Below are 72,089 nucleotides of genomic sequence, written 5' to 3'. Positions count from 1 at the left end.
GACATACTCCTAAGATAGTAAGATATAATCCCTCCATGTAATAGCGCATTGATTTGCAATTTCATCCTTCTACCATAACCAACAACTTTTATTAGTCCTCAGGAAAATAAATTGAATATCTGACCCATAACAGTTAAGCTTCTATTGAAATTATGAATCAACAAAACACTAGAGAAACTATTTTTCCAAACTATTTGCGAACACCATAATATATTTTGTATATTTATTTTATATACAAAATAAGATATCGTCAACATGTTTATAACAAACCATTGTGCATTTTTTTTCTCACCTAGTGGATGCCTTATAGGGTGTCTCACATGATCTCAATACAAATTTTATACACCCAATTAACCACTGTACACAAACTTGTATCTTGGTTCAAGTAGTTTGGCTATCAAAGTGACTCGATTCATGCTAGTTCATGGACTCCTTAGGTTAAGATATATGCAAGGACTATTGCATGATGAGAATATCGTTACTCTATGCCCATAGACCGGCCAGCCTAGACCAATGAAGCTCGGCCCTTTTTTTTTTTTTTTTGGTAACAGAGAGTGAGAGAACACAACATTTGAATAAAGGATATGCCCCTAGCATCCGCTCTAATAAGATAAGAAAGATTGGGAGGAAAACTTTCAATTCAAAGTTTTCTTTTTTTTGGCTATCTAATGAGGCCCGGCACTTTGGCTCGGCCTAGAGACGGAGCAAGTCCTAAAATGGTCTAGTCCCAAAAAAATATAAATGGTGCAAAGCTCCTATTTCAGGAGGAGGAGGAGGAGTCCTCAAACTTAAAAATGGAGGCTAGAAAACCCTAGCCTCCATCAAGGTCGGCCTAACTCTTAGGCGACTGAGGCGGTCGCCTAAGGCTCCGGCTCAAGAGAAGGTCTCAAAGACAAAATGACCTTAGGCCCCTAAATGTCATACCTGGGCCCAAAAATTTATTGGGCCCATATTTGAGCATTGGGCCATGACATTTAATGGGCTAACTGGGCCCATGGTTGACAACCCAGTGTTCGCTGCCACCTCATGCTTTATGCATGGGTGTGACTAGGGCCAGCTGGGGATCAGAGGAGGACCCAGCTGTTCAAGCCCCTCATAGGTGTGATACCTCATTTTCCCTTCCCCGCTCTTCTTAAGAATATCTATTAAACCTATTGGTTCTCCCTTGAAAAAAAGATAAATCTCAGGAACCTGTGAACCAGGAGAGGAGGTGTTGGAGTGGAGGCACCGGAGCACGGGATACTGCAATCTCCTTCGGAATCAAGGTAGATCCCTCCTGGCTACCTCCTTTCAATTTATTAAGTATAAGATTTAAAAGAAAGAAAGGAAGAAGAAAAGGGAGAGGGAAAGGGGAGGAACCAATGGAGTTGGAAAAAGAAGGGGAGGCACCTGTGGCCGTCGGCATGCCATCGACCACAGGCATCGCCGGCTCTCGGTGGCGGCCACCTTGAGGGCCGGAGAGCACCACTGTCCCAGGTTTCTCTTCTCCATCCCGTAAGAAAACAGAGAATTATGAAATTTAACCCGTCCCAACTTTATTGTGAATTATGTATCTTGAGTTATGAATTATGCATCATGTATATGAGTGGTATGTTTTAGCCATATAATGTATGATTATGCATGTATTGAGCTTATGCAGATTTTATTATGCATGCAAGATGAATTGGGTTACATTGCTATATAATTGTGATATCCATATGGAATAAGATAATGAATTGCATCTAGTTATGTGCACTGCTTGCAAGGGGTACCTAAGGGTTCTTATTGCTACGGGCCGAATGCAACTGAGCTGGCCTTGCCAGTGGCCGATAATGACTGAGCCAGCCCCGCCAGTAGCCGACTAATAATTGAGCAGGCCCCGCCAGTGACCAATAATGAATTCGTCGTAGCATCCATGAGGTACTACCTACAAGAAGTATTGTTTACGGACTCTTAAGAGCTACTGATCGAATGCAACTGAGCCGGCCTTGCCAGTGGCCGAGAATGACTGAGCCAGCCCTGCCAGTGGCCGCCTAATAACTGAGCTGGCCTCGCCAGTGGCCGATAATAACTTCGCAGTAGCATCTGAGAGTATGATCACAGCATGCCGGAGGCACGGTTATATATGTGCATTTCATGAAAATTCTTGATTGATATAAAACACTGAATTGTTTACTCAGCATGAATATTTTATCATGATGAGTTGTTATATAATATACATGTCAGGTTCTCAAACCCTATTAAAACATGTTTAGTATTTTTGCATAATCAAGCATATGCTAGTAGATATGCATGATTTACCAAGGTTAGCATGGTTCAAGTGTATCATTGTATATGGAACAACGGACATTTGATGTATATGTTAGCCTCTCAAATCCTGCATAAACATGGTTATCATATTTGATGTAAGTGACCCTGCACAAATCTTATTGATTGCAAATTACTATTTAAGTTATAAGTATGAAATGATGAAATAATATTTGATATGGTGTATTCTCAAAATTAGGATCAAGCATATGATTGTATGTGATTCATGAATTTGGTTAAATGGTATTTCTTCATGAATATATGATTGGGTATGAATTATGATTATGATATATTGCATGAAAATGATATTTGAAGCATGGTCATGAGGCTCGTTCCAGAGCCTGGGTATATGAGGCGGGTGTTTCCAAATCCTGCAGATGCGTTTTGGGGAGAAGCAAAATCGGTGAGGGGTTAAGTGCAGCGCATGCGCGCGCGTACGGACCCCGAAACCGGCCAACATCTAGCAGGGGAGCCCCGTGTTTCCCCCTCATGTGGGCCCGATAGTCACGTGCCCTGCACAGGCGGGCCGTGACATTTATGAACGTGCCTGGCCAAAGCATACATTATTTTACGACGGGTTTTTGAATATATCCTTTATGAAATGTTGTATTTTGCTCTAACTGCTATCTCCTTTAAATGATGCTAATCGCATGAATTCTTATGTTTGATCCGGTAAGATTATGTATGATTACTTACTGAGCCGTGTAGCTCATATCCATTCATTTACATTTTTCTTTCAGATCCTCATCACTGATAGCTGTCAGAGACACTTTAGTTTGGTATCAGGGCTTATTTCCTTTGGGGTAAAATAAATATGCTTTTGTGTACATAAACTACATAGAAGCTCTGTATTTGGGTACTGACCAGCATGTTGTACTAAGAATATTTTTATATATAAAGGTTTGGTTGGTTTGACTACCCTGTTACCCAGGTATGAGGCTTCGTGCTATTGTGGGCGGTAGTCGGCAATAGCACGGCCGTGTCACGGATCCGGATCCGGGGCGTGACATTCTTGTGGTATCAGAGCAATAGGTTAATCATGAGTAAAAATTTTAAGTTTTAATAAGGGAATGGGTAGTTAAGTCTCATTCGTGAGATTCTGCATAATTGGAAAGAAAGAAAAGATTTTATTGGTTGCATCATCGGTCAGTCACGAAAATTGCTTGACACGAATATTTGGATAGGTGACAATGAACAACAAAAAGAAAGAAGTTAAGGCTAATACAAAATCATTCTAGGGGCATGATTATGACAGGTATGGTATTAGAATTCAAGATTTAAGACTACCAAGGACTGAGACATAAGTGGCATCAAAGTTTGGATGTTTAAGATCATTGGGAATTGTAACAAAATTGGAGTCAGAGCATTAGTTTAAAACCAATAGAGACTGTGAGAGAAGTATATGAGGGCTCAGATTTAAGACCTCTAAGAGATTATGATAAAGATAGATGTATTATATCTTAAGTGGTAGGATCGTTAAGATGTGTCGGAAAGTTGGCGAGATGGATAGCAATTTAGGCAAGGAGACAAATATCTTTATTTACTTTTGTTAGTGATAAATGATGTTATTTTATCAGAATTTTGAAATGCAGAAAATAGAATGCTAGCAAGCCATGCCAAAATAAGAATAAGCTATTTTGGAGATTTCTCGATGGAGTAATTTGTATTTTGGATTATGATTAAATTAGATTTTGACTGATATTAAGTGGAGTATTGAAGTACATTGCGTATCAGTATATATGTGATTTTGGAAGTTTAACTTGATACTGAGTACTGTGGATAATATTTCTAGTTTGAAGTTGATTATTTTGATACCAAGATAGTGTTCATTCATAAGTTGTTTAAGGCTTGGACAAGGAAAGATATTTTTATTCTTTGAAGATGAAATCTGTATGACAATTATGCATGAAACTGTTATATAAGAAGAAAATATATTTGAGGATGATATTTAAGAGTTTCTCCTTTGTTTACTGGGAATGTGAACTATTGGATCTTTTCAAATTATAAAGCAAGATTAGTATTTTGATTGGAAGTCATTTAGTAAATTCTGAGAATAATTTTCAATCTTGAAGAATATTTTAGGCTCAAATGTTCTACTAAAGTGCAGTAGTTTGTGATCCTGTGATAAATCCATTAAACGAATATTAGTTGATGTTTTGAAAAAAAAAAAAAAGATGATCATATGGGGTCAGTAGGAAATGCGAGTGGAATCAGCAATAGAGTTTGATACGGGAATATGCCCAATAGCACATGATGTTTCAGGAGTTTGTATTTAGCAATCCCTGCTTCTAAGATTTGGAATAAAGTGTTTTATCTCTAATAGATGAGCAATTACTAAATGCCTTCGTTTCTTACCGAGAAGCAAGTTTAAATTGTTTCATGAGGAAGGTGAAAGTTATGGATGATAATTTTACATATCATCGTCTAGTGGAAGGAGCACAAAAGAAGAAGATTTTTAAATAAAGATCTTACGACAAAAGTATGCATCTCTTTCTTTTAACGGATATGTGAGATCGAGAATCACCTTCTAGCAATGCTAAAATAGGGCAGATTATTGTTCATGCAATTTAAGGATACCTAATATAACAGATTGGGATACTAAGGAATAATTTTCAGAAGTTTACATAATTCCGAGCTTAAAATGTTCTAAGATGGCTTGAGGGCTAATCTCTTATTAGGAAAGAAGGCTCATTTTCAATGGATGAAGTTGTTGAAAAGGTAAAATTCGTTTAAAGCGTTTGTCACTTATTTAAGAGGATCTTATATTGGGATACCCTTTCTTTGCTCGATCATAGAAAAGTAGAAAGAAGTTCTAGCTAAGTAAAATTCGATCTAGATGGAGGAAAAATTTGCAATACAAATACAAATGAGGTATTAAATAGTCCTGTTTGTCGATAAGTAGTATGTTGATCAAAAGTTATTAGTGAATTCAAAAGATTTTGATCAGAGTGCGCAACGAAAACATTATGGTCTGAATTATTTATCTAAGTTGGTCAGAAGTATTATTCCTTTGATTCGGAATGTGTTAATAATAAAGGATTTGATCTGTTTTCTTATGTAGTAGAATTTTTCTTGATAAATGAAAGCAAAATGTTCAAATTTTCGGATACACTGTGCTATCTTAGATTCTCCAGTTTTATGTCATGCTAAGAAAATTCTTAGCATCTTAAGACTAGAATTAACGGATCATCAATTTTGATCTTAGATCTGGAATATATTGATATAGACCTCTGTCCTCTTAAATTTGAAGCTTGAATTTCTTTAATTAATGTCAACCCTTTATTTGATTGAGAGAAATTGAGGTTGTCAATCGACTTTGATGAATATCTATCAAGAGAGGATTAGAGTTGTTTATGATCCAATCTTGTGATAGATCGCCTAATTAAGAGAAGTTGTTATTTTGGCAAAGAAACTTGATGTTCTTATTCAGAATTGAGATGTAGATTTTCGTGTATAAGAGAAAAGTTTGATTTAGATCACCTACCAAAAGAATCAAATCTGAAAATGACCTTATTCTTTTGATAAGATCTAATGATGAAGTTGTATTGATGAATAGAATTATTGGAAAAAAAAATTGAATTAGATTTCTAATGGAGAAAAGTGTTGTTGATTCTATAAATAATCTGGAGATAGCTATATAATTTCACCAGTGAGTTTTTCTATTGTTGGCAATTCCTGGGAGATTTTGAACATCTTAAATTTAGTATTAACGGATTGATGGTGCCTTGGTTGGGCTTAGACCTGGAATGTTCCCTACTCCTAGCTATGACATTTTCGATCTACCTATTTGAAAGGGGTTTGAAGTTTTGCTAGGATAAAAGTTGAGGCAAAGTTAAGAGAAGAAAGAGGATTATAGATTATGAAAAGTATTTGATGCTAATGCTTTCACCTATTTCTATTAAACCGATTACGATCTTTGTGTGGACTTAATCGAAAGCAATTAATTTCTTGGGCCAAGGATTATAGTATTTAAAATCTAAGGTAGGAAGACCAATCTTGTTTTTGAAGAGACCAAAAGAACTCCTACGTATCATAGATGAAAAGGGGTCAAGTTTTGAGATGCCTTGATTTTTCCAAAATCTTATGAGCAAGCCCTTTAAGAGGGAGACTGTTTAGGTGCTCAAGAATGATGTGATGGTGGCATACATTCGAAGTTTGAAGCTCTAAGTATGATTAATTTCGAGGAAGAAATTTATTTAAGGGGGAAGAATGTCATACCTGGGCCCAAAAATTTATTGGGCCCATATTTGAGCATTGGGCCATGGCATTTAATGGGCTAACTGGGCCCATGGTTGACAACCCAGTGTTGGCTGCCACCTCATGCTTTATGCATGGGTGTGACTAGGGCCAGCTGGGGATCAGAGGAGGACCCAGCTGTTCAGGCCCCTCACAGGTGTGATACCTCATTTTTCCTTCCCCCCTCTTCTTAAGAATATCTATTAAACCTACTGGTTCTCCCTTGAAAAAAAAATAAATCTCAGGAACCTGTGAACCGGGAGAGGAGGTGTTGGAGTGGAGGCACCGGAGCACGGGATACTGCAATCTCCTTCGGAATCAAGGTAGATCCCTCCTGGCTACCTCCTTTCAATTTATTAAGTATAAGATTTAAAAGAAAGAAAGGAAGAAGAAAAGGGAGAGGGAAAGGGGAGGAACCAATGGAGTTGGAAAAAGAAGGGGAGGCACCTGTGGCCGTCGGCATGCCATCGACCACAGGCATCGCCGGCTCTCGGTGGCGGCCACCTTGAGGGCCGGAGAGCATCACTGTCCCAGGTTTCTCTTCTCCATCCCGTAAGAAAACAGAGAAGGAAGCCTCGGGATAACAAAGAAAAGAAGAAGAAAAGAAAGAAGGAAAGAAAGAAGAAAAGAGGAAGAGGGGACTCACCGGCTCATCGTCGTGTGCGGCGGCCGCCGGCTTCAGCCGTGAGCACCGTCGGCACAAGCGTCGACCGCAGGTGCGGCCGAGAGCGCCGCGGGCTCGGCCGGGGACGCCACGGGGCTGGGCCGCGGGCATCGGCCGCAGGCGCGGCCGAAGGCGTCGCGGGCCTGGCCGCGAACGCCGCCGGTCGTGGCCCGGCCCCCCCTTCCGCTTGCCGTCCTTCCTTCGTCGGAAAAGAGAGGAGGAGAAAGGGTGAAGAGAGGAGGGAGTCGGGAAGGTTCTGGAGAATAGAAGAAAAAGAAAAGAAAAGAGAGAGAAAGAAAAAGAAAAAGAAAAAAAAAGAGGGAAAAGGAAAAGAAAAAAAAAAGAAAAAGAGAAGAAAAGAGACCCTTAATGGTCCGGCTTAACGGGACGGATCGGGGTTCGGGTCCAAAACCCGTTAAACCCAATAATAAGAAATTGGTTTAGCCAATTGAACCTAAACCGAGCCCAATCAGATTGGGCTAAGTCTGGATGAGCCCAATTTAAACTAGGGTCGAACCCAATTAAGTATGCTAAGACCCAATTAATCATAAAGAAAGCCCAGTTCAAACCCCGATTTAACAGATAGTAGGTCAAATTGACCTCAGGCTGACCCTAACTCGGGCCCAAACAAGCCATACTGACCCTAAACCCAAAATTGAACCCAATTAAACTTGGGATTAAGCACATTGACCAAATCAGAGGATCTAATTGGCTAGAAAAGTTTGGACCCAATCATGAACCAGGCCCAATCCTTTAATTAAAAACCCAATTAACCTACGTGGATCCAATCTGGTTTTAAACTGAGCCCCAAAGGCTCTAAATTGGGTAAATTGGACTTGGGCTAAATCCTTGGATAGGATCCAAGCAAGTAAGTTCATAGTATGATGAACTAAGAAATTTTATAATAAAAATAATGAGGGAATAATGTGATCCCTATGTTGTTGTTTTAGGTGATTAAGGATTTATCACCTGGACTTGAGAAATTTGGAAAACGAATTACGGTAAGTAATCTATTTTAATCTTATTGTGGATCATGTGAGTACTATGTTTATTAAGATTTTAAAGTGTTATTCGTGTATATATTTCATGAATGGGTGTATTATAAAATGTAAGTAACCTGTCCTAATCTTCTATGGATCATGCATGAAATTTAACCCGTCCCAACTTTATTATGAATTATGTATCTTGAGTTATGAATTATGCATCATGTATATGAGTGGTATGTTTTAGCCATATAATGTATGATTATGCATGTATTGAGCTTATGCAGATTTTATTATGCATGCAAGATGAATTGGGTTAAATTGCTATGTAATTGTGATATCCATATGGAATAAGATAATGAATTGCATCTAGTTATGTGCACTGCTTGCAAGGGGTACCTAAGGGTTCTTATTGCTACGAGCCGAATGCAACTGAGCCAGCCTTGCCAGTGGCCGATAATGACTGAGCCAGCCCCGCCAGTGGCCGACTAATAACTGAGCAGGCCCCGCCAGTGACCGATAATGAATTCACCGTAGCATCCATGAGGTACTACCTACAAGAAGTATTGTTTACGGACTCTTAAGAGCTACTGATCGAATGCAACTGAGTCGGCCTTACCAGTGGCCGAGAATGACTGAGCTAGCCCCGCCAGTGGCCGCCTAATAACTGGGCTGGCCCCGCCAGTGGCCGATAATGACTTTGCAGTAGCATCTGAGAGTATGACCACGGCATGCCGGAGGCACGGTTATATATGTGCATTTCATGAAAATTCTTGATTGATATAAAACACTGAATTGTTTACTCAGCATGAATATTTTATCATGATGAGTTGTTATATAGTATACATGTCAGTTTCTCAAACCCTATTAAAACATGTTTAGTATTTTTGCATAATCAAGCATATGCTAGTAGATGTGCATGATTTACCAAGGTTAGCATGGTTCAAGTGTATCATTGTAAATGGAACAACGGACATTTGATGTATATGTTAGCCTCTCAAATCCTGCATAAACATGGTTATCATATTTGATGTAAGTGACCCTGCACAAATCTTATTGATTGCAAATTACTGTTTAAGTTATAAGTATGAAATGATGAAATAATATTTGATATGGTGTATTCTCAAAATTAGGATCAAGCATATGATTGTATGTGATTCATGAATTTGGTTAAATGGTATTTCTTCATGAATATATGATTGGGTATGAATTATGATTATGATATATTACATGAAAATGATATTTGAAGCATGATCATGAGGCTCGTTCCAGAGCCTGGGTATATGAGGCGGGTGTTTCCAAATCCTGCAGATGCGTTTTGGGGAGAAGCAAAATCGGTGAGGGGTTAAGTGCGGCGCATGCGCGCCCATACGGGGAACTGGCCAACATCTGGCAGGGGAGCCCCGTGTTTCCTCCTCATGTGGGCCCGATAGTCACGTGCCCTGCGCAGGCGGGCCGTGACATTTATGAACGTGCCTGGCCAAAGCATACATTATTTTACGATGGGTTTTTGAATATATCCTTTATGAAATGTTGTATTTTGCTATAACTGCTATCTCCTTTAAATGATGCTAATCGCATGAATTCTTATGTTTGATCCGGTAAGATTATGTATGATTACTTACTGAGCCGTGTAGCTTATATCCGTTCATTTACATTTTTCTTTCAGATCCTCATCACTGATAGCTGTCAGAGACACTTTAATTTGGTATCAGGGCTTCTTTCCTTTGGGGTAAAATAAGTATACTTTTGTGTACATAAACTACATAGAAGCTCTGTATTTGGGTACTGACCAGCATGTTGTACTAAGAATGTTTTCATATATAAAGGTTTGGTTGGTTTGACTACCATGTTACCCATGTATGAGGCTTCGTGCTATTGTGGGCGGTAGTCGGCAATAGCACGGCCGTGTCACGGATCCGGGTCCGGGGCGTGACACTAAATATATTGGGCCGCTCTTGGTCTTCATCAACTATAAATACCCCTCCACTCCCCACAATGCTGCATCCCTAAGCTCTCTCTCTCTACTTCTGCCATTTATCACCATCCTTGTGCTCATTGTGCCCTTGACCAAACCTTACGGGAGATGATGTAATTGCACCTTGTCCTTTTCCCTCTCTCTCCCTACCTGAGTTGTCGTTGCATATTGGATTTCTGCAAGGAATCGTCAAAAATCAAACCAAAAAAATGCCATGCCAGGTTCCATCGATGGTCACTCTTCCTATTTTTGAAGCCAGTCACCACAGCTTCCTTCTCTGGCCATCTCTCCTCAACGACATGCAGCAAACCTTGAAGTCCTAGTTGCTGGCGAGAGAGCTGGGGGTTATCAAAAGTGAATTGTAAATCCTATAATTCAAATGAAGGGAGGATTTGAACCAGCAATCTCTTAATCGAAGAGTAAGCTCTTAACCGCCGAGCTACAACTTATATTATTATGCCCAAAACATCTCCTGCGATGCCAAAATTCAGTCCTATGCCCTCGCGCTCATGCTCTCACAAACAGAACCACATAGAGAAGCATGTATGTGGTGCACCCACTCCTTCACTGCGCCAAAATTCAATCCTATGCCCTCTGTACTACGGCATAGTGGCCTAGTGGGAGTAAGATCTTAAACAGTTGAAAATTTTTCATTATAGTCCCAATAGATCTAATTTTCCTTTTCTTCTTGAGCAATACTCAGGGATTTGAAGTTGGATCTCCTCCAACTAAGATTGCAAATGGGTCGACCCGACCCGACCCACTTCGACCCAACCCAACCCAAATTGAAAGACCCCCGGGACCAGATCGAGTCCTAAAATTAGACCCATTCCATTTTCTGGGTTTGGTCTGGGTTTACTGAATTCAGACTCGACTCGACTCGAATCTGTAAAATTATTTTGGCCCGCGGAAGCTGGAAGCCTGGAACTAGGTGCTTAAGGCCTAGCCCAGAGCTCCGACCCAGACCAGACCTGCACCCCCCCTCCTTTTCTCTATTTTGCGGCTTTTGCCCAGACGGCCCATAGCCCCTTACAGCAAGAGTCTTAGGCTTAGGGCTCTTAACCTCTTATGGTTCCTTCTTCCTTGAAGCGGCGCTCTCTTTCACAGACCACAATGAAAATCGCGAGGGTTTCGTCGTTTCGAGCCTTCAAGTTCAAGGTGGAGCTATGGAGGCGAGGGAGAGGGACGGGCAAAGAAGGCATGAGGGATAAGAAAGACAAAGGGAGGGAGGGTGGTGGTCAAAGGCAACAACGCTTAGGGTTCCAGAAGCGGCGCTTAGGGTTTTAGCAGCGGCGCTTAGGGTTTCGGCACCGTAGCAGCGAGAAGCTTCTTCTGTAAGTTGTAATGCCCCTACATTCCTCCTTATCAATCTTTCTCCCTCCGATGCGTCTATTTTTTTTTCCTTTTTTAGCTCGATTCCCCAATCTCGCTTTATCGATCTTTCTGTAAGCTTCTTCCTCCTTAATTTCTTATTGATTGCACATTTTTAATTCCCCAACCTTCTCTCCGAGCACTTTGAGAAAATCCAAATGCTTTTCGCAAACTTTGTTAGGTCGGATTGATTTGTTCCTGAGTTAGGTCAGGATCAGATATTCGAATAGAGAAAATAACCATGTGTGGAATTTGTATTTTTTAACCTAAGGTCTGCCGGTATTTTTTGAGTCTAATTTGAATTAATAAAAAAATAGATCCGCTCCCATTCAACTCCTCTTGAACAACAATAAGAGATATAATAGATATTGTTGGGGGAATAAGATTCCCCCCCCCCCCAGCGACGCAAGTACCCCTAAGAAGTCGCACAATCGCAAACCCCGGATAGCCGAAGCCGACGTCCGACCTCGGAACGTCCGACCTCGAAACATCCGACCTCAGAACTCCCGATCCGGAAAATTCCTGACACCCGAGGTCTACTCTTGTCAGCCACCTACCACGGCCATACCCCTCCGAGGTCCGGCCAAGGGCCATATCCTGCCATTGCCCCGGCATTTATTGCGCACGACCCCTACAAACCTCTAGTTCACTCCACAATTAATACGGATCTCCGGCTTACTCCACAATTAATGCGGATCTCCGGCTTACTCTACAATTAATGCGGATCTCCAGCTTGCTCCACAATTAATGCGGATCTCCGGCTTACTCCACAATTAATGCGCGTGGCTCCTGTTATCTACGGACTCACAGCTCTCCATGGCAAGTCAGCCTAGCGGAGTCCAATCAGCTATGATAAGTCTCCGATCTCGGCCTTACTCCCGACACCAATGCAATAATTCGCCCGATTGCGTGCCAGCTCGGGTCGTACGACGACTTCACCTCCGACATCAACGCAATAATTCACACGATCGTGCGCCGATCTGAGCAACATGCCGAGCCGTACAATGGCCTCGCCCCATCACATCACAGGTAAACCGACCCTCCTATAAAAGGGGACCTTTGCTCCTCAGAGGGGGGTTGGAAAAATTCCACACTCTACAAACACTGTTCTTTTTCTCTTTATACACTTTGCCCCCCTTCTGACTTGAGCGTCGGAGGGCCGGCGCCGGAAAACCCGGCCACCGGTTTGTCTGCAGGCACCCGGACGGAGGATGCCGCTCGCCGACGGATCGCCGCTCCCCTGTGAGGACCTGCTGCTCCCTCTCCTCGACCGAAGATTGCCCCCGGGTCCAATTTCCAGCAACAGTTGGCGCTAGAGGAAGGGACCGAGTAGCGATCATGAAGTTGAGAAGCAAGGGAGCCTCCAACATCTCCCGGCGTCCCCCACAGAGTCCTGGACATTCCGTCCAGAATTCGCCTACTCCGGCTGACCCGATTCCTCAGGTCCAACCGGAACAGTTTAATGCCCTGGTACAGCAAGTCCGGGCCCTGGCCGCCGCCGTTCAAGGCCTGCGGCGCGAGGAGGCTCTACCAACGCTTCCCCCGCAGGCCCAGGTCCTGCCGGAATTTCTTCCCAACGGCCCGGCTCTCCCAGGCCAGAATTTGCATGGCTCCTCCAGAGCCAATGATGAAGAGCGGACTTCCCCCCAAAGAGAGCTACCGGAGGAAGATTTCAACAGAAGACCCCAACCTTCTGAGGCTGAGTCAGCCCCAGACCGCCGTGGGCCGGCGCAGACTACGGCGACAATTCCACGGGTGGGGGAGCTCGACAGGAAAGTTGAGCATTTGGAGCGCCAAATTGCAGCGCTCCACAGCAAGAAGGCGAGGCAAGAGGGAGACTTCGAATTTACTACCAAGTCCCCCTTTTCCTGCCAGATCGAGGATGAGCCGGTCCCCGCGAGGTTCAAAATGCCTCAAGTAGAGCCCTACAGCGGAATGACCAACCCCCTCGACCATTTGGAGAGTTACCGAGCCCTTATGGCTCTACAAGGGTCCTCGGAGGCCATACTCTGCAAGGCCTTCCCAGCAACCCTCCGAGGGACCGCTCGGCTTTAGTTTTCTGGACTGAAGCCGAACACGGTATCCTCCTTTGAGCAACTCGGCAGGCAGTTCGCCACCAATTTTGCTGCCAGCCAACGTCAACGACGGACGTCAGATTCCCTCTTGGACATCAAACAGAAGTAGGGGGAATCCCTCAAGGAGTATCTGGACCGCTTTACCGCCGCCACGTGGGAAGTTCGCGAGCTAGACCAGTCGATAGCCATGTCGGCTCTGAAGACTGGGGTTCGCTCCTACCGATTCCTCTTCTCCATCGAGAAGAGCTTCCCGGCCGACTTCACTGAAATGTTGGCCCGAGCCCGGAAGTATGCCAAGGCCGAGGAGGCGGTCGCCTCCAGGCGGGGAGCAATTGAGCCCGCCTCAAAGAAGCAGAAGAAACGCCGCGAGGAACGCGGCCGACAAAGGAGCCGATCTCCCTATCGAGAGAAGAATCTCCCCCGACTGAGGAGCCCGCCCCGGCAGCAGGGACGACCTCAGCAGAGGACCCCTCCTCGACCGAGGTCTCTACCACAGCCTCGGACGAACCCGGGGAGATACGAGAACTACACACCTGTCAATGCTCCCCGGGCCGAGATCCTGATGGAAATTGAGGGTCGGGACTTCTTCCGGCCCCCGCCTCCTATGCGAGACACGGGAGTTCCCCGTAATCCCAGGAAGTATTGTCGCTTCCATCGAGACCGTGGGCACGACACGGAGGATTGCTTCCAGCTCCGGGACGAGATAGAAGCGCTCATCCGTCGGGGAGTACTCAACCGATTCGTGAGGAACCGACGTGAGGAAAGGAGGCTGACGGAGAATGCCGTACCGCCCGAAAATCCGGACGATAACAGGCCTATCGCCGGCACCATCAACATGATTGGAAGGGCCTCGGCAGGAGCAGTCGCCCAGGGAGCACCCCCAAAGCGCCCGCGTGCTGATGAAGTCATCTCGTTCTCGGACGAGGACTTGGAAGGGGTCGAGACCTCTCATGATGACGCTGTGGTCATCTTTATGATTGTAAATAGGTTTGATGTAAAGCGTGTCCTAGTTGACAATGGAAGTTCGGCCAACATTTTGTATTATCATGCCTACCAAAAAATGAGGTTGCCGGAAGGACATCTCCGAAAAATTAATGCCCCACTGGTTGGGTTCACCGGAGATTCGGTCCCAGTTGAAGGCGAGGCCAGCTTCCTTGTCACAGTTGGCCTCGCTCCCCGGAAGAGCACTGTGAGGACGGACTTCCTTGTGGTCCGTCTGCCCTCGGTCTACAACGCCATCCTCGGGCGGCCAGGGCTAAACGCCCTTCGAGCCGTGGTTTCAACCCGCCATTTGCTCATGCGGTTCTCCACCGGCCAAGGAGTAGGCGAGGCCCGCGGAGATCAGCTGGTTGCCAAGCAATGCTACGTGGCGGCCCACAAAGTAAGGCAGCCAACCAAGGTACCGGTTCAGCCAACGGGTCCCTCACTACCTATAGAAACCCTCGATGCGAGGGACACCTTTTGGAAGAAGCAAGTAGAGCCCGGTGAGCTTCTTGTTCAAGTTTCACTACAAGAAAGTTTTTCCGAGCTAACTGTGCAGGTCGGCTCCGGCCTTGGCGCCCGCGAGAGGGATCACCTCATCAGCTTCCTGCGGGACAACGCTGACGTCTTCGCATGGTCGCCCGCGGATGTGCCGGAAATTGACCCTGAGGTCATGGTCCATCGACTCCAGGTGAAGCCAACCAGCAGACCTGTAAAGCAGAAGAAAAGGAGCTCCGCCCCGGAACGACAACGAGCTGCAGCCGAGGAGGTGGACAAACTCCTCGGAGCCGGCTTCATTCGGGAGGTCTCCTACCCGGATTGGCTCGCCAACGTAGTCCTTGTAAAGAAGGCCAACGGAAAATGGCGCATGTGTGTGGACTACACCGACCTGAACAAGGCTTGCCCAAAAGACAGCTTTCCCCTCCCAAGCATCGACCAACTCGTCGACTCCACCTCAGGACACCAACTGCTAACCTTTATGGACGCCTTTTCAGAATACAATCAAATCCGAATGGCACCAGAAGACGAGGAGAAGACGGCCTTCATCACCGACAGGGGCACCTACTGCTACAAGGTGATGCCCTTCGGCCTGAAGAACGCTGGAGCTACCTATCAGAGACTGGTCAGCCAAATTTTTAAAGACCAGATCGGCCGAAATATGGAAGTTTACGTGGATGACATGCTGGTGAAGAGCCGAGCGGCAGAACACCACGTAGCTGACCTCAACGAGACGTTCTCCAAGCTCAGGAGATACCGAATGAGGCTCAACCCAGTGAAGTGCGCGTTCGGAGTCACCTCGGGCAAGTTCCTGGGTTTCATAGTGACCCAGCGCGGAATTGAAGCCAACCCTGAGAAAATTCGAGCACTGCAAGAAATGGCGCCCCCGAAGACAGTCAAGGAGGTGCAGCGGCTCACAGGGCGGGTTGCCGCCTTGGGGAGGTTTGTCTCCCGATCAGCCGAACGCTGCCTCCCATTCTTCAAAAGCCTCAAACGGCCGAAGGACTTCCGGTGGTCAGAAGAATGCCGGCGAGCCTTTGAGGAGCTCCGGAGCCTTCTGGCCTCTCCCCCGCTACTCACCAAGCCACAGAGGGGCGAAGTCCTTTACTTATACCTGGCCGTCTCCCCAGTTGCAGTGAGCTCAGTCCTCGTCCAGAAAGAGGACAAGCTCCAAAAGCCGGTCTACTACATCAGTCAGGTCCTCAGGGATGCTGAGACCCGATACTCCAAGCTCGAGAAGACCATCTTCGCTCTTATTATTTCGGCTCGGAGACTCAGGCCCTACTTCCAAGCCCACACAATAGCTATACTGACCGACCAGCCTATGAAGCAAATATTGCAAAGGTCGGATCGTGCGGGGAGGATCGCCAAATGGGCGGTCGAGCTCGGAGAATTTGACCTCGAATATCGGCCCAGGCCGGCTATCAAAGCCCAAATACTCGCTGATTTCGTCGTAGAGTGTACCCTGCCGGACGACCCCGAGCTGCCATCCATATCCATGGAGGAAGCACCAAGGCCACCATGGGTCCTGCACTCGGACGGGTCTTCAACTTCGGGGGGTAGCAGGGCCGGACTCATCCTCACCAGTCCAGACGGGGTGGTGGCCGAGCAAGCCTTGCGCCTCGAGTTTCCGGCCTCGAACAACGAGGCTGAGTACAAGGCTCTCATCACCGGGCTCAAGCTGGCGAAAGAACTGAAGGTGGAAGACTTAAGAGCCTTCAGTGATTTCCAGCTGGTGGTAAGCCAGGTCCGGGGAGACTTCGAAGCAAAAGAGCCATCCATGCAGAAGTACCTCCAGAAGGTGCGGGAATTCATGTCTACTCTGAACTCTTTCGACGTTCAGCACATTCCCAGAGCGGAGAATCTCAGGGCAGACCAGTTGTCCAAGCTGGCAACCTCCAGCATGAGCGAGCTTCCCAAGGGGACAACGCTCGAGTACCTACAGGCTCCCAGCACGGAGGAGCCAGAACCTACCATGTGTATCGACTTTGAACCGAGCTGGATCGACGGGCTCGTCTGCTACCTTCAGGACGGAACCCTACCCCATGACGAGGCAGAAGCTCGTCGAATCAAGCGCCAAGCTCCCCGGTATGTCTTGTACGAAAACAGACTTTATCGTCGATCATTTACTTCTCCTCTTCTCAGATGCCTCCGCCCCTCTGAGGCGGACTATGCCCTCCGAGAGGTCCATGAAGGAATCTGTGGAAATCACCTGGAGGGTCGGGCATTAGCCCATAAGATCCTGCGGCAAGGATACTATTGGCCCACGCTCCAGAAAGATGCAACGGATTTTGTCCGGAAGTGCGACCGGTGTCAACGGAACGCCAATATCCAGCGCCGGCCTTCAGCCCTGTTGACCTCCATTATCGCCCCCTGGCCGTTCGCCCAATGGGGGATCGACATTCTGGGGCCCTTTCTCCTGGCCACCGGGCAAAGAAAGTTCCTGGTCGTCTCCATCGACTACTTCACCAAATGGGTCGAAGCCGAACCTGTAGCCCGGATCACCGAGCAAAAGATGCGGGACTTCGTGTGGAAGTCCATAATTTGCAGATTCGGACTATCCCGTATCCTCATATCCGACAATGGTCGGCAGTTCGACAATGTCCACTTCAGGAAATTTTGCTCTGAGCTCGGCATTGACCACTGCTTCACCTCGGTTGCCCATCCCCAGACAAACGGGGAAACTGAGGTAACTAACCGTACTATTTTGCAGGGGCTCAAGGCTAGGCTTGATCGGTCCAAAGGACAGTGGGTCGAGGACTTGTACAACATCCTCTGGGCATACCGGACTACATTCCGACTACCCACGGGAGAGACCCCCTTCAACCTAGCATACGGCACTGAGGCCGTCATCCCGCTCGAGATCGGCCTCCCTTCTTCAAGGGTGGAGCATTACGACCCCGACACCAATTCCTCCCGGCTCAGGAGCAACTTGGACCTCGTTGAAGAGACACGAGAGGTCGCCCGGGTCCGTATGGCGAGATACCAACAGAGGACGGCCCAAACTACAACTCCAGAGTCAAGCCCAAGCTCTTCAAAGTAGGGGACCTCGTCCTCAGGAGAGCCGAGGCTTCTCAACCAACCGAGCAAGGAAAGCTCGCCCCAAATTGGGAAGGGCCGTACCAGATCGTCCGAGTACAACGACCCGGAGCATACAAATTAAAGTCCCTAGAGGGGACTCTGATTCCGCGAAGCTGGAACTCCGAGAATCTACGAATGTACTACCAATGAAGCCCCTAGGGGTTCAAGACAATCAGGGCTATGGACTCAATCTCTTTTCTGCAAATGATTCGCCTATTTCAATGATTATAATTCTCCTCTAATGTTGGGTCGTCTGTGATCCTCAGATTCCTCGACTAAAATCGGGATGCCTCGAGGTTCGACCGTAGAGCTCCAAACTCCCTCGACCTCGGGAAGTATCGCAGGACGACGAAACGTCGACGTGACGCAAGATCCCTCGACTAAGGTCGGGATGCCCCGAGGGTCGACCGTAGAGTCCCAAACTCCCTCGACCTCGGGATGCACCGCAGGTCAGCAAAGCGTCCTCAGACCCGCCGACCTGACACAAGATCCCTCGACCAAGGTTGGGGCCCCCCGAGGTCCGACTGTAGGATCTCAAACTCCTTTGACCTCGGAAAGAGCTACTGATCAATGAAGCCTTCCCAGATCCTCTCGACTTCGGCGGGCGTCATCGGGTCCGTGAGAAGCCCGAGTCCCCTAACAAGTCAAAAAACGACTCCGAAAGCTGGCGAGGAAGGGAAACAACCCACTCTGCCAAGTGGAGTATAATTCTGGGAATGAAAAAGGTACATCTAACTCGACGCCCTCCTTGTCAAATTTTATCTACGCACTGCTAGCAGAATCTCAGTCGAAGTCGGGGCCTTATTTCGCCCAAAGTCGGACCACTCCTATGAGTCGGCTTAAGACCGATCTCCCATCAACATCATGCATGTTCCGCCCGTCAAGTCCCCACGACTTATGCAAGTCCTCATAAATTAGGGCCCAACTCGGCCCCCATACGTAGTCTCCAATGTTGAGCTACGAAGACAACCTTGACCGCGGATATACCAACTGGGTCCGGAAGGGCCGAGGTATCTTTTAAGGGTACCGACCCCGCTCACCGAGACCTCGGCAAATTCCGAGGATGAAAGTTAGGAAACCCTGGCGACAACTCGATTATTGGCTCATGCTCTCCCTGGCGGGGCGGCACCGACTTTTCCTATGATCCTACGATCCGGAGAGTCAAATTCGGAAGTCCGACTAGACTCCTCGAATAGCGGCACATACAAACCTAGCACGATCTTACTCGAAGGGCTAAGGCTCGACCTCAATGCCTTGGGAACCTAAAGGCCAAACATGGCAGCTTCCGCGATTCTAAGATCCGAGTTGTAGGACTTAGAGAAATTTTCTAGAAACCTAAGCTCGGAGCTCCCTTTGGTTGGAATGACCAGAACTTAAGAATGCCAAGACATAGCCAAGGAAAAGGGGCGACTTCGTTAAACAACTCGAAAACTAAGATACAAAGTTAAAAGTCGGAGGAACGATAGGTTAAGGCTCCGGCCTCATTTACGACAAGAGAAAGGAAGAAAAACGAAGTGATAAAAGGGACCTTTCATTAATAAAGGGCCGGAAGGCCAATTACAAAATTGGAGGTCGGCCATTCAAAAGCCGACCCCGATTACAACGAAAAAGAAAAAATGTATGCGAGTCCTAAGCGGCGGCAGCAGCGTCCGCATCACCCTCGGAGTCGTCCACGGTGATGACCTGGGGGCCTTCGGCAGGTGCGGGCTCGGGGTCTGTAGCGGGGGCCTCGGCAGGTGCCTCCGACTCGGCCACCGCCGTCGCGGACTCGGCGACGTCACCTTCGTACAATCCCGCCTCGGATGTCAAAATGGCGGGAATGTCGTCTGTGTCGGACCCGTAGCCCAGGTTCATCCTCGGGCGAATTGTGGAGAGATCGAACTGGGGGCAGATCCGAGCCATCTGCTTCCAGAAGTTGTCGAAACCCCGGAGAAACCCGTCCACGGTCTCCTCCTCCAACATGTCACGGAACTCTTCCGACTCCTTGAAGAGCTCCACGGCACGCCCGGCTCGCTCGAGCGCCCTCTTCTCCCGGGCCTCAAGCTGCTCGACTTTGAGGCGGAGGACCCCGCCCTCATATTTGAGGCCCGCGACCTCGGATTGGGCCTCCCCCAGGCGCGCCTCCGAAGTGCGCAAGGCCGACTTGGTCAAGGCGTGGGCGGCCTTTTCCTCCTCGAGCACCTCCGCCATAGCGAGGCGCCCGGCCTCGGTAGCCTCCCTCCGAGCCTCGGCCTCGGCCAACGCCGCCTCCAGCTCGGCGATTCTTTTCTTGGCCGGCTCCAACTGCCGGCCGAGCTGCCGGGCCTCCTCTTGACACCCTTGGGCGATGAACACCAGGGTGTCAAGCTCGTGAATATGCTGCAAAAAAAAAAAGGGGAACAAAATGGTCGTGAGTTGAAAAGCACACAGGTTTACTAATGACTTCAAGGAAATTAAGAAGAGGGCTTACCCGGGCGGTGTTGCGGTAAGTACCGTCAACGACCTCCTCCAGCGGCAAGTTCCGGAACTCGGCCCGGTCCGCAAGAAGCATCGCACACCGAAATACAGAGCGTGCAACCTCGGCGTCGTGGATAGCCGAGCTCCCCTCGGAAAAAGGGGAGTCCGGCTCAGCCGACTCTTCTCGGAAAGACCAGGAAAAGCCCGACGCACCCGAGCCTGAGGTCCCAGAGCCGCTCGCTTCGGGGCCTCAGGTCGGCTCGGGCCCCGGGCGCCGCAGTTGGACCACGGCCGGCCCCTCCCGCTGAGCGATGGGGGCGGGACAGAGGGGGGCCGCTGGGCCCGCGTCGCTGGCAACCCGCGTCCGCCCCGGGTCGGCTGCGGAGGCCCCCGCCTCTGGGCCACTTGCCCCGGCCGACGTAGAAGCACCGGCCGACCTCGCCTTCTTCCGAGGCTGGGGAATAGCTCCCCCGGCCTCGGCCTCTCGCCTCTTCAGGCGGGAGAAGAGGGATGCGTTGCTGGTCGGCATGTGAGGGATATCTGAAATCAAAAATTTTCCCAAGTGTTAGACCAATGTAAGTGAAAAGGAAAGACAAGAAGGTAATGCAACTGCTCTTACCCTCGGTGCGCGCCGAGCTCAGACCCACGCTCGCCAGGGCGTCCTCCCGTAGGAGCTCGGTCAGGTCGTACCCCTTTCCGAGGGCCCGTAGAGAGTCCAGGACCCTCAGCTCCCTCCCCGAGGGCTCGGAGAGCTTGTTGAGGGTCTTCAGCCGAGGGTGCCCCCACCTCGGGTTGAACCCCCACGGCGCCTCGGACGCGAGGAAGAAAAACTTCCCCTTCCACTCATGAATAGAGGAAGGGGCCCCGTGAAAGAGTGACATACCGCCCCGAAAGGCGAAGTATAGCCACTCCGCGTCCGCCGGGTTTTTCTTCAGTAAAAAACACCGACGGAAAACGCTCACCGAGATCGAGATCCCATGCCCGAGGCACAAGGATAGGAACCCGATTATAGTCCTCCACGAGTTCGGAGCAAGCTGTGCTGGGACGAGTTGGTACTCGACCAGCAAGTTGTTCACGAACTCATGAACAGGGAACCGCAGGCCGGCCCAGAGCGTCTCGCGGTGGACCGCGATCCGACCTGGGGGCGGCCGCGTCACCCTATCTCCCGGCCCCGCAGTTTCGAGGCGAAACCCGGGCTGGAAGAAAAACCGGGAGCGGATCAACTCCAACTCCTCCCACGACAGGCTTGACCCTACCTCCTCAGGACCGAGACCCATTTTGCAGTAGAATGAAACTAGATTGAAAACAGAGAAAGGAGGAGGAAGAAGAACCCTAGCAAGTATAGGATAGGAACCTACGGGACATCGCCGGAAATCGCTCCGGGCACCGACGGCAAGATTTGGTCAAGGGATGGAACAAGAAAAAAGACGGCGAAAATGCAAGGCAACCAAATGGAACCCTTAGGGCAGACTCGTGGGGTTTATATAGACCCTCCTGACGGCCCAGATCGACAGGATCGGTTCCCATCCCCCGACCGGATCGCGCCACGTGTCGACCTCGGAAGCCGAGGCACCACATTCACTCCGGATCAATAAATCGGGTACGAAATCGAAACGCTGTCCCATCGGATCCCGGGGCCTCATCATGGGTCCGCAGGATCAAATCACCTTGAAGAACGAGCGGACGTCACCCCCGCTCCCCTCATTTAATAAGGCTCCGGGACACGTGGAGCACTGATGTAGCCTCCACCTCCCCAGATCAACGATCTACTAATACGATATCGGAAACGTCCGACCTCAGATCATGCCACGAAACGGCATACTCATTGATGAGCGGGGGGCCGCGACCGCGAGATCGAGGCGCCGCCTCGTCGGGCTCGGGGACCCTCATCATGGGTTCGCCGCGCGAAGCGATCTCGGAGATCCAAGAGGCGCCACTCCTGTTACAGCTGTTTCGAAAAACATAAAGATACGAGCCCTATCATAAGTTCGCTGAATAAAGCGACCTCGAAGCGCCAAAGGGCGCAGGTCCCGTCATAAAGGCTCCGAGAAGCGTAAGGGTGCGGATGAGATTCCCTCCAACTCTAATGATAGTCTTTACTTCCCACGTCCGAGCCTGCAAGCTGCTCGAACTCGGAAGTCGGGGGGTAGTGTTGGGGGAATAAGATTCCCCCCCCCCCAGCGACGCAAGTACCCCTAAGAAGTCGCACGATCGCCAACCCCGGATAACCGAAGCCGACGTCCGACCTCGGAACGTCCGACCTCGAAACATCCGACCTCAGAACTCCCAACCCGAAAAATTCCTGACACCCGAGGTCTACTCCTTTCAGCCACCTACCACGGCCATACCCCTCCGAGGTCCGGCCAAGGGCCATATCCTGCCATTGCCCCGGCATTTATTGCGCACGACCCCTACAAACCTCTAGTTCACTCCACAATTAATGTGGATCTCCGGCTTACTCCACAATTAATGCGGATCTCCGGCTTACTCCACAATTAATGCGGATCTCCGGCTTGCTCCACAATTAATGCGGATCTCCGGCTTACTCCACAATTAATGCGCGTGGCTCCTGTTATCTACGGACTCACAGCTCTCCACGGCAAGTCAGCCTAGCGGAGTCCAATCAGCTATGATAAGTCCCCGATCTCGGCCTTACTCCCGACACCAATGCAATAATTCGCCCGATTGCGTGCCAGCTCGGGTCGTACGACGACTTCACCTCCGACATCAACGCAATAATTCACACGATCGTGCGCCGATCTGAGCAACATGCCGAGTCGTACAATGGCCTCGCCCCATCACATCACAGGTAAACCGACCCTCCTATAAAAGGGGACCTTTGCTCCTCAGAGGGGGGTTGGAAAAATTCCACACTCTACAAACACTGTTCTTCTTCTCTTTAAATACTTTGCCCCCCTTCTGACTTGAGCGTCGGAGGGCCGGCGCCGGAAAACCCGGCCACCGGTTTGTCTGCAGGCACCCGGACGGAGGACGCCGCTCGCCGACGGATCGCCGCTCCCCTGTGAGGACCTGCTGCTCCCTCTCCTCGACCGAAGATTGCCTCCGGGTCCAATTTCCAGCAACAGATATAATATAAAATATTTTATTAATAAAATGATGAAGTATATTCCTAACGTATCTAAGACTGAGAGGAAGGTTCACGGTAACTCTTTGTAACACTCGAGAAGTTTTTTGAAAGTACCCAAATTGACCGAATAGCCAAATTCCAGACAGAGCCACAGGGTAGGAGGCTGTTCCTCAGCCAGTCCCACTTCTGCCATTTAAAAAAAAATAAAAAATCCCCACTCTTACTTTATTCTCTTGCTTTTTCCCAGCTTCCGATCAAACAAAAAAATAGTTATCCTTCCCCTAGTTGCTATTGAAATATCTAAGTTTATTGGCTAGTAGTAATTTACTAATAGCCAATAAATCAAACCTGAATCCAACCCAACCTAAACCCAACTTTTTTGGATCGAATTCAGGTTATATATAGACCCGACATGATCCGAATCATCCGTTAGATGAAAAATTGTAGCCATATACCCGAACCGACCCGATATTATATTGGATTAGATCTAGGTCTAAAATTAAAACCCAAATAAAAAACTGAATTGGATTAGGGTCACACAAGACCCAACCCAACCCATTTGCACCCCTACCTCCAACAGTAATATCATTATCACAGAAAAATATCACGCGCTATATAAATCTTTGTATACTAATTGTAAAAGTAAGATTTATGTACTCTAGGATCCTAGTTTTCTTTTCTTTCCCCACCTAAAATCTTGATAAACAACACCGAACACTGTACGAGTACAATCCAAACTAAAAAAATGGCAATTGTCGACAGTTTTGAGTCAATCAAACCATAGGATCATTTCCCATATAGTTAAGCAGTCATAATTCCTTTTCTGACTACTACAGCACCAGAAACCAGTTTCAGCCTGTTTACCTCCACTAAGGATGTTGCCGACCAGAATGCCCAAGGTTTGGCGGATCATTGAAGACCATGCAGTAATTCTTCCAGATCATTAGAGTCAGTAGCACACCAACGAGAAATCGTACATGCAGCCGTAACAATATCCAATTTATTGCGTAGAAATACTCAAGATGTTTCCCGGTGAAGATTTAAAATTCAGATATCATCCCATTATCCACCAAAGAGGAGAACAGAAAAAAGCTGAGGTATGACAGCATAAATGTACAAAGTGATTCTGGTTCTGACACGAGAAGTTGGTCAAAAGAAAAGAAAAGGCAAACCTCTCTAGAAGACGCTTATTCCATTGAGGTTTATTTAAAAAATTGGCTAAGCTATGAAAATAATGGCTATGGTGAGGAAGAAAAAATGATGAAGAAAATTTACAAAGGGGACTTGAAAGAAAAGGGGATTCCGTAATTAATGGAAGGGAGTTTGTTATCAATGCGGTACTATGTATGAATGTTGCATTGTTGGAAGTAAGGGTTATTGTAGTCGAGAAACTTGTTCCAGTAACCTCTGTACTTATCAATAGCAATCTCAAGCCACGGCTTCATGTTTCCATCATAATGAATGACCGCTGCCTTGTCGACTTCCCTCCTTGATATGCTAGAGTCATGACCAAACCCAAGCACATGCCACCACCGGTCCAGAGGCACTGTTTGGTTGTAGAAGATCAGCTGACCCAGTGGCAGGCTTCCTGCCTTCCATAACTGCTGCCTCTTTCCCTGCAGAGACATAAAATATCAGAAACCAAGACCAACCAAATTTAACAAACTAGCTAAATGCACACATAAATTCCAGACATTAATAAAATGTGCCTTGTCTATCTACTGTTCTTAAATGATGTCTTTCACATTAACACAAAATTACTTACAAAATCAGACTGCAAATGAACAAGTTCGAGCTGGAAGAAATCTGTTTCACATAGCCTCAGATCAAGTCCAGGCACAAATAGGTGGGCACAGGCCACAGGCATTATGCAAATACACAATTAACATCAATCAATGCACCAGAAAAGAACAAGCATATTGACATAATATATCAACCGAAAATACATATTTTAGAAAATAAATGCTGATATCAAGTAATTAACCAAATAATTATAGCAAATTATTCCCTGAGCCTGTAAAACCAAATTCTGTCAGCCCATTCCTTTTCTACCAAAAAGAGCATTAAATGCACCCTGGCCTTCCATATAACCTAAAAGTTTCAAGTAGTTTAAAGTTTTCAGGTCTCCAGTCCATTAATGGTTGAATATAATTGAACATTTGAATCACAGTAAGAGCAAACAAGCTCATAAATGTATCAATTTCTCAACCTCAATCTCAACAATTCTGTAAGCCTGTGAAATTTCAACTAGTTTCTCACCTATCACACCCATATATATCCACTGATAGATTATAGGTTATTGCTTCAAGTTCAGACCAATAATTATTTTCTTTTCACTGCACTCTGAGAAGTTATAGAAGTAATAAGATTTTGGTCATGCATGTCATCAATTATGTTTGGACAGAATTAAATCGGAGTTACTAAAAATAAAGCTTCAAGTGTTGCACTGAAGATTGCTTTTGCATGAATATCTTGTTGGTTGCAGATAAGAGAAAAAATAAATATTAGCTCCACATTCATCAGCATGTGCTCATATAATAGTCAATCCATTCTTAAAAGGTCATTGGGAAGAGCAAGTTTCAAAAAAAATAATAATAAAGAAACAAGCAAAGCATTCAGAACAGTGTACCCTTACCACTTGAAGCCAATTATGATAAATCCTGCTTAAACCTCGTCTTCGCCACTCTTTTAGATCAAACATATTCATTCCAAATGCCCATAGACATGCCTTGGCATCAAAACTACTTGCTATGACTGGATCTGAGAAGTTAACAAGCATTTCCAACCGATTAAATGCCTCTCCTTCCCTACATGTCTCAACAGCTCCATTTATTTTACCCTTCATATTTATGCTCCACAACCCCCTAAGATCTCTCTGGACCACCACATCATGGTCCAAAAGTAAAACCTTATCTAGGGAAGGGAAGATCTCTGGCAGATAGAAACGTAGGTGGTTGAGTGCCGAAGTGTATCTTAGGTCATCTACACCAGGTTGCTTAAACATTGAACTGAAGCTAGCAGGTAACCATTTAAAATCATCCAAGTTTTGTATCTGAATTGTGGCTTGACCAGGAGGGTTCAGCGAAAACCACATCACCATTGCTGGAAAATTGAGAGAATCAGTCACCACATGAAAGACAATTTTCTCTGGTTCCTGCAAAAGCGGCACATAGAATTAAAATTTCCTATAAATGCATGATTAAACTTTATAAATAGAAACAATGGACGCAAGCACATCACATTATGTTGCTGATATACACCAGCATACTGTGTCAAGCTTACAACTTTCTTTTTCATTAAAACCATTATACTGATGAAAAATGATTAAATTTGAGCCACAAAATCACCCAGACTAAATCTTAATAACTTGTTTTTGTCTTCGAATACACAAGGTATGATTAGAAAAAAAGAAGCCAGAAAATGAAAAAGAAAATATCCATTTAACATTTCAAACAGTTATATAGAGATATTTGTTTCATTTATAATGGATTATAATATGCACAAAATTGACCTCATATATAGAAGATAACACGTTCAAGTTCAAACTAAATAGCTGAGATAATCATGTCCTCTACTCCATAATAGTTATGAAGGAAGATGTTGTGTATGATGTTTTGTAGTTAACCAAAGTGAAACAAAGTGATAATTAAGATTAAAAAGGCTTCATATCCATCATAGCAGATGGGGACCTAGGCAATCATTCATAAGCACAAGTTTTAAAGGGTTATTATAGTTATTTCACTTCTGCTAATTTGGACTGTCAGAGTTTACAATTATCTTAAGGAAAAATTGAAATCCAGTAAGATTATTGAGTTAGGCATGTGTAATATATGGAAGCTCAAAAGACGGTTCTAGTAGAATTTTGCCAAGGTGGCAAAGATTTAGTCCGAGACAGAGATACAAGCAAATCACCAATACATAATGGAGAAAAGATATATGAAGAATTTCAAATATTTCTTCATAAGTAAGATCCAAATGTGATTTAACACCATATACCTCTTCATGTGTTGAAAAAAAGGAGAATTTTAGGATAAATCAGATTGATTTTGAGTTGGGATTTAGGGTTTGGGGTTGTTTATGTGCCAGACCAAGAAAATACAAAGGAAGAGGAGAAACAATTTAGGGATAGGTAAAAGGTTTCAAGGTTTGCAATTTTGGCTACTAGATTCAAGGTTTCATTACTCAGGAAAAGGATATCTGCACTTGGAACAAGAAGGGAAGAGTATCAAAACTTGGTTATATTAAGGGTCACATACCAGCCTAATTTGCCACCAAAGTCATTGTTCATTGGCCCATATACACCAGCAGGTTAATCCTGGCAACCCTCCTAGCCCACTTTCTGATTTCTCTAGCTACCTTTTGACCCGACCCTTATTCCCTCTTTGTTCATCAAGCTACATGACTAAAATGAGATTTCAATACATAAGGCATAAGGAACAAAACTTAGAAAAAGTTTAATTGCATACCATTTGCAATATTAACCTGTAAGTATTTTTAGTGTTTTCAATAATAATAATAATAATACTATCATAACTTTCCTACAATAGCAACTCATCTTATATTGGCATCCCAACTATAACAACTCATTTAACTCGCTAATATCTAGTGCTTGACCAACAGTCCACCTACAAATGCAAAATGCCTATTCATAAACCTATTTCATCAAATCCAATTTGATCAATTTAACTAGCCTGGTTCCAAAATGCCACCTCTTTGCCAGATTTCTTAGTCACGCTTGTTGGCACACATGCTTTCCAATACCTACATGATGCATCATCCAAAGCTTTTACAAAATAAAGCATACTGTGCACCTAGAGCTGGTTAGTGACGAATTATAATGAATAGGATTAAGTATTTAACAGTGACTCAAGTATCAGCAACCATATCTGAAGAGATAAATTTCCACCACTCACAACTACGAACATGCTAGCCATTTTGCAGATGGAGCTACATGAGGCATCAAATGATATGAAGTCATATATGCAATTTGATAACTAGTGCAAAATCTCCATGTCACTTCCACATGTCAATATAAGGGCTCATAAATTCAATTGAACAGCTTACATGTTGTGGAAAACAATTTAAACATATAATGAGGCCTCAATGTAGAATCAAGCCATATACTGAGGAATTAGATTCTATATATCCCAGATATGTACAACGTGATCAATTTGGGCAACTTATGAATGTTGATGTTCCAAACAAGCATTTTATTTGGAATATTTGTAAATTGCACCTCGTGGATAAACTATGGCATTGCTTAGATTAGAATTGTACACAGATCACTAAATTCAACAAGCCCTTATCTCTTCTAGAACTTTGATAAAAAAAGCATAAAATATATCAACATATATGAATTAATGGTTTATCCATGGACTGCTATTTTTAATTCATCTGAAAAAGTGGGTCTCTTTATCCAACTAATAGACCAGATTCTTTCAGTAAGGTCAATGAAACATGGCATGCAACAACTTTCTAGATTTACGCTTCCAAGATGCATTATCATTAAATCTGAAAAAATCGCAGATAGTCAATCTTGTTATGAGAACAAAGATCGTGAGCAAAAGTTGAGCACCTCATTCCACCAAGAGAAAAAGCTCAACCTAAGAGTTTTAGTTTCGAAATGAAAGATTCGCCCTTCCCGACTTTGGTATACCACCATCCTCCCTGTCACTCAAAAGTTCAAGACCAGCCTCTCATCCTAGTCTTGGGCAAGCTTGGGCATAGCTTTTTGATATATCTGGTTGAATTCTAAAACGCACCCAAATTTTGGACTAATCCTGCATTAACTAAAAATAATTGCTAGATCAACCAGGAATATATAATAATATAAACCCTCTTCCTTCTCTCAACCCTGCCAACTCAACCTTCCCACTCCCCATTTCCATCTTCCCACCTTCCTCTCCTTCCTTTCTGACCCCCTTCTCCCAACCCTCATCCCCTTCTTCATCCATACCCCCCTTCTCCCACCTCTCACTCCTTCCTCGCCTGGTTCCCCATTGTCGCTCCCTCCAACTTGAAGGTAAAGCTCCAAACTCCCTCATCTTATCTCTATCTGAATGTGTGCCTCCTTCGATATTGCTGCATGTTACACAGCCACCGCCGCCTCCTTTGTGCCAATACACCACCTCTCTCACTATAGTGATCAGGTTGAGCCATATTAGTTATGGGCCTACAACCTAATAACCAAGCATACTTAGGCCAACTAGTAGGCTCTTGATCAAGGTTCGCCATCTCGATACCGGACCCTATACCCGTGCCCCACTAGCACAATATCAGTACGGTATGGTATGCCATCCGTACCAGATACCGATACCAAATTGGTATAGTATGGTATGCTCCGTATCGCCCGATACAGCGTACCTTGCTTTTGATGTTAAACCTTAAGGCTAGCATAGCTTGGCACTTGCCTAAGTCTAATCCATATTTATGTTTGCTTCCTCTAAGGTTACATATGGGTATCATGGACTCAGATCCAACTCAGGCTAACTTGGGCCCACCAACTTCAAAAAAGAAAAAAAAATATGGATCAACTTCAGGTCCAAAACCTATATTTGATTCTTCCACTGAGTGAGGTTTTAACAAAACAAGGGCAAGCAGGGTCAAGTCAAACTAATATGACCCATCTAGACCTGCCCCAAAACTACAATGTTGGATATGCAATCATGGTACACATATACAGGCAAAAGTAGGTACATTCAAACTGAAAGATAGAATGGGACAAATTCATAACAGTGACCATATCCCGCAACTCTGAGCAAATGAGAATAGAGCTTTTTGCACCCAGCTCCACCTACATGCCAACATTCTCATCAAAGTTCCCAAAATGCCATACAGGGGAAGCTATTCATATAGATTAGGTCACATTTAGGTTAAGAACGTGAAATCAAATTTTGAGTCAGTAGTTGAATTATTAGGGTCTCTAAATGCCAGGGAAAGCAGCTTGACAGCAAATATAGGATGTATAAAAAATAGAAAAACGAAAAGATGACTGCTTAAATATACAAGATGAATGCTTTAATGCATGTGTGCCTAGATGGTCTGGCGCAATCATCGCGTGCATAAATCGGTTCACCAAGCATCATTCTAATATCTCACAAAAATATTCCTTACAACTAGTGCATAGCATTATGCCTCGAGGATCATTTTCCTGACAATATGCTCGTAAAATACATGCAGCCTGGCCCAAAATATGAACAGCATAAAGTAGAGAAAGTTATCACCTTAGACTTGGAGACGGTAGAGTTCACAACTACTGTACATGCTAGAATATTGTCTGAGAAAATAGCATAATGATAGAGATTTGGTTTCTGCACATCATGTCTGTTGAGCAATTCACGTTCCTCAGGCTGCATTGTGAAGTATTCTGTAGTAAGCCGCATTGATAGGCAATGAAGCCCTTTGGGGAGGGTCCTGCCAGCAAGCTGTATAAAATATGAAGCTTGTTTCTGCTGTGCTCTTAGCTGCTCTTCAGTATTATATGTCATGGCGCGTAGCTTTGATGCCACGGCAGAGCAATCTGGGTAAGACTTCTCAGCTTTGGACAAAGTTACTTCCATGGCTTTAATTTTCTGCAAAGAGCTGGATAGATTCCTTGATCTCAATTAAAAGCAGTGATATATTTCTACAAATCATTGACATACTTCTATCTACCTGTTTCAAAATTATCAGCTCTAAAGCACATATTTTTCTTATCAAAAGATAAGATTGCTGAAACCAATTTTGTTCGCTAAGACATGAATGCATACCTCCTAGACAAGTCTGAATCTTTCTTGGCTTGACTAAGTACCCTTTCTATCTCTTTTATCCTTTGCTTGAGCTCTCGTACCAGATGGGAGTTGCTACTTGGTGGAGCAAACTGGAGGAAAGCCTTGGCCATGATTAGCTGATCTTCCATCTGCCATATCTTATTGCTTGTCACTGGTTGAGGGCAGGCACCCTCATTGTGTTCTCCAGCTGTTGTGCAGTTAGATGGCCCTGGCTTCTGTGTCCAATGTTCAGACCATAACAATCATGGAAGTTATATTTATACTAGAACATTTCAGCATTTATAGCCCAATTTAAACCCCACAAGAAGATACGATTATCTAATCAAATGCTGAATGCAATTTTTGGTGACCCCTAGGTAAGGAGTATTCTGCATTGCTTTTAATTTCATTGAAATTTTTTATAAATGAATGTTGTTATGTGTACATGTCCAGAAGGCAGAATATTCCTAACTTTTCTTGAGAAATCATCAACTCATCTTTATTCAGTATTATTTTTTAATTACATTAAGCTTCCACTCATTAACAGGTATAGAGTATACTTTAATGCAAAGTGTGTTTCCATTTTCCTCTTCTATTTCTGAATCTACTATTTCATTTAGTCTATCAGTTTTATGGAAAATGAAGCTGATCTTGGGCATCTAGCTTACCAGGATTCTGTTCAAATAATCAATAAGTTATATCAGTCAAGTGGCTGTACATCATATTGAAAATAACCACTCTTCTATTATTGAATCTACTAGTTCATTTACTCTATCGGTTTTTTGGAAAAGGAAGCTGATCTTAGGCATCTAGCTTCCCAGGATTCTGTTCAAATAATCAATAAGTTATATCAGTCAAGTGGTTGTACATCGTATAGCAAATAACCAAGTAACCAACAGGCTAAAGAGAAAACAGCCAAATTTACATTAATTTTGTAGCTGATAATACATGCCCAACCAAGTAGCCAGCCTAGAAACACCTATCCTGATGTCATTACCATAGCCATTAGCTTTTCTTCTTTCCATGAGGAAAAGAAAAAATGATGCCTGATGGCCTGTGGTATCTGAATACTCCCTTATTACCATCCAAATGGAAGTTAAAATTCTGCAAGCAAAATGAAAATTGACCTCAAGATATGAGGTTAGCTACTTTGGACCATGTCTTGACTTTAACCTCAAGATGTAAGCCTTATCTAATCAAATATGAGGTTAGCTACTTAGCTTTATGGATGAGAGCATGATCCAGCAACCTTTGACATTTTTCTCTGAGTTGCTCCAAAACTACTATCAACCCTAAGGGGCCTGACATAAAATTTTGGAGACCATTAGCAAGAAGGTATAATCTTTTACACAAATTCATCTAGGGCCACCAGGGATCTACCCTCCATGATGTCCATAAATCTAGAGTACGACGACAATATATATTTCAGACGAAGATGGAAAAGCATTTCTTTAAAACTAGATGTAGACAATAACTTGAATGAGCATGGTTTGGCATTTACTAGAAATTCAGCATTCATCCTCCAAAATAAGCCTTAATCATCTGAAAAGTATAGTGACGCCCCACAACTAACAATACAGACCTTCTCAAGTTCCTTAGTGAGCTTCACCACATTGATAGCCATCCTATCTTCCAAAAGAATTCAAGAATAGTCTGACTTCTGGATGACAAGACAAGAAGCCTGCCTTGTATGTTAAATCCAAATGTACATTAACAAAGTGGAATGCAAAACAAGATATGCTCCTAGATTCTGTAGCATCCTTGGCAGCATCAAAATAAAATCTTTACAATGGGATGTAAGAGCTAGGAAGTGAGCGGAGGAACAGAAGCAAGATTCAGAAGTGAGAGAAGAACTCTAGGTGGCAGGTTCCAGCTCCTAAGACCTTGTCAAAGGACAATGAATTTGCCCGAGTTGAGTCTAGCTTCAAGGTGTTGAAATCAAGTCAGACCGTGCTTGGTCACCATAAGCAATAATTTAACCTCAAAAGTGCATTAGCATAGCATGGACCAGAAGAATATCATGAGAAAGAACTCTTACCCTAATGTCTCTATAAAAGATAAAACTCAGTCAATGTTACATAACAAAGAAGTGGAAAAATGAAGAAAATAAAGATTTAAGAAAATGGAACGATTAATTGAGAGCCTAAAATGATGGTTGGAAGCACGAAAAGGGAAAAGTTCGAGGAGAAGAGAAAGATGTAAAGATATTACATTAAACAGCCAAGGTCATGCAAAATTTATGGTTTGGAATGTAGCTTTAAGGTTAGTCTCCATGTACCTCAACCAGCAATCCCCCAGTTGTCTTCTAACAGCTTTTCCCGTTCAACGCTGGCTGATAGTATACACAGCCAAGTAGCCAACACAAGAAATGAAAAAGAACTCTCAGGTTCGGGTCTCAAAATCTGTCCCAAACCTGGAGTACTGGGGCTGGCAACAGAAGCAAGAAACTTCCAACCTGAATCCAACCTGAAATTCTGATTCAGATCCAGACGATGGGGCAACTAGCTATCCATTTAGGTTCAGTCCAAAAACAGGCCCAGCACCTTCTTGAGTTTAAATGTGATTGTTAGCTGACTATACCTAATAACTGGACCTAATCAGCCAAAGAAAAAGCCTAAGAATGTGTCTGGAACAGCTTTCAAGAAGTCAAGGGCCTGGATCTTGCAGCATAATTTACAGTATGATGGTTCAAGCCCCTCCAACCACTGGGAGTGACATCGAAATGCATTGGAACATCAAAAGTAATTCATAGTCCCATATCATTCATGTTAAGTTTATAATTGTTTTGTCTTCAGTTGAAGTCTTAGTCAGTAGGTTACTTAGCTTTTAAGCAACTTAAACTCTAAGTTGCTTGGCTGCTAGTTACATCTTTAAATTACTTGGCTATCAAGTTAACTTACAACTCTCTTGGGCCTCAAAAAATCCTGTTAGTTGGTCCTCAAGTTAGGGTATCCTTGATATATATATATATATATATATATATATATATATATATATACACACATATATACATACTAACAGGTACGATATAGGCATGTCCATGTACCAAAACATAGTGCAATGCTAGGTTGGCAATATGGTGCTGTACCAAACCCTTGTTTAGTACTACATCAGTATGGTATGCCCCTGTATCAGGCCTATACAGGTTAATGCTTAAGCCTATAGATCTCATATTTATCTTTAAAGTGTAGAGATGCAATCATGTTTCCCAAAGTTTGATGCTGGGTCAATATTAAACTTTTAGATCCTAAACCGTAGACATGACTGAGAAAACTTACTTCTATTCTTTAACCCACAAAATTATTCACTCGTGTCATGTTTTCTGCAATATGAGTTCAATGCAACAATTTACCTTATTCCTAATTTCCCTCACCTCTTAGGCCCATCTATGCTATTGTAGGCCATCCCCTTGGTGGTCCCATATCAAATTTAACAAATAACCAACACCCAATTAGTATCAAGACCATTTTATGGATGTATAGTTCAAGTTCAAAATTTGCAGATGTGATTCAGGTTCTGACTTGGATTTAGCTACAGCCAATACAAAAGCAATCCCTATTTGCCCCTAAAACTACATTAAAATTTTCATTCTATAATTAAGTCTATGACAGGGGGAGAAGTCACAAATTTAGGCCTTAGAATTTAAAGATATCTTTTTAGCTGCATTATCCAAATCCCTTGATTTAGCCTAAAGTACTTGCACCCAACACTTAAACAAGGATATGGATATGGTGTTTGAACACGGCTTCATATGAAGAAATTCTTAAATATTGAAAGGATTTGATGCCTTGCCACACCCAACACACAAACCCAAATCCATATAACATAGCCTTTTAAAATATGCTAGTCTTGATATGGACTGCAAATCATATTGTAGTCCAACAAATTTATGCTCAAATCAATCAAAATTTTGTTCAAGGCATCAGCTCACAAAATTGCACCTTGGATATGAATCTCCAAACAATTCTCCTCACATGGTTTCACTAAGGACTAGCAAGCAAAGGTTTAAATTGTTGGTGGGGTTGTGGAGGTTAGAGATTGTTAACATGTCAAACTGGGTTTCTAGCTAAGAAGTATGGAGCTAAAGAGCAGAAGGGACCTTCAACTACTAGAAATTTTAGCTATATGCTAAAACAAATATGATCGCTTGAAAATGGTAGCTGGGGCCCATGAATATAACAAGATGGGAGATGGAGCGAAGATGATCAAGCGTAGTTGAATACTATGATCAAGAGAGAAGGTTTGTCATCCTTGTTAAGAGAGGTGGAGGAAAGAAAGGAATATGATAATGAGAGGTAGCTAAATTCAATCCATACTTCAACTATGTCATAAGACAAAACATAGGAGACATGTGAATAACTCAAGATGTACCAATGGAGCACGGTTCCTTGTTATTTTCTTTTTTATATATAGAAAGCATTAATTCTATTCCTAGTTCAGCGCAGAGTTAATGATAGGCAAAATGGGCAATTTATGCGACCATATTCTACAAGAGCTCACGTTGTTTATTGCAAAACAACTGAGAAATAATAAGATAAATAGGTATAATAATCATATCATAATAATGTTATTATAATGATATATAATGCAACTATAATCAAGGTACACCCTCTTGATCAAAGACCGCCGAACCGGTACCAGAACCCGTACTGGTCGGCGATCGGTATGATTCGGTACCGAACCGAAACTGGTACGGCTAGGGCATGCCGGTTTCGTACCAGCATGCCCCATTTTTTTTTACTTTTCAAGATTTAACCTAATTGATAATCGCTCTTTTTGAAGTTTTTCAATGATTTTAAGTGTAATTGTATATTTTTTTGATGTTTTCTTGATATTTTTTTAATATTTCTATAATCTCAGTTTAACCTAATGATGCATCTTATTATTTTAAAATTACAAATCATAAAATAATTAGTGAGATATTGCATGCTACAAGAAACAACATAAAATATCCTCAATTCAAGTAGTAACATGAAAAATATAAATAATACAATTACTTATATATATATTTAAAGTACAACATATATACTGATATCTAAAATTGGATTGAGTGGCGATGGCTCTCACAGATATCTGGATCATAAGTATAGTTAGGAGGCATATCAACCCACCCCTCTAACCAAGTGGCATTATAGTCACGTACGTTCATTCCATAAGGAACACGCACCGAGTTATAAGCACTCTGGGATTTCTTGCTGAAGCTCTAGCTCTAAAAGATGTCTTCTGGCTGATAATACGGCTGTAGAGGGATCCATCTGAATATACCGACAGCAAAATCCGACCCATGAGATGCTTCGGGCTGTGTAGGATAGTAGGCACTAAAAGATGCCCCAGACGCACCAAATCTAAATCCATATCCATATAGGTCATAAGCTACCTGTGGCTGCAGATAATAGGATCCAATATACGACTAAAAATCTAATTCGTCTATGGATCCCACTCGACGTGCAAAGTCATTTGCAGCTGCATCATATCCTCCTGAATAACCTCGAGGAACCCATCTCCTATATGCAATCGTATCCTCGCGGGTTCTACCAGATCGTGTACCGTGGTCCCTATCCTGTATAACATGCATAAACTGGGACTCACCGGTGTATCAAAGACTCAACTGCGGCTGTGTCTCATAAACAGTAGCCTCTTGTCCTCCACTCTTTCAATAGCCAGCAGATTTATGACCACCAAAGCTGTCATCGTTGCTGCTCTAAGGCTCCTCGACATTCTATTGGGGCTTAGGTGCCTTTTATTTTTCTTTTTTGATATGCTGGGCAGATGCCTTTTATTTTTCTTTTTTGATGTGATGGGCAACTACCTTCTTACCCTTCGTGCTCCTCTCTGTCTGACCATGTCGCCCTCCTGGTCGAGTCGACCGAATAGCGTAGTGGCCTCATCTAAGCATCTCTTGATCATATTTCTGAGAGGATATCTCGGACAAAGAGTCATGTGGTGACTGGCTCCCCTGTGGCTATCAATGCTCAGTTGTAAGAATACATAAAATATTGCGCTCAACCCATTCCTACATTGACCCTAGCCTCACTGGCTACGAAGGTGGCCTGTCATGGAGGCGATCCTAGCTCGTCAAGCTCCAAATCCTGCTGCTATCCCACAAGCCATCCAATCATAGAATCATCCTCATCATCAACGAAAATACCATAGATCGAATCTGTATACTTGAGCTCCGTTTCTTTCTAATGCACTTTAGCCTCAACATTAGATTGTAGTGAACATATATAAGGTCGTTAAGACAGTTCTGTATCAAATGATTCCTTTGCTTGCGGTGGATAAGGGCAAAGATAGATGGTTGCGCTCACAACCACTCAAGGAGACCATCTGGAACAGGATTTGGATAGCTATCCGCATAGATTTTTCATGAACAGCCCAAAATGAATCCACCATTCAACTGCAAAAATTTAAAAAAAATAGATATAAGATAACAGCATCTTAGTAATCATCTAACGTCAGGTAAATGTCCTCCTGATCTGTAACATACCTGAATTCATTCTTTCTTACTTACGACAGTTGCTCGCTGTGGCGCTGCCCTTTCTAAATAATTTGGTCTGTGAAAAAGAACTGTGTTGTACTATATTAATAATAGAAGATATCAATTAACTTACACGTCATTTAAGCTAAATTACCTTTTCTAGACATAGGACCGCAACTTCTGGATCAAGCTCCATCTTATAAATCGCATTATGCAGAGCGGCCAGAAGTTCGTCATCCATACCAATTCCAGTTATGTTGTACTGAAATCGAGGGTTCAAGTAGTATGCTACACATAAAGAAGACCATCTTAGTAAAATAATACAAGTATAAAATCAATCTAATTTTCAATATTCTTGCTTACTACTAGATGCAAGTCCCTACCCATTTGGTAGTTCCACTGCTGCTCAATGATACTGATGTACTCCTAGGCATGGGTTGGATCTGCCTTCATAATCTGAGCCTCTGCCCTATCCATCATGTGATACAGAAAGCCCATCTAAGGGTACCTCTCGCTATCCACAGTCCGAAGACTTCATATAATAGTCTGATAGCCTTCACTATCGCAGTGGCTCACTGCTAGAATGTCTATCTCGTCACGAAGTCTTCGACACTGCTCCCTTCAATGCTGTGTTAGACATATCTGCCATCCGGAACTGACAAACATCTTATGTAAGGCTGCTTTCTTCTCAAGAAGGCTATCAAGTGCAACATAATTGGTAAGCAAATTATGTGACTCCTAGTCTCAAAATCTCTTTTTCTGCATACCTCCTCATCAGTGAAAGGACCTAACTATAGTTATAAATATACCTAATGATGGTTTGGGTTGTCTCCACTGTCTGTTGCATCCCACGAATCTTCACAATGTCCATCAATATGAGGCTGATACAATGTGCAGCATGCAGAGTCCAGAAAATATTTGGTCGACACTCCATCAAGATCTCTCCGGCAGCCTTATATTGTGGCCCATTATCAGTAATAACCTGCACGACATTCTCCTTTCCTACCTGATCAATCACCTTCTACATAAGTTTAAGGATGTACACGGCGTTGTGCACATGATCAGAAGCATCAACTGACTTTTAGAAGAAAGTCTTTGTATCACAGTATATCAGAAAATTGATGATGCTCCGCCTGGTAGGATTAGTCCAACCATCACACATCACAGTCAGTCCATATGTGGGCCACTTGTTCTTGTAGGAGGCAATCCATTTCTAGCTCCTTATTACTGTCAAGAAGCTCGTCGTAGATGTTCTTCAAAACTGGAGGATCTACACAGGGACCGGCAGCCTGTATGGCGAAAATGGCAAACCTGTAGTACGTATTATCTGCCATATTCGTTGAGATGTGGCTAAAGTGAAACTAAGATCCAATAGCTCGCCACATATCCTTCTTCAGCATTGAGTCAACCCTCTACTGTTTCAAATCTCTGCTGGAGAAGACATGTGAATCTAAATCATGAATTGCCGCTCCTAGTGGAATCTCTCTATATGACTTCTTTTTGGTACTAGAAGCCTGCAGTATAAATGCAAACTGGTCACCGCCTCTGTGGACGGCCTCCCTAACTGAGGAGGTCCTCCTGAACTCTAAATCTGCCTTGCTGCTAGCAGAGCTGGAGCCCAACTCATAGTACACAGGCCCAAATCGAGCCCTATGCATGGCCATCTCATCCTGCTGTCACTGATCATCCAAGCTCGCCTACATGGCAGCCTTCATCAATTGTCGAACCTCTTGTGGACATTTACGATATATAAATACATCAGAATAACCACTAGCTAAGTGTTGCTTCAACTTGGTTACCTCTTATTTGAACTCTGTTTTGCATCAGTTGCACTGCCAATGGTGCCAGCCCGAGAGCATTAGCCCATGTTCCTAGCCAATGTCACACTCTGGATTCTTCTTTTTTAATGGCTCCATTCCTGAAAGTTTATCAAGTACGTCATTTTATCAATTATTTAAAATTAGCAAAATATTAATATGATGATAATTTTTTACCTCAAAAAAATACATCTGATTTATCTAAATACATAACCCTATTTTTTCATATTTTTTATTTATTTATATATTTTTAATAATTTTTAATTTTAAAAATATTTATATATCATAAATTCAGAAAATATGATTTCTACCTCAAAAATTATTTCTGAATTATATAATACATACTACTAATTTTTCATAATTTTTAGTATTAATTATATATTTTAAATTATTTTTTTGTATTTAAAATTAATTTTTAAATATTACTATTTTAAAAAATTTATTTCAGCTCAGATCTATATAGAACCCAACAATGGATGCTACATATATTTTTCTAGACCCTCGGGCATGCATAAAAGGTTATTTATTTCTCAATTTTTTTTAAATTTAGATCTAGGCTACTATGCGCATAATCCATCAAAACTTGAATAAATGGATACCAAATTCTTATAGAGAGTAGCTTTCATACCCTTAAATACATTTCTGATTTTATATTTTTTATTTTTTATTTATTTTTAAAAAATTTATCCTTTTTAATCCAAAAATATATTTTAATTTTTAAAAATTAAACATAATCCAAAAATAAAAAAATTTTATGTCAGCGTGTACATTGTCCATAGATCTACAATATATAAAAAAAATCAAGTCCAAATCGAAAATTTTAACATGATCTTTTCATATTTTACAATTTTTGAACTATTTTTCAAGCCCTCCAAAAAAAAGAAAGAAGATTGGGAAAAAAGGAACACATCTTATATAGCCTTGGCTCTTCCTTCTGATGGCCTGAATCAGTGTTGTTTGTAGATTTGTTGGAAAGAAAAAGCGGCGGAGCCTATGTCAAATTCCGTTAGGAAGGCCTTCCCAATGGAATTAGTGGCTTTTAAAGGCATCTTGCAGCCACAGTGGCGGCAATGATGCTACAATGCCACTGCGGCATTATTGCCACAGTGGCGGTAATGATGCTACAATGCCACTGCGGCATTATTGCCCCAGTGATGCCATAGTGGCTATAATAATGGCACAGTGGCGGTAATAGTGCCACTGTGGCAATAATGATGCAGTAAGGCACAGTGGCAATAATGTCGCAGTGGCAAGCCCATAGTCAACCCGATTCGAAACTGAGTTGACTCGGTGCGAACCGGCCAATTCGCATCGAGTCAGGATCGAACCGACCGATTTCGACCCAAAAAGTACCTAGTTTCGCACTAGGTCGGTTCGGCACTGCATAAATCGAGCGGTTCCACCCGGTTCAACAAACCTTGCTCTCAATATTGGGCCCTATACCAGTACCACCCAGTTAGTTTCTCGGTATGCCTGGTATAGAAGTCGGTTTGACATACTAAGAGTCAGTACGCCCCTCGTACCACATACCGATACCAAACCAGTATGCCCCGTATTATCCCGTCGATATAGTATGGCATACCTTGACTATAGCAGTATTATACAATTTATAATTTAGTAAACATAATATAATAATAAGAACAATATTAGCAAAAAATGTATGATTTATTAGAATAACATTATTATAGAATATTAGTATGTCAAAAAATTTATTAAAGTATTATAATAGTACATAATATAATGAATCATCAACAATGCTATGATATTATTAGTATAATATTAAAGCAATATTAAATTACATATGCACTAATATTTGAGACTATAAAATAGAAATAATTTTTTAGCATATTATAATATTAACACAATTAGCAATATTGTAACATAATCTTATTATATTGTCATATATCCAAAATATAATATGCAATACACTACTAACATTATACTAATATTATAATATATTGTATCCATAATGCACACTATTCTAGTATTATACAATTTATAAAATAGTATAGTAATATAATAATATAGTAAATTACTAATGCATTATATAATTAGATGCATAAAATTATTATATTTTTTATAACAATTTCCAGTATCTGCTCAATAATAATAAATTATTAAAACATAGTATGATATAAATATAAATTTAAATATATTATTATAACATAATATTATATGAATAATATGTTCAGAGTTCCTAGAAGGGGTAATCTTACCAAATCAGAAGCAAGGTTACACACCTCTTTCAGCATTAAACGACTGAACAAAGCAATTGCATTTGCAATTTTGCAATTAATAGGGTAAGCATCCAAACAAAAAGTAATAATTTCACAGCTGCAATTGTAGGCAAACCAAACAGATGTGCAAATAGAATTGCAACATTTGTATTTGCAACTGCAAGTTCTATGGCAAACAAGTGGATCATGGACAACAAAACAGCCTATCAGTAAAATGGCTATAGTTCTAAAGTTGAGATGACCGAGGTTCTCAGCTGGCTTGCGCTAATCATGAAGCTGGGGTTCGAGGAGATTTCCAATGGATATCAACATTATTTACTACATCTCCTGTTAAGTTCTTTCTCTGATGTGTCAGATGGCCTTGCACATCTTCCTTACATCATTGGCGTTTGGTAGAACCTCCTATGTGATATTTGTCCTAATAAATAAGAGAATTTCAACCAACATCTGCGGAACCGTCTCGAACCGTCCCGAACCGTCCAATTTGGAGCATCCCGATCCATACCGGCGGCAGAGAGGGAGAAGGAGAAGGAAAGAGAAGAAAGGAGAGAGCAACTAGAGGAGAGAGGGAGGGAGAAGGAGGGTGATGCAGGAGCAAAAGCTCTTCATGAGCCCAACTGAATCATGGGGCGCGCGTGCAGATCGAGTCTTCATCCTTTGGGCGAATCAAACCACTCAAGAGCAAGAGCCCTTTTGGACTCCAATTGAATCGTGGGGCACACGTGGAAACAGGGCCCAACCATGACGCACCAAATCACAATGAGTTTAGTCTATTATTGAGTCATGAGTCCAACAGTAGATGTCAAGTCATATTGTGTCCATGTGTAAAGTATTTGGTTTAGCCGTATGAGTGAAGTTGAGTCCAAGTTGTGGTGAGATTGAGTTCATGAAATAAGTGAATAAATTCACATTGAGTTAGGGTTCTCAACGCCTAACTTAGATTGAGTCAAGACGTTGAATGGGTCTTTGATTTAGTAGGAGCCGCCACATCACATTGGAATGAGTCCAAATAAAACTTGGACTTGGTCCACACGGCATGAAGGAGTTTCCATTGGCCTAGGTCTCTTGCTTGCAGTTGAATGCCTTCTTTTTAGGCCTCATCCTCACGTCAAGAGAGGAGTCCAATTAGGTAAGAAACTTATTTAGTCAATTGTTGAATGAGGCTTTGAAGAGTGGTTCACGTGCTATATAAGATCCTAATAAAATTAGGATTGATCTCACACGGCAAGGAGGTTTGCCACTTGGATTAGTTCTCTTGCATGCGTCGGGTTCCTCAATTCTAGGTATCCATCCGTACGCCTAAAGTACAATCCAATTTTGGATAGGTCTCAATAGGTGAGATGTCAAGTTTATCATTAGGAGGTTTGATTTTTAGTCGAATCCATTTTTAGTCGAGTCCTTATTTGGTTAGGAGTCCCCCAAAATTCTGTTGTCAATGTTTATCTCTTACCAACCTCTCTCTACAAAAGAGGAGGTATGATGAATGAAATTAATCAGAGAATTTATTTTGATTTTCAATTGCTCTTGAGATTGAGAGGCGTGAAGCTTCTTCTTCCTCCTTTGGTGAGACTCTAAAAGTTTTGTCTTCCTAGGTGAGACGCCTTGGAAACCCTTGGTAAGACGCTAAGGTTTTTCATCGGTAGAAGCTGAAAAGGTGAGACTCGTTCATGTCAACCTCGGGTTCTTGAACGAAGGTGAGACTCTTTCAATCAAGACGTAGTTATCTTACTTACATCTTCCTTGCATCCATCATCACCACGTCCTAACTCTAGCCCTAGTCTAATTATTCGCCATTTCCTTAACTTGGCTGCCATCCATAGAACCCAATCTTTCCATCACCATCTTCTTCTTCCTTCATCCTTCCATCAATCAAAACCCTAACCGCCACTTGAGAAAAACAAAAAAGAGCAAAGAGTAGCCCTTCCGTCCGAGTCCACCACATAAACCCCATCCCCAACTGCGTCAATTGGTATCAGAGCAACCATCTCACCTCTATTCTGTGTCAATTGGTATCAGAGCAACCATCCCACCTCCGTTCTACGTCAATTGGTATCAGAGCAAATCAATCCACATGAGTACAAGACGAAGTCATCCCTACTATGATGATCCCTACTATGACGATTCCTACAATCCCTACAACATCGAACGACAACAAGATGATTTGATGGATGAAGTTCAAAATCAAATGGCAGCCCTAGCATGGAAGATGGATGTTGTGGAGGCAGAATTACGACATCGTAGCCATGTCAAACCACAAGTTGGCCGACGACCTTCAGAACGTAGCAACAAAGGCACTCCTCCTCGAGGTATTTTTCCATCCATAAGATCTAAAATTTCTGCAAATAGGGGTACATATCCGAAGCAAGGAACAACAAAATTCAGCAAAAAAATAATGAGTCCCATGCCGCAAAGAACAGGCAAACCTGATTGCTCCAAGTGCGGTGGCCGCGGGCACCTCGCTGACATTTGTCCTACTAAAGATCAACAAAATTTTGAAGAAGATCTTGGCGCTAGTCTTGAAAATTCAGAAGCATCATCTGATGATGTCCCTACCGCTGAGATCCCTTTTCCTTTCCTTGAAGTCTCTCCTAAGCCCGCTGAGGTTGAGGACAAGGAGAAAGACAATGTGGAAGATAAAATTTTAGAGGTGAACTCATTTGAATTTGAACCTATTTTTACTGATTTTCTTGATGTAACTTTAGAAGAATTGCCCAAGAAAGATAGTTCAGAAAATTCAATAGAAATCAACCATGAATTCGGAACCATGTTTGCACCAATTGCTAAGGAAGAAGGTTCTAAAAATTCTACAGCAGCAGAAGCACAGCAAACTGAAATTTCTACAATAGTAAAAATCAAGCAATCCGAAGTTGCTGCAGCAGAAAATTCAGATCAGTAGATGGCCACTGAAGCACCCATTGATGCAGAAAATTCAGATCTACTAGTGGCCAAGGAAGAGCCAATTTCAGCAGCGATCCGTGAGGAAGTCGGATTTGAAAATTCAGAGGAGGTCATCCTATGCCAAGCATATGCACCCACATCAGAGTGCGCAGCGGTTCGGCATCGTAGTCAGACTGCACTAGACTCGCGTCTTGGTCCATCCGAGTCACGCATCCCGGCTAGCCGTGTCATGCATCCTGTGCCAAGCAACCAGCGCCCAAGCAGCCAACCAAATTCACTTGGGCTAGGATTCTTCACGGGGTCGAGTTCTTCTCGACAGGAAAAAAATTGATGCAGGAGCATGAGCCCTTCATGAGCCCAATTGAATCATGGAGCGCGCGTGGAGATCGAGTCTTCATCCTTTGGGCAAATCAAGCCACTCAAGAGTAAGAGCCCTTCCTGAATCCAATTGAATCGTGGAGCACACGTGGAGACAGAGCCCTACCATGAAGCACCAAATCATAATGAGTTGAGTCTATTATTAAGTCATGAGTCCAACAGTAGGTGTCAAGTCATACTGAGTCCATGTGTAGAGTTTTGGTTTAGTCGTGTGAGTGAAGTTGAGTCCAAGTTGTGGTGAGATTGAGTCCATAAAATAAGTGAATAAATTCACATTGAGTTAGGGTTCTCAACGCCTAACTTAGATTGAGTCAAGCCGTTGAATGGGTCTTTGATTTAGTAGGAGTCGTCACATGTCACATTGGAATGAGTCCAAATAAAACTTGGACTTGGTCCAGACGGCATGAAGGAGTTTCCATTGGACTAGGTCTCTTGCTTGCAGTTGAGTGCCTTCTTTTTAGGCCTCATCCTCACATCAAAAGAGGAGTCCAATTAGGTAAGAAACTTATTTAGTCAGTTGTTGAATGAGTCTTTAAAGAGTGGTTCACGTGCTATATGAGATCCTAATAAAATTAGGATTGATCTCATACGGCAAGAAGGTTTCCCACTTGGATTAGTTCTCTTGCATGCGGTGGGGTTCCTCAATTCTAGGGATCCATCCATACGCCTAGAGTACAATCCAATTTTGGATAGGTCTCAATAGATAAGGTGTCAAGTTTATCATTAGGCGGTTTGATTTTTAGTCGAATCCATTTTTAGTCAAGTCCTTATTTGGTTAGGAGTCCCCCAAAATTTTGTTGTCAATATTTATCACTTGCCAACCTCTCTATAAAAGATGAGGTATGATGAATGAAATTAATCAGAGAATTTATTTTGATTTTCAATTGCTCTTGAGATTGAGAGGCGTTCCTCCTTTGGTGAGACTCCAAAGGTTCCTTCTTCCTAAGTGAGACGCTTTGAAAATCCTTGGTGAGACGCCGAGGTTCTTCATCGGTAGAAGCTGGAAAGGTGAGACTCCTCCTTCATGTCAACTCCGGATTCTTGAGCGAAGGTAAGACTCTTTCAATCAAGACCTCGTTATCTTCCTTACATCTTCCTTGCATCCATCATTACCACGTCCTAACTCTAGCCCTAGTCCAATTATTCGCCATTTTCTTAACTTGGCTGCCATCCATAGAACCCAATCTCTTCATCATCATCATCTTCTTCCTTCATCCTTCCATCAATCAAAACCCTTACCGCTACTTGAGAAAAACAAAAAGAGAGAGCAAAAATCAGCCCTTCCGTCCGAGTCCACCACAAAAACCCCATCCCCGACTGCGTCAATTGATATCAGAGCAACCATCCCACCTCCGTTCTGCGTCAATTGGTATCAGAGCAACCATCCCACCTCCGTTCTGCATCAGAGGGAGGCCATTAGAGGCCGGCAAACGGGAAAAAAGGTAGAGGCCGCAGCCGGATCCCTATTTAGGACGGTTTGGGCACCCCAATCCATATCAGCGGCGGACCGAAACGCATCGCCGGAGGAAGAGAAGGAGAAGGAAAGAGAAGAAAGGAGAGTGACTAGGGGAGGGAGGGAGCGAGAGAAAAAGGAAGGGAGGCCGTCGGAGGCCAGCAAAAGGGGAAGGAGGTGGAGGCCGCGGCTAGATCCATGTTTTGTCCGCAGCCTCCGCCTCCTTCCCCATTTGTTGGCCTCCGCCAGCCCCCGTCTCTCTCCCTCCCTCTCTCCCCCTTTTCTCTCTTTTCCTCTCTCATTCTTCCTCTCCCCCGTCTCTTCTACTATATCGGTACGGGCCCGACATGGCACGGCGCAGGCCCATACCAACTCGTCCCGCCTGACAACCGGTACCGGTTTTGCCGACATTGATTTCAACTATATTTTGATTTTGTGCTCCGTTACCAAGCAGACTTGGAAGGTATTCCCATGCCATTAACACTGATCTACAATACAGTTCTCTGAAGGAAGCCTTCAGATACTATTCCCGGAAGGACTTGCCTAACTGTAGAATGCAACTGGTTTATTTTGTGGACTGGACCTTGTAGACCACAAGGATGAAAGAGTCTTCCAGGAACAAAATAGAGCTCCATTAAAGATTGTGCAACAGGTAATTCAATTGGTTAGTGAGTTTGAACATATCCTAATAGCACACCTGATATAGCTAGTTTGATGTCTAGGACCTTGGGAAGCTACTACCAATCTGGCCCTTCTATATCCTCTAATTATCCTGTTGTTTGGCTTGCCCCCCGATTGATGTCATTAAAATAAATTTTGACGCTGCTGTTAATGCCATGTAGAAGGCTGGTGCTGGCTTTATTCTAAGCGATCATAGTAGAAGAAAAGTTTGTGCGGGCCTACAAGTCTAACTTCCTACTCTGTTCCAGCTGCTGAGCTGCATGACGCAAGAGAAGGTGATTGTGATGCAGTCAAGGAGTTTAAGGCTACTGGTTTGGGGCTTCAGGGTGACCCCACGATAGTTATCAAATGGATGATGCTAGGGAGGATTCATCTTCTTACTAAAAACCCTTCTTTTTGGACATTTGGGAGATAAAGAAGTCTTCCTCTTTCTTCTATATCTCATATGCTTATAGATAAAAGGCAACCATTGGATGGCTGGACAGGGACTGTTTGCTGCAAGAAATTTAGATGGGAAGGCATCTGTCAAGCCTCGGTTGGCACTTTTGCTGACAGCTAATTTATCATGGATTTATGGGTTTCAAAGATGTCTGTAATGAGGTTTACCTCCCTTTTACCAAGAAAAAGAAAAAGAAGAATGTTCTGCATTACCTTGTTTGTTTTGGCTGGAATATGTATACAAGTGGCTTGGTCTTTAATTTTTTAATGAGCAATTGTCTTTTTCTTATATTTTGAAATTACAATAGGTGTTGAATTTTATAAACTATCATTTTACCTCAACAATGATACCATACTATAACCATTTAACATTTTTCCAACTAACAAGGGTCAAGTTTATGGATCATTGTTAGCCAACAAAAACCGAATTTGAATTTTATTTCATAGTCTGATATGTTTTCTACCCTCCCCATTCCTTTTCAGGCTTGGAACCAGAATTGGTAATAAATAGACAATGAGGTGGGAAATAATAGCAACATTTTGGAAGCAAAAATCAAAATTTTTTGAGGATCACAATGCTACAGAAGAAACTGCGTTTCACGAAAAAATTTTATGAATACAGATCATGGAATCAATCTAGTTCCAGAATTGGCATGAGACTCTGGTTGTGCAAGTACATTCGCATAGTAGTGTTTGCTTGTGACAATGGTAAAAAAGATATTTTATCAAGCAAGCACAGCAATATGTACATATCAATTCCATGAAAAGAAGGCAAAGGTAACTTCTAGTTAGTGTTGTGGAGGGTAATTTAAGCTAGGCCAAATGATGAAACTTCTAGAATTAATTGGGCAGCTGAATGATATATTCATACTACATAAGAAAGAGAATTCATCATAAAGTTTTACAAAAAACAAAATATGTGACTAAGTAACTAAGGTCAAAACCTGTAGAAGCAAAGGATGTTATCAAAGATACACAAATGAGAGCTGTAGAAGTGATTTCATAGTCCTGATAGGAATTTGCCTATTTGTATGCACTTTAGGTACATATGGAAACTCGAGACTTGGTAAACCAAAAATCATGATGATAAGCAAATGTTGATGAAGTTTGATAAGTAATCAGGATAATGCTAGAGCATATTGCTTACTTTCTAGGAAAGAATCGCTCTTATTTAGGGTTCCTTCCTACCAGCTTGCTACATGTCTTTGGAGTATTCTGGTAACACCTAAGTTCATCTAGTGTGATCTCTCATGGACGAGAGGCATTGGGCATGTTCACTGGACATTTATTTTGTGTCTCTTGTATGTTAGAAAAATGATAAATTTACTATTTGCTTTATAAGCTTTTATCCTGTTAAGTCTATCATATTCTAAAGGCAAAAAAATATAATTGGTGAACTGGATACTACAATTGGCGGACATGAAGTATTCAGTTGTACCACCAATACTTCTGTCTGTTATCTGCCTTTACGGCATCTTTCACAAAAGGATCAAAACTACTTCGAAAACTCACTACTACAAAATGTACCAACATCTTGCCAATGCCAATACAATGTTCGGGAAAGCATCTTAATTTGCTATTATATCCTACAAGGACAAGATTCTGCTTAATTACTATTTAAACATTTATTCTTTTGTCAATTTCTTTGATCCATAGATCATTCATTTCCTAAAGAAAAACATCAAATTTATATTTTTTTTAAAACAGTTACATGTGCCAAATTACAGGGTTATCTTGGATGGTTTACACTACTGCTTCCTACCCAGGTAAGTCTTTGTCTAATTCAAGTTATGCACTTCCTGTTTTACGCTACTATTTTACACCACCACCACCAATTCCGTCGCCACCACCAATGCCGCCACCACTTTCCACCATCTCCACCATATTGTCGCCGCCACCATAGCTCTACTACACCACCCTGTCATCAGTTGGTGCCCCACCACCACTGTCACTACTGCCACCACACTATTGCAGCCTTCTCTATTTCCGCTACCACCATAACTGCCTCAACCACCACCATCATGTTTATGTTTTTAAAAATAATTGACTAAACTAAATATGTTTGTATTTTTAGATTCAGAAATTAAATACAAACATAACTTTTATTTTTCATTTTTGAAAATAAAAAAACTGAAAGTGATGCCAAATAGCAGCTAACTAATTGATGTAATATAATAAACTGAAACCATGGTCAGAGTCGTAAAAATGTTACCTTTAATGATAATATGAAAAATGAGTAAGAATTATGTTAAGAATTATATTAAGAAAACATACCTTTCCACCAGTAGAATCGTTGGCATTCTCCTGCTTACGTTCACCACCTCCGCCGTTGCCAAACTGTAAGCCTTTAGTTAAGAAGAAGAAAAATCAATATCATGCCCATAGACCAACATGGATCAAATAATAAATATTGAAAAAAAAGGACAACCATTAATTCTGTGTGATCTGCCAAGAACTTTACCATTTGCTTCATCCAAATTCGTGTTATGAATAGTAGTATTCCGACTGTTCACTGGGTCACGATAATCCCTCTCCTTATAAACAATTCCGGTGGGTTCTTTTACTCCTCCATCAGTTTCCTAAATCCCAAATAGAAAATAAATGAAGTAAATAATCGCATAAGAAACCAATTAAAAGGAAAGAAAAAAGCGAAAAAATCAAGAAACCTGCTTGAGAGTCAGAGCATCTGAAGGGTGCCCCTGCATTCAGAACCAGCTTCAGAGATCTACATTAAAGACAAACAAAAATTCCAAGAAGAACAGAAAAAAAAGGAACAAGAAAACCCATCATACGAGGGAGAAGTTCTTCACGATGCCAGAGAAATCACCGATGAACTCCTTCCGTGCTGCATCTAGAATTCCAAGAAACAAGAATCAAATATCTCGAATCAACTTAGCTTCAAGAAATCTCAGAAGAAACAACGAATAGAATCGATCAAGGATTACAGCGAGCGGCCGAGAGATCGGTGGGAAAGTTGGAGAGGAGGACGGGGGGGACGAGGAAGAGGACGCAAGAGAGGCATAGGAGGGCAAGGAAGAGGTTCCTCGGGCGCCGGAGGGAAATCCTCATCGTGAAGAAGAACGGCGGCGGAGCGGATCTATCGGCGTTCCTCATCCTCTCTCCGCCGCGGCGACGACGGGCATTGGCGAGTCTAGGGTTAGGGTTAGGATTTCGAGAGTTCGGTCATGGCTCAAGAGAGAGAAGTATGGATGAGGAAGGAGGAACTGGTTCCCTTCTATGCCCCCTTTCTTCTTTCCTTTTTCCTAATTACTTTTAATTTGGAAATTTCGTTTTCTTGGCTTTCGTGGAGGGAAAATGGGCAACGGGAATTGTTATCCTAGTATGGTTGATGGGAAGTGGGAAAAGATACCAATGGAAGGATCAGCTACATCATAGTAAACTCAGATGCCGATAAAAAACAAATTAAAAGATGACGCGTGTATTACTCGAGTAAAGAATAGGTAACGTGTCGGAACGGTTTGCGGTGGTTTTTACTGTGTCTCTCTATTCTTATATCTGATCCGATGACCAAAAGATGATAGGTACGACGTAGGACGCTGTTTCAGAACTGGGCTCTCATAGCTTCTGAGGGAAGTCGTACGATCAGCTTCATGTCTGAAAATTGCAAACAGCATTTCAACGAATCAAAAGATAAAACGTAGAGAAAATGGACGGCAGATCGTGGCTCTGGTGTGGAAATTTCTATGGGAATGGTTGGATTGGATTCTTTTCCCATGGACGATGGCGAGAAGAGCGGTAGGATGGCGGACGCGGGATTACGTAGCCGCAAGTGACTCCATCCGTTGGATCATGAGTGGATGGTCGGTATCGCTCAAAAGAAAAAGGAAAAACAAGGAGGATCCGGTGGGATCACGTGGTGAGATGTAGTTTTCCCTCGTGAGAGTCACAGGCTTTTTAGTGTGATATGCTACTTTGCTATGCATGAGCTGTAAAACTGCCAAGCTTCCCGCATGTGGATTTGGCTTGGATGAGCCTTCTTTAGTCCATCATCTCTCTCAAATATAATCCAACGCTACCGGCAAAAAATGAAAAATCATTTGGACTCGTTTTGATGCGCTGAAAAAATCTCATTACTTAATTTTCTTGTGAAATACTTGTTAAGAGCAAATCCTTAACACGCAGGCTAGTTCGTTTTGAGGCGATCACTTTAAAAATTATGCCCAATAAGCAATGGCGGAGAAGGGCAAGGCAAGCAGGTCGGTGGGCGGCGTTGCCACTGGTGGGAGACAGGGACTGTCAGTGCGGGGGAAGGAGATGGATGGTCGGGCAAAGTAGAGAGGCTGGGCGACACTTCACAGCAGTTCTCTAGCTACCGGAAGAGTCGATCGAGGCATCTCGAAAGGAGTGGGAGGACCAAACGGTGGTGGTCCGAAGTCTTGGCTGTCGGGTGCTAATAGAGTGGGTGGCTCGAGACATTGCTCTCCAAGGGAAGACAGAGTTTGATGTGGAAGCGATGCGCTCACCGACGACCACCTCACCCTCCGATTCAAAATACCCGTGACCGAAATCTTGCTCTTACCAGCGGCTCATGGGTGGTGGCAGGCAAGTTGCTGGCCATAGAGTCGTGGGCTCCTAATTCTGTGATCAGTCTAGACGTTGTGAACATGGCGGTGGTCTGGATCCAGCTCTTCAGGCTTCCGGTAGAATATTGGTCAAGCAAGGTGATCCCGCCAATCGAGGGCAAGTCGGCCGCTGGCCGTCGATGGGATAACTGAGAAAAAAAAGATGATGGGTTTCGCCAGAATTAAGGTGGCCATCAACGCCACTACACCGCTGTTGCTTGACGTTCAGATCAAAGAGAAGGCGGGCAGCTATAGCGGCCCTTCGTCTACCAGAACGTGCCTAACTTCTGCTACGGCTAATGGCGGATTGAACATACTAAGGCGACGTGCAGATTTTCAGCACCGACAATGGAGGAGGGGCAGTGGTCCCTTGCCCCATGGTGGTGGAAACTGGTGGAGACCACGAGGAGCTAGATTCAAGCTCTGGCGAGGAGCTCTGATAGCCAATCCTTGGCCCTTGGCTGGCGGCCACAAGGATTTGGCCATTGCGAGTAGCGAAGGGGCCACCGCGCCCGAGGAAGACAACCGAGTCAGTACCCGAGTCGTCCTCCCCTAGGCCATAATCTCTGCCCAACTGCTCGAGCTCTCCTGACTCGCCGCTGTACTCAAACGGTTGGCACAAACCGACGAAGGTGGCGCAACGGCACTCCCCTCCAAAGGATCTACCGGCTGACGATGGAATCGACTCAAGCTTGGGTCGGAAGCGACTCAGGGCAGTCGCCGAGTCAGGTCAAGTTCCGACCTGTAGACTGACCTAGTCGACTTGGCGGATGATGCAGGTGGCATTGGGTAGGTCAAGGTGCAGGCTAGCTCATAAGCACTGATGGTGGACGCAGGTATGGGCCTATCTAACAAAAGGCCCAGAGCCCAGCGATTGGTTCGACCGGGGCAGGCTTGGGCCAAGCTAATGTGGGGCGGCCCGGAAGTGTGGGTCAGGCCACTTTGGGCCAGGCCACTAGTGCGGACGAGTTGGGCGCGCCTGTGGCCCTTGAGCGAAAGGTTGGGCTCGACCGGGGTCTAAGAGCATGGGAGTAGGGCTTCCCCTCCGCTTCTACTCCGGCATCCTCTCGGATGAGGATGGCTCCGTCGGGGGCGTTGGCGGTGAGGCCTCCAGGGGTTGCTCCAGGCATTGTGACGCCGGGAGGTCGCACCCCGGGTGGGTTGGATGCGAGGCCTCTGGGCTCCAAGCCGGATGGGGAGGTGGCCGGGAAGGAGGCCGACAGCGGCGGGCTAGCAGTTGGCCGGCCGAACTCTGGCACTGCTACCATCTCTGTGGACCACCTGTCGATGGCGAGGAAGTCGAGAACGGCAGTTTTCGAGGAAGATTCGGGAGGTGGGGTTGATGGAGAGGGGTTTGGTGATGGGCCGACCCAACTGGGGATGTTGGGTGTAGGGGCCCCATGCGGCAAGGAGTAGGGGATGGACTTGCAATGCGTTGCGGAATGAAGTTCCTTGTCTTGAACTACAAGGGAGCAGCCAAGCCCTCCTTTAACACCTCATTCAAAAGACTGGACCAGGTGAACTGCTCGGATATTTATTTTTTGTGTGAGACGTGACTTTCTGGATATAACCTTCTTCAAGCTTAGAACCGCCTTTCAGTTGCTTGGAAATCCTTTCCTATGGAGTCTGAGGGCATGTTCGGGGGTATCTTAGTTTTGTGGAAGTGGGGTGTCGCTATGGTGGATGTGTTCCACAACTATCTCCAGCAATTTGTAATGGCAATTTTGGAACCAAATGAAGCTCCTTGGATTGTGTCTGATGTATATGCTAGTACTGATTATAAGATGAGGAGAGCCCTATGGGGTGAGGTCACCAACCTTATTTCTCAAGAGATCCCGACCGTGGTTGCAGGCGATTTCAACTGCGTCAAGGGGCCCAATGAGAAGAAGGGTGACAGGGTCTACACCAACAAGGTAGAGAGAAGAAAGTTTCGAGACTTTTTTATGGCGAATGGGCTGGTGAATCTCGAATTTTTTGGGTCGATGTTCAGCTAGTACAACAACCGATCTAGCCGGGCCAGGGCGTGAGGGAGGATTGATAGGGATGTTGCGTCAGCATGTTGGATCCAGCGCTTCCCTGCCATTAGGTTCGCCATCTACCTCGAATAACTTCTGATCATTGTCCTTTCTTGATTACTATTTCTTCCAGCTCTAGTCATTGCAGTCCCTTCCAATCTGAGAAGGTGTGGCTTTCGTACCCCGAGTCTTGAGATATTGTTCGGAGGGCTTGGGGGACTCCGGTGCTAGGGGATGCTATGCAGAGGATCTCTCGTAAGTTAGAGCTCCCCAAGCAAAAGCTGTGCAAATGGAACCATGAGGTAGTAGGCAACATCTTCAAACGATTGTAGGTGGAGGCATCTATCGCTGATCTTCAGGAGAGGGAGAATAGTAGTAGTGAGCTACTAAAGGCCAATATGGTTATCTTGCGTCAAAAACTAGCTATGCATCATTCCCTCTTGCAGCAGTAGGAGGTCTTTTGGGACAAAAATCTAGAGTCCAGTGGATCAGGAAAGGGGATAGGAACACTCGATTCTTCCACCGATCAACCATCATTAGGAGGTAGAGAAACATGATCCGATCCTTAAGGGATGGGGCTGAGTAGAGAGTGGAGGAAAGTAGAGTCAGACAGATTCTAGTTGACTTCTTCAGGTCTAGGTGGACGAAGAACAGTAGCTTGGGGGTGGTTGTCCAGTTCCCATTGCTAGACGTTAGGGTTGGAACGGTAGAGAATAAGGACTTGATTTGGGTTGTGGTGCACGGCGGGTGGTGGGGCCCTTAGTGGAGGACAAAGCTCTAGGGCCGGACAGCTTCCCTCCTTCTTCTTCAGAAGATATTGGTGTATCATGCGGAGGGCGGTAGTGGAGGTTGTCTGGTTGTTCTTCAATATGGCATCAATGGTTGATAACTAGAAGGTAACTTACGTCACCCTTATCCCAAAGTGCTAGAACACAACAGAGCTCAGTCATTTTAGGCCCATTAGTCTTTGCACTACTCTCTACAAGGTAGTGACGAAGATCATAGTGGACAGGATGAAGCCCTTGCTGCTCAGTCTCATTAGTTAGAAATAAAGGATGTTTGTAGAGAGTCAGAGCATTACAAACAACGTCCTCATTGCCCAGAAGATGATGTGGGATCTACAGCATACCTCAAGTTGGTGGGCTACTGATAGTCAACTTTAAAGACCACGTGATAGCACGTATTTGGTAGGATAGTGATTACGGGTATCGATCCACAGGAATTAGGTTACAGTTGTTTTTCTTTAAAAATAAAAATATTTAAAAGAAAGAGTTTGTGAAGAAAATTAAACTAAGGAATTAAATAAGAAAAAAAATGCAATTAAAATGATATTAGTTTGGGGGATACCTAGGGCATGAAATTCACCACTAACATCGGAACAAGAGTTAATTGTATTTCAATTTATTCTTAGATTAACATGCAAATTAACTACAAGCTCAATAAGCATTCAAATAAAAATCTCACAAAGGTAATTTAGGAACATCCATCTTCGGTCGGCATGAAATGTCTATCCTAAACTAATGTGGCAGGACACTGCATCTTCCCTAAGCATGGGTGATCTTCTATTAACTTAGTGATCATGAAGAACAGTTGTATAAATATCATATTTAAAATCACATAAATTAAATATGTGATGAAATAAAATATTCATTAAGAACAAAATAAGGTTTATACAACTCCAAGAATAGAAATCAAAAATACAAAACCCTTAGCCCTTTGTTAGGGCTGCATCCGGCCCTAGAGAAGATCAGCCTTCCATAGAATCGTGGGCGACAACAGCAGTGGCACAGCAGCGAGCTCCCATTTCTTCTTTTCTTCCTTCCTTCCCTGGATCTCTCCTTTCTTTTCTAACAATTCATTATTTTTTTCTTTTGAGAAGGCATTCCCAAAAAGTCCCAAACTTCTCTCCCTCCTTTGTTTCCCGTGGGACTCCACCTCCAAAGAGCTTGTTCCGAAGAGGAGAAATCTCCTCCTTTTATAGCCTCCTCAGCCCACTGTATCACCTCCTGTGGCTGTTCCGAAGCAAGGGAGATAAGAACATGGGATTCATGCGAGAGCTGATCACGGGAAGTTAATATGTTGCTGGGATTAGCTGATCCTTGAATCACGGACGCGGGGGAGATGATCTCTGTTTTGGGATGTAGGGGATCCGGATGGCTCTGATTTGGATCCTTGAGGGGGTGGCTGGAGAAGTTGGCTCGATCCTTGGATGCAGATGACAATGTTCACGATTGAGAGAAGATGAGGATCACGGAAGAAGATGAGGATCAGGGAAACTGAAGCTTGGACGTGAGAGGATCTCGGAGGGATAAGATGGCTGGGAGCGAGCTGGGATGCGGACTAAGCTGGGAATCTGGTTGGTTGATAAGGATAGATCATGAATCGGGAGAACAGAGGAAGCGGATGGGATGAAGTTTGGCTTGATTCAGAAGAGGAGATCTGGGAGATAATCTATGGAATCAATCTAGAATGTTGGGTGGAACGTTGGAATTGGATTCGGTCGGCTGGAATGAGCGTGAATAGGCTGATACTTTGTTCCAAAGCTGGGGATAATGTGTTTGGATTGGGTTGGGAAGAAGTGAAGAGCCGTGAGCTGGGATTTGATCTCATCCGGAAGAGGAGTTCTGTTTTGAGGCAGGGAATGATGTGGATGAAGCTCACGGCTGAGAAGACCTGATCCTTTGATGCTGGGAAATTTGTGGGATTGGAGTTTATCCCGTGGGTGGTGATCTAGCGGGAGAAGCTGAGAGATGTCCGGGACGTTGAAGTCACTCCAAAATGCTAGGAGGATTCCTTTGGCTGGGAACAGGGGACTCGTCCACCGATGGGCAGCTGGATGCGGATGAATTCTGTTCCGCTGGGAGAAAGGATTGGAAGCCACGACACGGGAGGGTTGCTTGATCTTATCCGTGGGAGATAGAGTCAATCTGCAAACGGGATGAAGGCTGGATAATCTGGGAAGTGATAAGAACATGCTGTTTCACGCGGAGGGGAAGAAGTTTGGATGCACTGGGGTCAATCCAGAATGCGGGACGCGTGGAAATTTGGTTAGATACTGAAATCACTCGAGGTTGGCTGGCAGCTGGGATTGGAGTTGCTTGGGATTTTGTGGAAGGAGGGAAGGAGCTGGGATTTGAGTTTATCCCACGGGCGAAGAGGAGGGGAGATGAGCTGGGCTCTCTACCGAAATGCCAGGAAGGTGGAGACGGGCGTGAGGGGAAATCTGGAGGTTGGGATGGAAGCTGATCTATGGATGTGATAAGGAGTTTGGGAGAATGAAAGAGAAGGCTTGAACTCGTTTTGTTAAGCTGGGAGGTTTACACGGGCTTCTGTTCTTTGGACATGGGGTTATGTCTGTAATGAAGAGGTTCATTTGGCTGGTTGACGTGGATGCAGAGGAGCTAATGTGTGAGAGGAATTTTAGGAAGGTTGGACACGTAGAAAGACTTGTTTATAGTGGGTGAACGTGTGAAGAAATTGAATGCAGGTGACTGAGATGTGATGCAGAGGAGTTAGGATGAATGGCTGAATCAGAATCTTAAAGGATCTAATTCACAGGGTGCATGTGATTTGGGTTCAGGGATCATCTCAAATACGTTCCACTCGACCTGCATCTATTAGATTGGACCAAAATTAATCAAGCTTGAATCACTTTTAATAATTTATTAAAATGCAATGATGTACGGAAATATATTTTCTTTAGTTAAATTTATAAAATATGTGAATTAAAATAATGATAAGTGCTATGAATTTATGCATTATTTAACACTTATCACACCCCCCAACCAACATTTTGCTAGTCCTCGAGCAAAATAAAAAATAAAAAAAACTAACTCACTTTCGCAGGAATCGCGATTGCATTTACCGTATGCAATAAGACTTTAAACCTCTAGGTGGCCCTAGTGGACGAGTTTTGTCTTGTGAGGGTTTCCGGCGCAGCTACCCACAAACTGCTGTCGAAAGAATTTATTATATTGTTTTATAAAATCTAATTTCAAATGCATAAGTGCCAAGAATTTCAAAAGCACACAAAGTTTTAATTACTAAGTCAGCCCAAGTCCTAGGTCAAGATGCAATTCAAGTTGAGGTCATTAAGTTTCCGTTAGGAAGTTGTAAGACTTTTTGTACTTAAGTGCTCGGCGAAATCTGAACCGTACATGAGCTAAGGCTTTAGATCCCCAAAATACTGCTAAAACTAGTAGTTTCCAAGAATTGGTCCGATAAGACTTAATCACTAATTCAAAATCATTCTATCTTGCAGGATTTCGAGAGTTGTGGATGTTTACTTTAATACCTCATGGGCTTTATCTGTAATATTCCAGTTTACTCGAATTTTTTATAACGACGGCTTTCACGCTATCATCTTTTTCAAGGTCAATATTATTTTTTTTCTCTATTTTTTTATTTATACATGAATTATGCACTTTTACTCTTGTAATGATTCCTCTATGTAGCGAGCATTCCGTCAACACTCCCACACCAGATAGCATAAGGTGTTGGGCATCAAGACTCTCCTACGGACCTATGCTTGGGTTCATCATCACAAGCCCGCTGACCTTTAACGATAGGTAGCCCTTTTCGATGTACCTAACTGAATTCACTTCTTTTTTTTTATAATAAAAATGGGATAATAGTGAATTAGATAGGTATGATTCATCAGGACTCAAGGTTGCTACCAGACTTAATAACATAATGTTGATCCTAACCCTTAGAAGTGCAGGCCATGTATGATGTGAAATTCCAAAGTAAAAAAATTATCTTACAACTTGCTAAAAGAACCTTTAATAAAAAGAACTTAAATTGTCTTACTCCTAACTAATCATTGGGCATTTTAGATTTTATATACTTTGTGTATTTATTATTTCAGCACTAAGGCATAGAAATTAGGTTTTTTTTTGAAAACTTATTTAAAAATATAAAAAATTTCTTCAAAAATTCGAATCCTATACCCCCCAACCTAGTTCAGATATTGTCCTCAATATTTTTTTAAAAAAATATTATTATTTTTTTATTATTTTATTTTGAATGAAAATATGATGCATATGGAGGATAGAAGCATTTTACCTTAGTTGCATCAGTAATATGAGGACTCCTGTTAAGAAATTACAAAAAAAATGCGACAAGAAAATATGCAAAAATAACCTACGAGAATTGGGTTGCCTTCCAACAAGCGCTAAGTTTAACGTCTTCAGCCAGACGCAGTACATTATTAATTATCCCAATAAATAGGATCCATCAAATCAAGGAATTCAATCAACTGTCCATCTGCAACACATTCTATGTAAAGTTTCAATCTTTGACCATTGACGTTCAGGATACGACCATCATTGATGTCTTGAATTTCTACTGCACCATGAGGAAAAACCTTTCTAACTAAAAAGGGACCATCCCACCTAGAGCGAAGTTTACCAGAAAAGAGATGCAATTTAGAATTGAATAGCCAAACCTTTTGATTAGACTCGAAAGACTTACGGTTAATGGATTTGTCATGAAAAGCCCTAGTCCTTGCCTTGTATATTTTGGCATTTTCATACGCCTCATTGCGTAACTCTTCAAGCTCGTTTAGTTGAAGTTTCCGGTTAGAACCAGCTGCTGCCATATCAAAGTTAAACTTTTTAATGACCCAAAAAGCTCTATGTTTGAGTTCTACCGGTAGGTGGCAAGCTTTACCAAAAATCAGTTGATAGGGAGATATGCCAATAGGAGTCTTATAGGCAGTACGATAAGCCCAGAGAGAATCATTTAACCTTTGAGACCAATCTTTTCTATCAGGGCGTATTGTTTTCTCTAAGATGTGTTTTATCTTCCTATTGGAAACTTCAACTTGCCCGCTAGTTTGGGGATGGTACGGGGTGGCAACTTTGTGGGTGATTGAATACTTGCGAACCAAAGCCTCAAAAGACCGGTTGCAGAAATGTGATCCCCCATCACTAATAATAGCTCGGGGTGTGCCAAAGTGACTAAATATATTTGTTTGTAAAAACTTAACCACAACCTTATGATCATTAGTCCTAGTGGCAATTGCTTCGACCCACTTCGAGACATAATCTACCCCGACAAGGATGTATTCAAAACCAAAAGAACGCGGGAAAGGACCCATGAAGTCAATACCCCAGACATCAAAAATTTCTATAATTAAAATGGGGTTGAGTGGCATCATATCTCTACGGATGATTGTACCCATTCGCTGGCATCGCTCACAAGTCTGGCAAAAATTGTGAGCATCTTTGAACAATGAGGGCCAATAAAATCCACTTTGTAAGACTTTAGCTGCAGTTTTTCTACCTTCAAAATGTCCCCCGCAACCTTGGGTATGACAAAAATTAAGAATACTCTGAAATTCACATTCAGGCACACATCGACGGATTACTTGATCAGAGCAGTACTTAAACTGATCGGGGTCATCCCAAAAGTGGAACCTGACTTGCGAAAAGAATCGATCCTTGTCCTGCTTGGACTAATGATCGGGAATTTGTCCTATGGTAAGATAGTTCACTATATTGGCAAACCATGGTGTTTTTACTTGTTGTACCTCAAACAATTGTTCATCTGGAAAGGAGTCATGAAGCGGTGAAATGTTATGAGGAGGTTTGAGAAGGATTCTAGACAAATGGTCTGCTACAACATTTGTGGTGCCTTTCTTGTCACGAATTTCTATATTAAATTCCTGTAACAACAGGATCCATCGAATTAGGCGAGGCTTAGTATCCTTCTTTGAAAGAAGGTACCGGAGAGCAGAATGATCAGTGAACACAATAACCTTGGACCCTAAGAGATAGGACCGAAACTTGTCCAGAGTAAATACTATAGCTAGTAATTCTTTCTTAGTAGTGGTATAATTCAATTGCGCATCTGAGAGTGTCTTACTAGCGTAGTAGATGACATGAGGTAACTTCTCTAGCCGTTGCCCTAAAACCGCCCCAATGGCATAGTCAGAAGCATCACACATGAGTTCAAATGGAAGGGTCCAATTGGGAGGTTGTATGACAGGTGTTGTAGACAACTTAGATCGGAGTTTTTCAAAGGCCTCTTTACATGCTTCATCAAAGACAAAGGGTGTATCCTTAGCAAGAAGATTGCACAAGGATCTAGAGATTTTGCTGAAGTCTTTAATGAAACGATGGTAAAAACCAACATGGCCTAGAAAAGAATGGATTTGTTTCACAGATTTGGATGGGGGAAGATTAGAAATAAGATCAACTTTTGCTTTATCTACCTCAATACCCCTTTTGGACACAATGTGTCCCAAGACTATACCCTCTTGAACCATGAAATGGCTCTTTTCCCAACTTAGTATTAGATTGGTCTCCTTACATCTTTTTAGAACCAGTGCTAAATTCTTGAGACAATCATCGAAATGAGGAGCCAAAAATTAAAAAATCGTCCATGAATACCTTCAGAAATTTTTCTACCATGTCAGAAAAAATTGCCATCATGCATCGTTGAAATGTCGCGGGTGCATTGCAGAGTCCAAATGGCATTCTTCTATACGCAAATGTCCCAAATGGACATGTGAAAGTAGTTTTCTCTTGATCATCGGGATACACGGCCACTTGGTTATATCCAGAATAACCATCTAAGAAATAGTAGAAACCCTGACCGGCTAACCTTTCCAATATTTGGTCAATAAAGGGCAAAAAAAAATAGTCCTTCCTAGTCATGGAGTTTAACTTCCTGTAGTCAATGCAAACACGCCAGCTAGTAGTCGTGCGTGTGGGCATCAACTCTCCTTCTGCATTTTTAACCACAGTAATGCCCGACTTCTTTGGTACTACTTGAGTCGGACTCACCCAGTTGCTATCAGAGATAGGGTAAATGATTCCGGCATCTAGCAACTTTACTACTTCTTTCTTGACCACCTCTTTCATGTTAGGGTTGAGTCTCCTTTGCATTTCACGGGTCGGTTTTGCATCTTCTTCTAGGTGAATGCAATGCATGCAAATAGATGGGTCAATCCCCTTTAGATCAGCTACGGACCATCCAATTGCATGTTTATGTTCTCCGAGTACACTCAAAAGTTGACTCTCCTGTTTGTCAGACAGGTTAGCCGCGATGATTACAGGTAGGGTATCTTCGGATCCTAGAAAAGCATACTTAAGGGTTACCGGAAGTGGCTTTAACTCAAGTTTGGGAGGGGACTCGATGGAGGGGCACTGTGGCGTACTAGAAAGGGTAGGAAGAGGTTCATATCGGATACGCCAAGGATGAGAATTCATGGGAGACGGATTGTCAAGTAGGATATTGACTTCTTCTATGGCCTTGTTTAAATTAAAGTTATCAATGTCAAAATGGGCTAAACATGCTTCCAAAGGGTCATCTGCCAGAATATAGGGAAGGGCTTCTTCCACAAGATCGTCCATTTTGTCTACTAGGAAGCACTCATCTTCCCTTGCGGGTTGATCAGAGGCGTGGAATACATTCAGTTTGACTTTCATGTTCTCAAAAGATATATCCATCATCTCAGTTCTACAGTTAATACATGCATTGGCTGTAGCTAAGAAGGGACGACCTAGAATCATAGGGATCTGTTTCTAGAGATTAGGCACAGGTTCCATATCAAGGACAATGAAATCAACTGGAAAATAAAATTTATCTACCTTGACTAGGACATCTTCAATTGTTCCTCGCGGTATTTTAACAGATTGATCAGCAATTGCAGGGACACCGAAGTAGGCTTTAATTCACCTAATCCGAACTTCTCGTAGACTGAATCAGGAAGGAGGTTAACATTTGCCCCTAAATCTAATAGTGTTCAATCAATAGAATTGTCTCCTACCACACAAGAGATGGTAGGTGCACCAGGATCCTTGAACTTAGGAGGGGTTTTGTGCTGGAAGATGGAGCTCACTTGTTCAGTTAGGAAGACCTTTTAGGGCACATGTGTCCTAAATTTTCGTTTCTGGGTACAAAGGTCTTTGAGAAATTTGGCATATGATGGAACTTGTTTTATGGCATCAAGAAGAGGGAGGTTGATTTTGACTTGTTTGAATACCTCCATTATTTCTTCTAACGAAGTTCCTTTCGTGCCAAAGGAAGAAGGTGCATTCAGACACTGAGGGAAAGGAGTCTTCGGTGTAAAAGGTGTGGTCGATACTGGACTAGATGGCGACAAAGACGAGTTTGGGTTCTCTTTAGGCACAGACATACTCCTGTCTTCATTTTCTTTATATTCTTTTTCTCCAACCTTATTGTCCACTATGCGTCCGCTTCTTAAGGTAGTCATGGCATTGAAAGTTATTCCTAGGTTCTTCGGTGTTTAGCATGCTGAATTTTTTTTTTTTTGAAAACCATGGCTGAACCTGATCGGGTTGCCTACGTACCCCTTCACAAGGGGAATCAAGCCATACGTAGTTCTTTTAAAGTTTCAAAAATACCGCGGAAAAATGAATCAAACAATTTAATTCATGCATGCTTACAAGATCAAATCTAGAAATCAGCACATTAAGAACACATAGGATTATGCCGGAATCGTTTAAACAATTATGCTAAAACTTTTATGCATGATTAACTATCAGATCTGAAACTTAAGAACTCTATTCCAATTAATCTCCGAATATCCATCGAATAGATTCTGGAGATATCTCCGTGAGGAGCCCCAAAAGAGGGTAAAACTTTGGGGAATCGGACCTAGACCTTGACACCATAATAAATGATTAATGCTAGATTAATACCTTTTATGATGGATGAAAGTTGTGAATTTGATTCTTGACTTCGCAGCCATGCACACGAATAGCCTCTACGAGAAGTACACGCGAAGTTCTGAAGGATCTTCTTCAGCAACAGTGCTAGCAGCTGCAGAACACTTGAAAGCTGAAATCTGCCCGCCGGGATTCAATCAACTCTTGATCAATTGTCTTGAAGCAGATAGAGATGAGGTTTGTAAGGGAAGTAGAGGACTCAGATCTGATCTTGAATCTTCTAGATATTCACCCTGAAAACCCTATCTAAAATGGAGAAGAAGAGGAGGAGGAGGCGGGTGAGGAAGAAGGCTGCAATGGATGTGTTTTCGGTGCCCATGTTTGACCCCTTTTAATGGCCTCCGAATTTTCATTCAAAATTCGAAATTTATTTTCAGAAAACCTCCTTTAGTTGGCACATGCAAAGAAATAGGAACAACCCAAATCAGATCTCAACCAAATCTGATTTAAATTCAAATTTTAAACATATGTGCAAGAGGGGAGGAATTTGAAATCCATGCAGCAGAATTTTCCTACCTCTTGTCGCATATATTTCATTTGAATTTCGAATTTAAATGATTCAGAGGTTCACACACCAGCTAGGGATGTATGAAATCATTTAATATATTGCTTAATGTTTGAATTCAAATTCAAACAACAAACAATATCGCCATGTGTCAAGCAATGGGTCCACGCGCCATTCAATAATTTTGGTTTATTTAAAATTCATGAAATCCAATTCCATGTCACCACTAATTGCCACATCATCTGAGCCTAATCCTCTTGGTTTGCACCTAATCAAATTTTGTCAAACCCGGATTAAAACAAAGCAATTTGGTTGAACCCAATCTAATCAGGTCAGACCCTGATTGAGCTCAAATTGAATCCAATTCAATTTTTGGCTCATCCAAACTCAATCAAATTAAATTAATTACTTTGTGTTGGACCTAATCCAATTAGGTCAATCCCCAATTAAGAATAAATTAATTTAAAATTAATTTGATCAGCTTAAGTCCTTTTTGGTTCTGACCTAATCCAATCAGGTCAAAACTCTGATTGAGCCCAAACTTGAATCTAATTCAATTTGGCTCATCCTTAGCACAATTACTCAATCAAATTAAGTTTATTAGTAATTTAATTACTAATTAATCCTTCAATAATTACTTTAATTATTCTATACGATAATTTGTCAATCAAATTGACCAAATTATCTCTGAATGATTCTTAATCATTCATCAGCTTTCTTGATCAATCAGGAATCTTCTATGCGTGTGACCTCATAGGTTCGAACCTAAGCCGGTAGTATAGGAACAATTTCCTACACTAATCGATGTGACCATCTAGCAATGGTATCCGACGTCCGCATAGGCCGAATATATGCGAAGCAAATATTCTGGAATCCTAAACTATGGTTACTATATAATTCAATCCCTTTGACTTCTAATGCCAGGATGACTTAGAGCTTACTGTCAACCCTATAATTAGTACATCCATTATGTGATTAACTTTAGATATCCTGTGACTCCTCACTGGGATTACCCTGGCCAAGGTTTTGCTAAATTAATCACAAGACATTATCTTCTATTTTCAGGAGGGGTCAATTCCATCTTGACTCACAACTGACTACGCAAGTACTTGACTGCACCCAGTGACCTTCCGTCACTGAATTAGAAATTCAGGTAGTCCGGTACCAAAATACAGTGAGTTGTTTGCTAGTCACAGGTCGCGGTCTCAGGTCAGAGGGCCAAACTTATACCCATATCCACTCGGAACATCTCTCGACAGTAGAGCATTCCGAAATTGGTTACATTCAGTGAAATGTACTCCTACACTTCACCTGTGTGGCATACCAGTATCTCCACACTCCTTGGTTAAGAGGATAACCAATGTATATGTCACACAACGACCTAATCTCGATAATGCTGTCGTCCTAGTAACAACATATCATTTGGTCGCGAACAAGTTTAAGGACTCAAAGATAAATCCTCCTTTATCATAACATAAGTCCTAAGAACTTCATCATAATAAGAGTTCATTTGAAGATAAAATGATGAATAATGCCAAATAACACTTTATTAATTTATCAATTCAGTTACAAAATTCAATCATCAATATGCTGACGATTGACATTTAGGATACAAATCCCAACAACTCCCACTTAGCCTAATGCCAATCGGCACAGTATCTAATACCCATCTTCGACTTGTGTTCGTCGAACTCTTTGATACCAAGGACTTTGGTAAATGGGTCAGCCAGATTTTTTGATGTGTCAATCTTCTGAAGATCAATATCACCTCGATCGATGATCTCTCGAACCAGGTGGTAGCGACGTAGATATGCTTGGTCCGCTGATGTGCTTTGGGTTCTCTTGCTTGAGCTATGGCCCTAGTATTGTCACAAAATACAGGCACTGGACCATCAATAGAGGGTGTCACTCCAAGCTCGATGATGAACTTCCGCAACCATACAGCTTCCTTGGCGGCATCAGATGCTGCGATATATTCTGCTTCACATGTAGAATCTGCCACTGTATGCTACTTGGAACTCTTCCAGCAGATGGCCCCACCCTTAAGAGTGAAGATATATCCTGACATGCTCTTACTATCATCTTGATCTGACTAAAAACTTGAATCAATATATCCCTCAAGTTTTAAGTCAGAATCACCATAGACAAGCTACTAATCTTTAGTATTTCTCAAATACTTAAGGATGGTTTTTACAACCTTCCAGTAGTTGCTACCTGAATCAGACTGGTATCTGCTCACTACTCCTAGTGAGTATGCCACGTCTGGTCTAGTACATGTCATGGCATACATTATAGATCCCACTGCCGAAGCATATGGAATTCTATCCATACTCTCTCTTTCTTGAGGGGTTGTCGGACAATCCCTTTTAGAGAGGTTAATTCGATGGCCCATCGGAAGATAGCCTTTCTTGGAATTAATCATACTGAACCTCTTCAGTATAGTATCAATGTATGTGGATTGGGATAATCCAAGCAATCTTCTAGATTTATCTCTATCGATCTTCATCCCTAGGATGTAAGATGCTTCTCCCAAATCCTTCATGGCAAATTGAGATGATAGCCAAACCTTTATTCGTTGTAATGCAGGAATGTCATTCCCGATTAAAAGAATGTCATCCACATACAAAATAAGGAATATAATAACTGAACCATTTGCCCATTTATAAATGCAAGGTTCCTCTTCATTCTTAATGAAGCCATATGTTTTGATTACCTTATCAAAACGTATATTCCAACTCCGTGAAGCTTGCTTTAATCCATAAATGGATTTTGGAAGCTTGCACACTTTAGACTCATCTGCAGATGTAAAACCTTCAGGTTGTATCATATACACTTCCTCTTCTAAATCTCCATTTAGAAATACGGTCTTTACATCCATTTGCCAGATTTCATAGTCTAAATGTGCTGCTATCGCAAGCACAATCCGAATGGACTTGAGCATTGCCACAGGAGAAAACGTCTCGTCATAGTCAATACCATAACGTTGACGATAACCCTTGGCAACCAGACGGGCTTTATAGGTCTCTACCTTTCCGTCTGCGCCTCGTTTTCTTTTGAATATCCACTTACACCCTATGGATTTAATTCCTTCGGGTGGGTCAACTAATGTCCAAACATCATTGACCTTCATGGATTCCATTTCGGATTGCATGGCTCCAAGCCATTTATCAGAGTCATATCTCTGCATTGCATCCATATATGTGATCGGATCCTTATCGTTTTCATCAAGTTCGATAGGATCCCCATCCCGGACCAAGAAACCATAGTATCTGTCCGGCTGACGTGGTACTCTACCCGATCGCCTTAATGGTGCATCTAATATGGGTTCTGGATCTGATCTAATCAAATCCGACTCAACTGGTTCAGTAGATGGTGTCGGATCTTCTACATGTTGAATTCCTCTAAGCTCAATATTAGAGCTATTTGTTCCTTCACCAAGAAATTTCTTTTCTAAGAAAATTGCTCTATTGCTTACGAACAACTTTTGTTCTTCAGCAAAGTAGAAGTAATATCCTTTAGTTTCTTTAGGGTAACCAACAAAGAAACATTTGTCAGACTTGGGTTCAAGTTTGTCTGTCTTCAAACGTTTGACGTACGCCGGACACCCCCAAATCCTAAGGTGAGAGAGCATCGGCTTGCATCCAGTCCACATCTCATGTGGTGTTTTATTTACAGACTTACTTGGAACCTTATTTAGAATATAGAAGGCTGACTCAAGAGCATATCCCCAAAAGGATATGGGCAGATTAGCAAACCCCATCATGGATCGAACCATGTCTAACAGAGTTCGATTTCTCCTTTCTGACATACCATTATATTGTGGTGTACCAGGAGGAGTCCATTGGGAGAGAATCCCATTTTCTCCTAGATATGTCAAAAATTCACTGGAGAGGTATTCACCTCCTCGATCTGATCGAAGAGTTTTAATACTCTTTCCAGTTTATTTTTCTACTTCATTACGATATAATTTGAATTCAAATGATTCAGATTTATGTCTCATTAAATAGACATAACCATACCTAGAAAGGTCGTCTGTAAACGTAATGAAATATGAATACCCACCTCTAGCATCTGTGCTCATTGGCCCACATACATCAGAATGTACAAGGGTTAATAAATCACTGGCTCGTTCACCTTTTTTGGTAAAAGGTGATTTGGTCATTTTACCAAGAAGACATGATTCACAGATTGTCAATGATTCACAATCATTAACATCAAGAATTCCCTCTTTACTTAACCTGTTCATCCTGTTCTTGTTAATATGACCTAGCCTATGATGCCAAAAGTAGACATCCGTGACATTATCTATTCTAGGGCGCTTATTGGATTTATACATTACATGAACAGGCTGTGACAAAATGTAAATGCCATTACTCAGAATTCCATTCATTACAACAACACCATTCCAAATGACATTGCAATAATCCTTTTTTATTGATATTTTATAATCATTTTTGGCCAAAAGGCCTACAGAAATGATATTCAATAGAAAACTTGGACAATAGTGACAATCACTAAGGACATTTACATAAGAGCTGAATTCAAGTTTAAGAATTCCTAAAGCTAGAACTGGAACTAGTCTTCCATCTCTAACATTCAGGAACTTTTCTCCTTCTTCAAACCTCTTACTGACTTGGAGCCTCTGCAACGAATTGCAAATATTAAAAGGACTACCGGTATCCAATACCCAGGTCGAATTATCACAAATAGAAAAATTGCAAGGTGTTATCATATAAGTACCTTGATTGGCAACTGATTGCCCACTTTTCTTAGGCCGGTTCGGATCGAGGGATGCAATGTAAAGAGGACAGTTCCTCTTCCAATGTCCTTGCTTCTTGCAGAAGAAGCACTCCGCCTTGCTCTGATCAACCTTTTTTATTCTTTTTCTGACTAGGCTGAGCATGGTGCACCTGTTTCTTTTGGATTTTATTTTTCTTTTTCCCTTTCTTAAAGGAGCGACCCTTGGATGAACCTCCCACTAAGTTCACCGTCTTCTTAAGAAGTTGGTGATCATTCTCAAACATCTATAGTAACCCCAATAATTGGTGATAATTCACTACAGGTTTCGTCATACGAAAATGAGTGAGAAAAGGACGGTATGATCCAGGCAATAAGTTTAGTATGGCATCCTTCCCCAATTGATCATGAAGGAGAAAGCCAAGAGAGCTTAGACGCTCGATCAACTCAATCATGTACAGTACATGATCAGTTACCGAGGTCCCATCTTTTATTCGGGCACTGAAGATGGCACAACTAGTTTTGTGCCTCTCAACGTCGTCAGAAACGCCGAATGATTCATTCAACACTTGAATGATATCTTCCGGCTGCGTATTCTCAAAACGCCTACTAAACTCATCACTCATTGCTGCCAACATGATGCATCGAACAGTGATCCGGTCACTGAGCCACTTCTGATAAGTGTCTCTGGCCGATCTTGATGCATTAGCAGCGGGTTGCTCAGGTGCTTGATCCGTTATCACATAAAGGATCCTCTCATGCTCTAGCACTATTTTCAGTTTCCTATGCCAATTATTAAAATTTGGACCAGTCAACTTGTCATTGTCCAACAATGAGCGAAGTGACAAATTAGTGGCCATTTTTGCATAAAAAAAATTTGGCTATTAGTATATGAATTGACTAAACTCAATAGACTTGGACTTTAGTCTAAAGGTATTTCCACTATTTTATACAAATTGGTAGCCTCTACCTCTAATTCAAAAAATTACTCCTAATTCTTTAGTGGGCACTAGAACCCAATAGATCACATATAGGCCCGAGTGTGGCTCGGCCAACCCATATGCACCTATTGGTAGGTTCTTAACCAATTGCTTCACCAAGCAACTTCTAGTGATGATTTTGCCCTAGGTTTTCCGGCAGGCGTGTGGCGCCTCCATCGAATACCCTAGTCAGGTCCAACCATTAAATGATAGGGTTAAGTTTAATCAACTAATAGACGACCAAGCCCGAGTGTGGCTCGGCTCACCTGACTGCCTATTTAAGGTACACTTAACTCATCATATATTGAATGACAATTCCAATACTTGATAAGTACCAGGCGTGTGGCGCCTCCTATAATTATCAAAACATTGGACCCATTATCACCCAACTTAATGGGAGGCTATGACCTAGTTATCCCCATAACCATTTCATTTTAAAGATCTAATAATTTTAGAGGATTTCATAATTATGATAGATGAGAAGATCCGGTTAGTCTAATTTCTCCCACTGACTTCACCAAATCAGATTAGACTCAAACCGCTTAAGGAGACACCTAAATCAGTCATACTGATTTTTCTTAAGGCATGGGCTAACTCGAATCATTAAGTGATCCAATCAAAATGCGATTGACCATGTCGGCCAGGTAAGTAAGATCGGTGGAAGGAATATGTCATTAACTCGACAAAAACGAATCAGTGCGAGTAGCTTCCAATTAAAAACCACCGGTCAAAATTGCCAAACTTACCTTAGACACCGACTGGTTAATCAATTTCGATTTGATTACTCAAATGACTCGGGCTATACCTCTGAGCCTAAATCAAGTTCCATCTTGGTCTAATCAAAGACATGGACTTCTAGATATTCACCCTGAAAACCCTATCTAAAATGGAGAAGAAGAGGAGGAGGAGGCGGGTGAGGAAGAAGGCTGCAATGGATGTGTTTTCGGTGCCCATGTTTGACCCCTTTTAATGGCCTCCGAATTTTCATTCAAAATTTGAAATTTATTTTCAGAAAACCTCCTTTGGTTGGCACATGCAAATAAATAGGAACAACCCAAATCAGATCTCAACCAAATCTGATTTAAATTCAAATTTTAAACACATGTGCAAGAGGGGAGGAATTTGAAATCCATGCAGCAGAATTTTTCTACCTCTTGTCGCATATATTTCATTTGAATTTCGAATTTAAATGATTCAGAGGTTCACACGCCAGCTAGGGAAGTTATTTGATGTATGAAATCATTTAATATATTTCTTAATGTTTGAATTCAAATTCAAACAACAAACAATGTCGCCATGTGTCAAGTAATGGGTCCATGCACCATGCAATAATTTTGGTTTATTTAAAATTCATGAAATCCAATTCTATGTCACCACTAATTACCACATCATCTGAGCCTAATCCTCTTGGGTTGCACCTAATCAAATTTGGTCAAACCCGGATTAAAACAAAGCAATTTGGTTGAACCCAATCTAATCAGGTCAGACCCTGATTGAGCTTAAATTGAATCCAATTCAATTTTTGGCTCATCCAAACTCAATCAAATTGAATTAATTACTTTGTGTTGGACCTAATCCAATTAGGTCAATTCCCAATTAAGAACAAATTAATTTAAAATTAATTTGATCAGCTTAAGTCCTTTTTGGTTCTGACCCAATCCAATCAGGTCAAAACCCTGATTGAGCCCAAACTTGAATCCAATTCAATTTGGCTCATCCTTAGCACAATTACTCAATCAAATTAAGTTTATTAGTAATTTAATTAC

The 72,089-nt window shown here is 42.8% G+C and overlaps 1 protein-coding gene and 2 long non-coding RNA genes across 7 annotated transcripts in view; 2 read left to right on the top strand and 1 right to left on the bottom strand.

Moving 5' to 3' along the window:
* Positions 1 to 2,458, top strand: part of LOC149750886 (uncharacterized) — a 4,824-nt gene extending 2,366 nt beyond the window's left edge. The window contains exons 1-2 of the long non-coding RNA XR_016398961.1: positions 1 to 1,265; positions 1,726 to 2,458. The exon at positions 1 to 1,265 is cut by the window's left edge and continues 2,366 nt beyond it. This is a non-coding gene — a long non-coding RNA (uncharacterized LOC149750886). The remainder of the gene's footprint in view (positions 1,266 to 1,725) is intronic.
* LOC120104808 (uncharacterized) overlaps positions 1 to 3,204 on the top strand; it is a 6,663-nt gene extending 3,459 nt beyond the window's left edge. Inside the window, exon 2 of the long non-coding RNA XR_015974565.2 lies at positions 3,027 to 3,204. This is a non-coding gene — a long non-coding RNA (uncharacterized LOC120104808). The remainder of the gene's footprint in view (positions 1 to 3,026) is intronic.
* Positions 3,205 to 24,655: 21,451 nt separating this feature from the next.
* LOC103720877 (putative galacturonosyltransferase 6) lies at positions 24,656 to 51,681 on the bottom strand. 5 transcript variants are annotated; one of them, XM_008810830.6, is made up of 10 exons: positions 50,751 to 51,679; positions 50,598 to 50,656; positions 50,472 to 50,504; positions 50,267 to 50,384; positions 50,080 to 50,150; positions 31,426 to 31,661; positions 30,901 to 31,258; positions 26,313 to 26,831; positions 25,443 to 25,483; positions 24,656 to 25,293 (listed from the first exon to the last, which is right to left on the bottom strand). In XM_008810830.6, the coding sequence occupies exons 1-10, from the start codon at positions 50,917 to 50,919 to the stop codon at positions 25,242 to 25,244; spliced, it is 1,656 nt and encodes a 551-aa protein (XP_008809052.1). In that variant the 5' UTR covers positions 50,920 to 51,679; the 3' UTR covers positions 24,656 to 25,241. The 5 variants fall into 5 exon arrangements, with proteins under 5 accessions (XP_008809052.1, XP_026665721.1, XP_008809048.1 ...); XM_026809922.4 differs by having other exon boundaries at positions 25,010 to 25,293; positions 26,307 to 26,831; XM_026809920.4 differs by lacking the exon at positions 25,443 to 25,483 and having other exon boundaries at positions 26,307 to 26,831; positions 50,598 to 50,650; positions 50,751 to 51,681.
* Between the last annotated feature and the right edge of the window lie 20,408 nt (positions 51,682 to 72,089).

Source organism: Phoenix dactylifera, chromosome 18 (assembly GCF_051530095.1).
Source record: "Phoenix dactylifera cultivar Ajwa chromosome 18, Ajwa_hap1_PhDact_Kaust_v1.1, whole genome shotgun sequence".
NCBI lineage: Eukaryota > Viridiplantae > Streptophyta > Magnoliopsida > Arecales > Arecaceae > Phoenix > Phoenix dactylifera.
This window is presented reverse-complemented; position numbering and strand designations above follow the sequence as displayed.

Coding starts and splice junctions, on each gene's coding strand:
- LOC103720877 (XM_008810826.6), bottom strand. CDS start 50,919: ATGAGGAACGCCGATAGATCCGCTCCGCCGCCGTTCTTCTTCACGATG. Junction 31,259..31,425: donor GATTCAGACTTGTCTAGGAG/GTATGCATTCAT, acceptor GAATCTATCCAG/CTCTTTGCAGAAAATTAAAG. Junction 26,832..30,900: donor CTACCGTCTCCAAGTCTAAG/GTGATAACTTTC, acceptor CCGCTTTTGCAG/GAACCAGAGAAAATTGTCTT.